At 42.8% G+C, this 72,089-nt stretch overlaps 3 protein-coding genes, 1 long non-coding RNA gene and 2 pseudogenes across 4 annotated transcripts; 3 read left to right on the top strand and 3 right to left on the bottom strand.

Annotated features, from left to right (window-relative positions):
- Positions 1 to 5,296: 5,296 nt before the first annotated feature.
- LOC124026077 lies at positions 5,297 to 22,457 on the bottom strand (annotated as a pseudogene).
- Positions 22,458 to 26,728: 4,271 nt separating this feature from the next.
- Positions 26,729 to 29,432, top strand: LOC124026081. The gene is made up of 3 exons (XM_046339249.1): positions 26,729 to 28,701; positions 28,872 to 28,959; positions 29,089 to 29,432. Exons 1-3 carry the CDS (start codon positions 26,842 to 26,844, stop codon positions 29,223 to 29,225), a joined length of 2,085 nt encoding a protein of 694 aa, XP_046195205.1. The 5' UTR covers positions 26,729 to 26,841; the 3' UTR covers positions 29,226 to 29,432.
- Positions 29,433 to 33,594: 4,162 nt separating this feature from the next.
- On the bottom strand, positions 33,595 to 58,874 carry LOC124026076 (annotated as a pseudogene).
- LOC124026080 lies at positions 45,954 to 49,863 on the top strand. The gene is made up of 3 exons (XR_006837256.1): positions 45,954 to 46,000; positions 49,511 to 49,586; positions 49,816 to 49,863. It is a non-coding gene; the product is annotated as an uncharacterized LOC124026080 (long non-coding RNA).
- Positions 54,929 to 56,274, top strand: LOC124026079. Its single transcript, XM_046339247.1, has 3 exons — positions 54,929 to 55,484; positions 55,648 to 55,735; positions 56,077 to 56,274. Exons 1-3 carry the CDS (start codon positions 54,933 to 54,935, stop codon positions 56,253 to 56,255), a joined length of 819 nt encoding a protein of 272 aa, XP_046195203.1. The 5' UTR covers positions 54,929 to 54,932; the 3' UTR covers positions 56,256 to 56,274.
- LOC124026078 (protein ANKUB1-like) lies at positions 58,733 to 62,783 on the bottom strand. The gene is made up of 4 exons (XM_046339246.1): positions 62,751 to 62,783; positions 60,729 to 60,939; positions 60,413 to 60,527; positions 58,733 to 59,523 (listed from the first exon to the last, which is right to left on the bottom strand). Exons 1-4 carry the CDS (start codon positions 62,781 to 62,783, stop codon positions 58,884 to 58,886), a joined length of 999 nt encoding a protein of 332 aa, XP_046195202.1. The 3' UTR covers positions 58,733 to 58,883.
- Positions 62,784 to 72,089: the final 9,306 nt, after the last annotated feature.

Here is a 72,089-nt window from a genome sequence, read left to right as displayed (position 1 = left end):
GACGCAATCCAAGCGTGGGCCGCGCCGGAGATGCCCAACTCGGAGAGGGTGGAGAGGAGGATCTGATGGTTCACAGTATCGAAGGCAGCCGATAGATCTAGAAGGATGAGAGCAGAGGAGAGAGAGTTAGCTTTAGCATTGCGGAGCGCCTCCGTGATACAGAGGAGAGCAGTCTCAGTTGAATGACTAGTCTTGAAACCTGACTGATTTGGATCAAGAAGGTCATTCAGAGAGAGATAGTGGGAGAGCTGGCCAAGGACGGCACGTTCAAGAGTTTTGGAGAGAAAAGAAAGAAGGGATACTGGTCTGTAATTGTTGACATCGGAGGGATCGAGTGTAGGTTTTTTCAGAAGGGGTGCAACTCTCGCTCTCTTGAAGACGGAAGGGACGTAGCCAGCGGTCAGGGATGAGTTGATGAGCGAGTTGAGGTAAGGGAGAAGGTCTCCGGAAATGGTCTGGAGAAGAGAGGAGGGGATAGGGTCAAGCGGGCAGGTTGTTGGGCGGCCGGCCGTCACAAGACGCGAGATTTCATCTGGAGAGAGAGGGAGAAAGAGGTCAGAGCACAGGGTAGGGCAGTGTGAGCAGAACCAGCGGTGTCGTTTGACTTAGCAAACGAGGATCGGATGTCGTCGACCTTCTTTTCAAAATGGTTGACGAAGGGAGGGGGAGGAGGATTCAGGAGGGAGGAGAAGGTGGCAAAGAGCTTCCTAGGGTTAGAGGCAGATGCTTGGAATTTAGAGTGGTAGAAAGTGGCTTAGCAGCAGAGACAGAGGAGGAAAATGTAGAGAGGAGGGAGTGAAAGGATGCCAGGTCCGCAGGGAGGCGAGTTTTCCTCCATTTCCGCTCGGCTGCCCGGAGCCCTGTTCTGTGAGCTCGCAATGAGTCATCGAGCCACGGAGCGGGAGGGAGGACCGAGTCGGCCTGGAGGATAGGGGACATAGAGAGTCAAAGGATGCAGAGAGGGAGGAGAGGAGGGTTGAGGAGGCAGAATCAGGAGATAGGTTGGAGAAGGTTTGAGCGGAGGGAAGAGATGATAGGATGGAAGAGGAGAGAGTAGCGGGGAGAGAGAGCGAAGGTTGGGACGGCGCGATACCATCCGAGTAGGGGCAGTGTGGGAGGTGTTGGATGAGAGCGAGAGGGAAAAGGATACAAGGTAGTGGTCGGAGACTTGGAGGGGAGTTGCAATGAGGTTAGTGGAAGAACAGCATCTAGTAAAGATGAGGTCGAGCGTATTGCCTGCCTTGTGAGTAGGGGGAAGGTGAGAGGGTGAGGTCAAAAGAGGAGAGGAGTGGAAAGAAGGAGGCAGAGAGGAATGAGTCAAAGGTAGACGTGGGGAGGTTAAAGTCGCCCAGAACTGTGAGAGGTGAGCCGTCCTCAGGAAAGGAGCTTATCAAGGCATCAAGCTCATTGATGAACTCTCCGAGGGAACCTGGAGGGCGATAAATGATAAGGATGTTAAGCTTGAAAGGGCTGGTAACTGTGACAGCATGGAATTCAAAGGAGGCGATAGACAGATGGGTAAGGGGAGAAAGAGAGAATGACCACTTGGGAGAGATGAGGATCCCGGTGCCACCACCCCGCTGACCAGAAGCTCTCGAGATATATGATTATTTGTGTCATGGCATTGCACTGCTTCTTTGCAATTGATATGCTTTACTTTAAGATATCGAAACAAATTTCAGTTTGTTTTAATGTGCCTTTTCCCACCAACCAGGGTTCCAAGAAAGTTAGTAAGAACCTCTGTCCTCAAGAGTCTCTGGAGTACCAGCCTCAGAACATTTCCCCTACTGTGTACTTTACAGGTAAGCCCTGCTGCTGTTTAGGCTGCTGCTCAATCAAGACTGAGACATTATCCCTTTACCATTCCACTAATTCATTTGGAAAGACATTGTACTCCTCTGAGTTGTTACCTATGACATACTGTACTGTGGGCTGGGTGGTAGCCTAGTGGGTTAAGAGGTTGGGCCAGTAACCGATAGGTTGCTGGTTCAGAATCCCTGAGTTCACGAGGCAAAATCTGTCAATGTGCTCTTGAGCAAGGCACTTAATCCTAATTGCTCCTTATAAGTCTCTCTAGATAAGAGTGTCTGATAAATGAGTAAAAATGTAAATTGATGGCATGCTGGATGGTCTTTCGTTGCAGAGACGATGACAACATCTCATGGCTCCTTTTCTCCAGAGGGAATTTATGATATCGCATCGTCCTTCCCACTTGAAGAGAAGAGTCGCAAACCCTCCCTTTTCACCAGATTGTCTAGATCCATCACAAAAGGCTTTCTCAGCCCATTCAAATCTTCAAGGAAAACCAAATTATTTAAATAAATTCCTCATTATAACAACGAGAGCATTCATTTGTTCAGATAAATCTAATCGTATTGGTCACATACCCGAAAACAACTGTGAGAGGCTTTATTACGAGCCCATTCCCAACAATGCAGAGTTAAAAAAGTAAGAAAATATTTTCTAAATAGTAACACAATAACAATAACAAGGCTATATACAAGGAGTACCAGTACCGAGTCAATGTGCATGGGTGCGAGGTAGTTGAGGTAATACAGTATGTACATGTAGGTAAGGGTAAAAGTGACGAGGCAATCAGGATAGATAATAAACACAGTAGCAGCAGCTAGTTTGAAAGTCGGTCATTGTCACAGTGAATGTGTGGGTAGAGTGTAGTGAGTGTTGCATCGAGCCAATTCAAGAGAGTCAGTGGAAAACAATTAGAAAAATGCATCAATAACAAAGGGGGTCAATGCAAATAGTGCAGGTGGACATTTAATTAACGTTCAGCAGTCTAATGGCTTGGGGGTAGAAGCTGTTCAGCAGTCTAATGACTTGGGGGTAGAAGGCTGTTCAGCAGTCTAATGACTTGGTGGTAGAAGGCTGTTCAGCAGTCTAATGGCTTGGGGGTAGAAGGCTGTTCAGCAGTCTAATGACTTGGGGTAGAAGCTGTTCAGCAGTCTAATGGCTTGGGGGTAGAAGCTGTTCAGCAGTCTAATGGCTTGGGGGTAGAAGGCTGTTCAGCAGTCTAATGACTTGGGGTAGAAGGCTGTTCAGCAGTCTAATGACTTGGGGGTAGAAGGCTGTTCAGCAGTCTAATGACTTGGGGGTAGAAGGCTGTTCAGCAGTCTAATGGCTTGGGGGTAGAAGGCTGTTCAGCAGTCTAATGACTTGGGGTAGAAGCTGTTCAGCAGTCTAATGACTTGGGGTAGAAGCTGTTCAGCAGTCTAATGGCTTGGGGTAGAAGCTGTTCAGCAGTCTAATGACTTGGGGGTGGAAGCTGTTCAGCAGTCTGACTTGGGGGTAGAAGCTGTTCAGCAGTCTGACTTGGGGGTAGAAGCCTGTTCAGCAGTCTAATGACTTGGGGTAGAAGCTGTTCAGCAGTCCAATGGCTTGGGATTGGAAGCTGTTCAGCAGTCTGGTGGCTTGGAGGTAGAAGGCTGTTCAGCAGTCTAATGACTTGGGGTAGAAGCTGTTCAGCAGTCTAATGGCTTGGGGGTAGAAGCTGTTCAGCAGTCTAATGACTTGGGGTGGAAGCTGTTCAGCAGTCTGACTTGGGGGTAGAAGCTGTTCAGCAGTCTGGTGGCTTGGGGGTAGAAGCTGTTCAGCAGTCTGGTGGCTTGGGGGTAGAAGCTGTTCAGCAGTCTAATGACTTGGGGGTAGAAGCTGTTCAGCAGTCTGGCTTGGGGGTAGAAGCTGTTCAGCAGTCTATTGCCTTGGGGGTGGAAGCTGTTCAGCAGTCTATTGACTTGGGGGTGGAAGCTGTTCAGCAGTCTATTGACTTGGGGGTAGAAGCTGTTCAGCAGTCTGACTTGGGGGTAGAAGCTGTTCAGCAGTCTAATGGCTTGGGGGTAGAAGCTGTTCAGCAGTCTAATGGCTTGGGGGTAGAAGCTGTTCAGCAGTCTAATGACTTGGGGGTAGAAGCTGTTCAGCAGTCTGACTTGGGGTGGAAGCTGTTCAGCAGTCTAATGACTTGGGGGTAGAAGCTGTTCAGCAGTCTAATGACTTGGGGGTAAAAGCTGTTCAGCAGTCTGACTTGGGGGTGGAAGCTGTTCAGCAGTCTGACTTGACTCATATTTTCAGCTTCATAAAACAGTTATTTATTTTTATTTGATTTGATGTCATATTGTAAACTGATGTATCTGTTTTGCTGAAAATATGATTTTGAAAACAATGAATGTCTACAAGTGCTTCATAAAACAGTTATATTTATTTTTTGTATTTTCAAAAGACAGCAAATAGCCAATCAAATATCAACAAAAGTGAAATGAAAGACAGATATAATTTTCATTGAATAATTGTCTTGTCCAGTGAGCAACTCAATGACAGCGATTCAATGAACATACACTAACCCGGATGTTCTACTTGCCCCACTGAGTTACAGCAAAGTTATAATTTATGCATGGGTCCACGATCCATTCATAGCTCTCACAGCTATCTGACAGTTCTCAGAATACTAAGGAAGAAGTGTGTGATATTGGATTTGGTATCCTTCCCACTCCCAAGTGATTGGGAGTCCCATAGGGTGCCGCATAATTGGCCCAGCATCGTCCGGGTTTGGCCATCATTGTAAATAAGAATTTGTTCTTAACTGACTTGTCTAGTGAAATTAAGGTTAAATAAAAATAAACTATTTAAGCTGTCTGCTATATTGCTGTGTAAATCCAAGGAAAGACTGAGAATCCACTGCCTGCCGTTGTAAACTTTCTGCACACAAATCAAACACAGTACTTATATCTATAAGCCTCATCCGAAGGAACGAAATTCTAAGTCGTCCGCATTGTTTCAGGCATCATCCGTTCCAAAGTCTCATCTTGTTCACTGTATAAAATTAAAATAAAAACTCAATAGTTCCTTTTTGGACAATTCCAGGTTGTTCCTCCTTGTTTCAGTATGTTTAATCTGCCTAATGACCAGGATCCTGGTGTCTACCCAATGTGCTGAGCACTCCTCCTGGACAGAGTCCGCGCTACATTCAGCTGCTGCAACCATGGTCTCTGTGTGAAGGCACTGTTAGAGAGTCAATCAACCAGAACAAGGTTAGGAGACCAAATCTGTGTCATAAGCATTGTGAGATACTGTATATGTAATGGCCTCAATACATTAATGAAGTGCCCTTACATCCTATCCTCTCCACCTACTGAAACAACTTGTGAACCAATAAGACTGACACTATATACCTTCTAAGCATGATAGTTGGCTCATGATTTGTTTCAGGACTTGTTAGGGTAAACCAATAACAGCTTCTAACTCCAAGTCATAAGACTGCTGAACAATTAATCAAATGGCCACCGGACAAGTTCAACTGTTTTATTATTTGTTGCTTTAGTTTATTGGGTAAATATTCATAGGCAGTGATGAAGTGGTAAAACCATTGACTGGTAAATGCTGATTGCCGTTCAGGTTTAAAGAAGTAACGCTCCCTATACTTTCAATGCATCTTCCACAAAAGGTGGGTAAATGCTTGAACCAAATAAAATAAAAAGTGTGTAAACAGCTTTTACATGTGTCCCCCCCCACTGACTATAGGAGGCTTCTTCTGACAGTATTCACACCTTTCATAAGAAACCTCCAGAGAAATATTCATAGTCACCGTAGCTGTCATTTAAACTTGGACTAACCTGGCCAAGGCCAAACAGTATATGGCGTTTTCTCTGGGTGTGCCGTCGCAGTGGAGAGAAAAGGCCTCCAGTGAGGTGGTGAGTATCTGGGCGGAGTTTGGCGAGGCAAACACAGGTCTGAGATTGGTGTCTCTGGAAATGGGCGGGAGCGGAACTCTGCTCCTCCATTGGTTGCTGTTCTGATCCCCACTCTCATCCTCCTCACATTCCTTCCTTCCACATCCCCTCTTCTTCTCTCTTTCATCGCTCGTGGCCACAGGGTGTAGCTTCGGTAGTTGAAGAGGTTAATCCTGGGATGCCAGGGCACGGAGCGGGCAGGATACATGAGATGGGCAGTTGATGGGGGTCAAACGTCGAGAGGCTGTGGACATCACCCTGATACCCGCCTTGGCCTCACTCCTCCTGGGCTTGGAGGACATCTTGGGGAAGGTGAAGCCGTCCACCAGGACCGTGTCGCCCACCCTGGTCTTGAACGGAGCCCTGTTGAGGCCCATGCAGTGCCTGGATGCTGCCCTCCTCTGCCCCAGCCTAACCCAGCCCTTTATCTGGAGGTATGTCCGCATGGGCAGGGCCATACCTGGGAGGACCACCACAGAGCACAGCTTGGTGGCCAGGTGACTCACACACTCCCTGTGGCTGTACTGAAGGGTGATCCTCAGGGGGTCACGACCCTGGGGATCCCGACAGGCAAGGGTCAGAACGCTGCTGGCGATAAAGAGTTTGAGGATGGTGAGCTGGCCGCGCTCGATGGAGGCGACAGCGGGACACTTGGCGACGTCGGGGTGGGCCGTCTGGTGGCACCACTCACGGTAAGGGTGAACCCCCACCGGCTCAATGACACGCACCCCCCTCTCCAGCAGCCAGCCGGCCAGGTCCAGGTGGCCCAGAGAAGCAGCGATGTAGAGTGCCATCCGGAGCTGGAACCTGGAATAATACAGAATCAATGTATTTATAACACGTTTCAAGTTTTTTTTGTCAAGTTCACAAGATCCAGTGGGTTATAAAACGGTATAGTAAAAAGCTTACTTGCAAACTCTTTCCCACAATGCAGTATTAAATATCAGGGTAAGAGAAAAAACACATGAAGGAAAAAACAAGAGAATATAAGCTACATACAGGGTCAGTACCATCATTATAAGCTACATACAGGGTCAGTACCATCATTGTAAGCTACATACAGGGTCAGTACTATCATTGTAAGCTATATACAGGGTCAGTACTATCATTGTAAGCTATATACAGGGTCAGTACTATCATTGTAAGCTATATACAGGGTCAGTACTATCATTGTAAGCTATATAAAGATTCAGTACCATCACTGTTGATAGTAAGTCCATCATACAGTTCAGTGTGTAGATGTGTATTCTGACCTCATCACAGGTCTCTCTCTAGACAGGTGTCGTTGGACGGTCAGTCTGTGTCCCAGGAAGCAGCCTCTGAGGAACTCCGCCCACCCATCCCAGGTGTCCAACCGTAGAGTAGCCCCTGGGAGACAGAGACACATGCAGGTTGTCCTCCTGGTTTCAATGAACCAAGAATGTGTTCCATACAGTCCATTTGTCTCTGTGTTACATCCATAAGGTGTTGAGCGCTTTTATTTTTTTGCATTTGCAATGCTGCAACTTCACTGCACCTCTACAGTAATGCTAAGAATCAATATGAAACGTTACAGTATAAAGGCCATACCAAGGTCAATGGCGTAGTCGTGCAGCCGGTTGCAGTCGCAGAGTTGCAGGCCGGTGGGAGAGCTCAGTCTGAAGGAGCTGACGGGAAGCCCACACTGCTGGGACACCAGGGTCATGAGCCTGGCCACAAGCGTACTCAGGAGAAACACAGTGCCCAAGACTGAGAGGGTCTCCCCGTCACGGCACTGAACACACGCACCACCGGCTCCCACTGAAGTATAAGACCATGGACATACAGTAAATTCACTTGTTTTACAGAAATACCTATGTTGTGTTTATACACCGAGTAAACAAAACATTATGAACACCTGTTCTTTCCATGACAAAGACTGACCAGGTGAATCCAGGTGAAAGCTATGATCCCTTAATGATGTCACTTGTTAAATCCACTTCAGTGTAGATGAAGGGGAGCGGACAGGTTAAAGAAGGATTTTTAAGCCTTGAGACAATTGAGGCATAGATTGTGTATGTGTGCCATTCAGAGAGAGGGTGAATGGGCAAGACAAAATATTTAAGTGCCTTTGAACAGGGTAGTAGGTGCCAGGTGCACCGGTTTGTGTCGAGAACTGCAATGCTGCTTTCACACTCGACAGTTTCCTGTGTGTATCATGAATGGTCCATCACCCAAAGAACATCCAGCCAACTTGGCACAACTGTTGGAAGCATTGGAGTCAACATGGGCCAGCATCCCTGGGGAACGCTTGCAAACACCTTGTAGAGTCCATGTCCCAACGAATTGAGGCTGTTCTGATGGAAAAAGGCGGGGTGCAACTCAATATTAGGAAGGTGTTTCTAATGTTTGGTACACTCAGTATATATAAGTTAGGAGTCATATAATTACAGGGGTAAGATGAAGTGGCTCCTTTGCACTGATCTTAGGTCTGGTTTGTGTTTTTACTGCTAATGGTAAAGGTTAGGATTTGGTGAGAGTAAACTGATCCTAGATCTGTGCCCAAGGGCAATTTCTATCCAGAGACAAATCAAAGGTCCATGCTATTTAAATGTATAATCTACCACCATCTCGTGGCTCAAATTTGTAACAACATTCTCTAATTCATGTGCTGTACTGAGTTTTGTTCTATCACATTGAACACTAATCTGGGTGCAGATTAAATTGAACACTAATCTGGGTGAAAATTAAATTGAAGACTGATCTGGGTGCAGATTAAATTGTTAACAGAAATATTATGAATATGTGTTTCAATGAACCCAAAGGGCCTCTTCTCCTACTATACGGCCTGCTGTGCTCTACTGTACTCTATTTGCTGTACTCTGCTGTGCTCTACTGTGCTCTGTCTGCTGTGCTCTACTGTGCTCTGTCTGCTGTGCTCTACTGTACTCTACTGTACTCTGTCTACTGTACTCTGTTGTGCTCTACTGTACTCTGCGGTAGTCTACTGTAGTCTGCTGTACTCTGCTGTACTCTACTGTACTCTACTGTACTCTGTCTACTGTACTCTACTGTACTCTGCTTTGCTCTACTGTACTATACACGACTGGGTATACAGACTCTTCAGATAATGTTAGCGAACACCAGACTGAGGTCGAGGCGATTACATGGGGAAAAGGTTTATGACTAAGGGTGTTTGGTACAAAGGCAACACTACATCGGGCCACATTTCAGCTCTATCCCAGGTCAACCATACAATACTATAGATTTCCACTCTAGTCAACCAGCGAGAAGGAGAGACAGACAGAAGGTCTGGCTTTGACTATGTCAATGATGGGATGTGTAAGTAAGGAACACAAATAAACATTATTCTGGTGGTTAAATTTGTACTTAGATACATAACCACTCTCCTATGTTAGCAAATCTTCCACAGAACTTTGTGGAACAGAGTGAGTTCTGTACCTGTCTGGCTCTGGACATGAACCCAGGGACCTCTGTACAACAACACTTCACACTCACGAAGCAGTGTTCTTACTAACCAATCACTCTACCATAACCATGGTCTTGGTTGAGCAAGGGCAATATTACTTTAAGTCTCAAGCAGGGTGACCTCAACATACTATATATCACCATACTATATACCACCACACTATACAGTGGGGCAGAAAAATATTTAAAATTTGAAGCAGAGCTTAATTTGTAAATTGGGAGGTGCCAGAACAAAGAGTGGGTGCTAGAGAGGGGGGGGTTCTGTGGTACCAGAACTCATGAGAAAAAATATCACCTATTATAATAGAGCATTGAACGCATATCATCACATTTGGGTAGAGCCACTTATAGAAGGTGCACACATGGGGAACATTCTTAGTAGCCTAGGGTCCGGGAAAGTGTTGGCCTTTTTAAAAACGCATTTAGTGCAATTCTACATAATTTTACATGACTGGAGACTTTGGCATTATCTTGTTTTAATCCGCACAAATGATCGAAATGGCAGGCTACTTTGACACTGACAAACTTAGTATCTGAGATCAATAAAAACGACCTTGTCTTGGATCCATCAATAGCCTATAGGCGTAGGTTTGTGGAGAAACATATAGTAGGCTACAATATGAGGAGGAAATTAGTCCTAAAAATGCTTTCCAGTTTCACTGACTCACCCAATGATGCGCAGCTCACTCGCTGGAGATTGTCGATGCGCTCGTGTAAAAAGCCTATCTCTCTCTCTCTCTGTTTTGTAAAACAATGTTTGGGAGTTGATCAAATATTTTGGTAGTCTACAGCATAGTCTTATTCATTGCTTTTCAATCTGTGTTTTCCCTCGAAATATTGCAAAAGGCCTGTTTTGTCTGCGTGCTGTTTTTTCACTGACAGATTTGCCTCGCGTTCCCGACTGTAGGCTATTCTTTGTTATTGGGCTACAATATGCAGTTAGGCTATTTAAAAAAAGAAGCTATTGGTCCTCTGTAGCTAAATTATAGGGCTTCTCATGACGTATTAGGCTATTCTGAATGATTTAATTGATTTCTGAACAGACAGCAGTAATTCCGTAACTTTAGAAAATTCCTCCAGAACCCTTCATGCAGCTATGATTCTATAAGGAAACAAATGATGAAGTGCAACTCTGGAGAGATGAGGGGGCAGGATAATTGACGAAGAGGCAATTTGTAGAGGACTGCTAATTCTTATGTAGGTGACATTACTGCTATTGCATTGTTATAACTGAGACAACACATAACAACGTATTTTCATAGTAAAACAGGTTGGGCCCCATACAGGATACTCCTAGCCACAGGTGCTGGCCGGGAGTTCGGCCATAACTCCTCTGAAGATAGGGACGCACACACATTACACACTGACTCTTCTGAGGACAGAGACGACGCACACACATTACACACTGACTCCTCTGAAGACAGAGACGACGCACATACAATACACACTAACTGCCGAGGACACACAGATAAGACATACACCCACACATTGGGAAGAAGAGACACAGCCTTGACTTGCAGACAAACTAGCATACACACATAATCTCCCTCCCAGCCGAACATTGTGTGACTGAAGATAGCGCACACACCAGATCCCCTTTTCAGCTGAACATGGCGTGACGACCAAGAACAGGCATGGCAGGACTCTACGATGAAGGACAGACAACAAAGCCAATGCCGGACGACTACACCCCAGCCTGATCCAATCCGAAGATCCGATCTCCTAGAAATCAACCTACTTTCTGTTGTGTATATGAAGCTTGTACTCACTGTTAGCAGGTGCCTTTTTCTGCTAGTCTCTGATGAGCTAACAGAGGAGCCCGTATATATGCTGTACCAGATATCTTCACTCTGAATAAACCTGTCGCTTGTCGTACAATCTACCACCTTGTCTGAATCGATCCTTAACCGGCTCATCCTTCTACATATCCTTTTATCAACAGAACTTGGTAGCAGAGGATGGTTTAATAACGGTCCGTCGAAGTGAGTTGATTTGGGTGTGAGAAGGAGAGTGACGGAAGGACGGTTGTAGGAAGACGGGTGAAGGAATTCGGGGGAGGACAACAATTCTGCTCAACTCGGTAAACTGATCACAAGGCGCACCACAAACAAGGTAAGCAAAACCTGTTAAATCAAACTTTGCATATTGTCGTATAGTCTATCCAAATTTTGATCAGTATTACCGAGTAAGTATGAATTCTTGTGTAAATTTATAATTTGCTGACAAGTTGAAAGTACAGTGAAGTGAACATATGTGGTACAAACCGGCGACGACGATTAAATCATTGATGAGATATCAGTAAGTGGATAGCTAATTACTATTCATTAAACCTGGCGCCGAGGGGGACAAATTGCAATTTTGTCCTGTGGCCCGGTCTAGGCCAGTCTGATGAGAGATTCTCTGATAAGGATCGGCTTTCAGGGGTCAGAGATATAACGTGTTGTTATGATAAGGATCAGCACGGTAGAGATTAGGGATAAAAATCAGTAAGGGGATAGTTAATTACTATTCATTAAACCTGGCGCCGAGAGGGGAAAAGATTGGCAACTTTGTCCCGCGACTCGGTCGAAGACCAGTCTGATAAGTAGTCCAAAAGATAAGCTGATAATGGTCAGAGAAAACGTGTATTTGTAACTGTTCATATTAAAATGTAATGTGGTTGTAATCGTCTCCATCAAGATTGTTGATGGTTTGAGAGAGAGAGAGAACTCAAGAAGGGTTATTGGATAAATCCGAAACTTATATGTTGTATGTAAACTTCCATGTTGTATGTATCTATAACTTCTGTGTAAAATGTATAATCAGGAACAAAATGACTGATGTATAATTGAAATAAGATCTGAATATAATATTTAATATTGTGACTATATAGTCGAATAGATCCCTTGGTTGCGCGCTACACGAAAGCTATACCAACCCAATCGTTTTTCTCGAACTGAATATTCAAGGAAAAGCTCTGAGATAAGGCAGAGTGTGAGCAATAGTGTCTCCTCGAATACATCGTTGTTATTAACTAACGACGGGCTAAGTATATTCTAATTATATTCAAGTAGTCTGGTTGTTGATAAAAGGATATGTAGAAGGGTGAGCCGGTTAAGGATCGATTCAGACAAGGTGGTAGATTGTACGACAAGCGACAGATTTATTCAGAGTGAGAATATCTGGTACACGTATATACGGCTCTCCCATTCGCTCGCACAGAACAGCAGGAAAAAGAGAAAGAGTGAACCGTTACAATACAATTTATACAAAACAGAAAGTAGGTTGATCCTGGGAGATCGGATCTTTTGATTGGTTCAGCTGGGCCGTCCGTCTGTAGTCTTCCGCCATTGGCTCAGCTGGGCCGTCCGTCTGTAGTCTTCCGCCATTGGCTCAGCTGGGCCGTCCGTCACTCTCGAATCCCGCCGTCACATCCGTTCAGCTAAAGGGGACTGTGTGTGTGCTGGATGGGGGTGTGTGTGCGTGAGTTATCCTGTAGGGGGCCCCACATCCTTTACTGTGAGTTGTAGCCATGCATTTAGCAGTAGGCTGATCACTTGCATAAGAGAATAGCAATTCTTTACAAAACCCTCTCTTCACGTCTCACCAGAGACGTGACACAACCTAACTAGATCCAGACACAAAGAGAAACTTCTCCCTAATGGACTAAGAAATAAGGCACGGTATTAAACAGAAATAGACATATGTATATTACCATCATATTCTCCATTCAATCCCACTATGTACTAAGTTGGCTACCAGCCACCTAGGAACTTACAACCCTCATTCAACAGAGCGGAGAACATCTCAAAATAAAAGTAAAATGATTGTCCACATATGCCAACTTTTTTCCAGCGGGAAAACGCTGTGATTCCCTCTCTTCACATCTCCTAAGAGATATGATATAGTCCAGAGACATTACTCCAAGCAAAACGAAAACATAATCCAAAAAGGAAAAATAGCCTATGCTAGGTAAGTCTATACGGAAATGGCCCACAAAGAAAAATAATTTCCCCCTCTTCCCATCCCAGATGGGACACGACATACAATGGAGAAGCTTAATCAATATAAGCAACTGGATCCCCCTCCTAAAATGGCTGCAAACTGAAAGATGGGTCTCATGCTCCATACCATTATCTCGCACCTGGCTCCTGTTATCTAACAAAAAGACCGCTTGTTCTCGCAACCCACGCTCTGAATGTGCCCTCCCTTCTGTATTTTCCAGCATGAGAAAGTTCCATGGCCCTGATACTTTTAACAATGTTTCAAATCAGCTAGGTAGCATAACACATACATACCTCCACACAAGGCAACAGCAGATAACATTCAATCTTATGGTAATGGCTATAATGTAAAATAACCCCAAGGGTGTGAACACAAATTCAGCAATGAATCATATAACAGTTACAAAGTTTAAACTACCTTCATGTCAAAAGAGAACAGCTCATTCAAAAACTGAACAAAAGAAAATAGTGTGAAATCTAAGTCCCCCTTTTGACACCCGCTAGGGTGTCACTCACTATCCTTTATTTCAGTAGTCATAGCATTTCATGAAAATAATAAAAAGTGTATTATTAATAAGAAGTGATATATGCCTTTGTTGTATGCTTTTGTTTCCCCCTTTTGTCACCCGCAAGGGTGTCACTTATCAAAAACAGGATAAAACTTTATTGTTATTGACATGTAAGATGTAGGATAAAACTTTGGTCATGGAAAACAGAGTAAAGAATTATTAGAAACCATCTGGTCCTCTCAGCTAATCCTATCCTGTACCAGGTGGGCTCCTTGCCACCCAGGGACTCCAAACCTTCACAACAGCATATCATGTGTCATCCTCAGTCAGTCCCATCCTCCTGAATCCTTCATCACATCTGTAACAGACTTCTTAAAACACAGTATGATGCAAGCAGCATATCAATAACAAATAATACAATAATTAGGGTCAGAAATCCAGTAACCATCATACCAGTGTACTTACCAAACCAGGCCAAGAGAACAGACTCCTCCCCCCCCCGTGGACCTCATCTTAGCAGATAGTGTATCAAGCCCGCCTTAGATATATCACCATCTGGACTGGTATTATTATGAATATACGTGCAACATTGTTTACCGAACATCTTGCAGACGTCCCCCTGACTGGCAAGAAGCATATCCAAGGCAAGTGTATTCTGTCTGGAAACCCCAAATGTGGCCTCAAGCTGTTCAGACATACCAGTGAGTGCATCACGGAGAGTAATTCACCAAACGCTGTTGATTATAGTAGATATAATTAATCCAAGCAGTCTGTCTAGCATCCACCATGGCTGGACCCATACTAGGTAGTAAGTGCCAGAGTCCATCATTCCTACCCAAGGCCTGAAACTCATGAGGAACCCCCACTGGCACTCCCAACAGGTTAGTGTATGTCAACTACATCCTCTGTCCATGGAGCACTACGTCTATGTCTCCCATGGGATGGAATGTTCTCAGGTCCCCTGGATACAGAACTCAGCAGCTGTTCAGCAGTAACATCAACAATGGTCAGTGGAATTATCAAACTGGTCAGACCACACGTACCTTGCCATTCTCCTCTAAGAATGGATCTCAGCACTCTTTTGGCTCCACACATCATCCACAAGTGGAATTAATGGTTATGTTACTGCTGCAATCAGCTCCAGGCAATCTCCCATAATCAATGCCATTACCTGTACCCGTGATGCAACTGTAATTGCCCCCATATGCCCCAACACCAAATGGGTGTGTAGCCAGAACAGGTCTAGCATGACTACAAATAATGCAGTCCTTTATTGTCAGGGATTTAGCTGTGTACCTCATATAAGACAGCCACAAATTGTCCCTACCATCAAAACCAGTCCCAGTTCCTAATTGATCAATAGCCGAATAGTCTCTAACATTAATTATCTGAATGGTATTTTTAACACAGTGGTGGTAGAGGAGTGTGTCCGATTACCTCTGGTCTTGGCAGTACCTTAATAGAAAACACACCCATCATGTCTGTCCTCGTCCTTTGTAGTCCGAGGGTGTGAGTGCCTGCATCATAGAGCTTAATATTTTTGATGGTTAGTAGGATTTCATCACCTTTACAAAGTTCAACATTGCTCCCAGGTTTCCCCCATATCATGGAAAACCTATCCACCCTCGTGGGACCCTCTATGCTATAAGGATACCCTCTTCTCCAATCCTAGAACAGTCCGAAGTCGGTTATCATGTAATCTCTACTCTAACTTCCTGTCTACCCAGATCTAGGGATCTCTTATGTTCATTTTGGAACAAAATACACATCACTTAGCCAGAGCCAGACACATCCTCACTCCTATGGACAAAAACAGGGGTGATAGGACAGGTAGGGTTACTTCATTCGGGAGTTAGCCCCGGAATTCTGTTAATTCCAGTTCTTCTCCCGAACTCTGTTTATTGTCCGACAGTGAAAAAGTGTCTTACCCTTCCGCCGTGCGATATGAATCTGGGCAGCTCTTTCAGCTAGCTGTCACCAGGGGTCTTCTATGGTCCCCAAGCCTCTGGGACTGGATTGAGTGACTTCACCTGTAGTTCACCTGTAATGCATAAAATCCTGGACATACAGGCTTGGTTAACAAACAATTTCTCATATGTTTTATCTGATTACATCTTTAACTTCTATGCCCAATTGTTAGCTTACATTTTTATTTTATTTTTTATTATTAGTTTCTTATCCAATAGTCCCCATTTTATTTTTTATTATTAGTTTCTTATCCAATAGTCCCCAAGCCTCTTTCATACCGATATTAGTCCCCGACTGAATATCAAACGTATTTCATGCACACGATTTGAGTCTCACAAATCTTCATTTACGCCAGTAAAAAACTTCAATTTACACCAGACACACACAGATCTTCATTCTCCCCAGCAAGCAGACCAGTAGGAGATGCAATAGCCCCACCTTCTGTCCATTCTCTGTACAGCTTCTCACCCAGTCTCCTCTACTCTTTGCCCTCTCTGCCTTTATTTAAATCTAGAGTGGACTTCGGCGTTCTCTACACCTTTTCCATTTCCAACGATATTCCATGTACACTACAATACTGCCAACAACCAATGTCTTTACTGAAACCCAAGTGATACCCTTTCCCTACGGCTAAATCGATCTCAAGTCCGAGTAATCAATTTAAATATCCGTCATTCACACTTGGCCCTGCCTAATACATCACGTTCGCATCATATGACTTTCTATTCGCACTTTGGCGATCACACATTGCTCACCACTCATACATGTAGTCCCAGACTATCCATTCAAGCTTTGGTGGCCACCCGTTACCCATCATTCATACACGTGGTAAGTGATCTCTGTTACCACCTACCAACCAGGCATACTAGTACATCCCATACACAATGCACCATTAAGTATGGTTGATCAATAATAAAATTGCAGTTGCCAATGGAGATATTACTTTCTCAACTATTTTCCAATCTCACACATCATAATAGTTTAAATTTAGTAACTTACATCAAACAGGTGTCTCACAAAACTAAATTTGTATAACTCCAATGTGCAGAACTTTAGTTTTCCACAACAGGTGTCTGCTTACCCTTTTTTAGTTGACCGGTCAGGATTTGTGAGACACACCGTCCAACGACAGTACTGGCCAATCGGCTGGCACACCAATGTCCAGCGATATCTTTTTACCAGACCACGTCAGGGTCACCGTTTGTCATGTATTGTATGTTTTAGTAATTATACATGTAGAGGGATTTGGCGCCATCTCCTGGTGGTAGCTCGTCTGTTCATCTGCCCCTCGTGGGGGAGTGGCAACCCCCATCATTTCAGGATATTTTTTTTTTAGTTGTGCTTTCTGCGCTTCTTCTATGGCCCAAGTTCCTATCTTTAGTTCCTCTTCTGCTCTCTCTCTCTGTTTGGTCCCTTGGTTCCTCAATAAATGGGCCTTGTTTCTTCCTATTTCCTTGTCTCTAGCTTCCTGCAACGTCTCCCTTAACCCACATTCCATTGTTTTCAACTGGACCCCGGTTGGCCGTCCCCCTCCTAGGTAACCTGCTTGCGTCCATCTTAACTTTACTCCCTCCCAGACTTTCTTTATATCCTTCCACTGTCTCTTTCCCCCTGATCTATATTCTATTTTTTTTTTTTATCTAGGAACTCATTAAACTTCAGCTTTGGAGTATTGGGGGTCGCCATTGTGAATTTTAAATCGTAATTCAATTTTAATTCAATCGGAAATTAATCGTAACTTAATCGGAATTTTATCAGACTACTTGAATATAATTAGAATATGCTTAGCCCGTCGTTAGTTAATAACAACGATGTATTCGAGGAGGCACTATTGCTCACACTCTGCCTTTTCCTTGAATATTCAGTTCGAGAAAAACGATTGGGTTGGTATAGCTTTTGTGGAGCGCGCAACCAAGGGATCTATTCGACTATATAGTCACAATATTAATTATTATATTCAGATCTTATTTCAATTATACATCAGTCATTTTGTTCCTGATTATACATTTTACACAGAAGTTATAGATACATACAACATGGAAGTTTACATACAACATGGAAGTTTACATACAACATATAAGTTTCGGATTATCCAATAACCCTTCTTGAGTTCTCTCTCTCTCTCAAACCATCAACAATCTTGATGGAGACGATTACAACCACATTACATTTTATATGAACAGTTACAAATACACGTGTTCTCTCTAAACATTATCAGCCTATCTTTTGGACTACTTATCAGACTGGACTTCGACCGAGTCGCGGGACAAAGTTGCCAATCTTTTCCCCTATCGGCGCCAGGTTTAATGAATAGTAATTAACTATCCCCTTACTGATTTTTATCCCTAATCTCTACCGTGCTGAATCCAAATCCATGTCCGACCCCTATCAATCAACACCATCAGACTGGACTTCGACCGAGTCTCGGAACAAAATTACAATTTGTCCCCTCGGCGCCAGGTTTAATGAATAGTAATTAACTATTCACTTACTGACATGTTATTAACCCCTATCGGAACTTATCTTATCCAAATCCATGTCCGTGTCCGACCCCTATCAATCAACACCATCAGACTGGACTTCGACCGAGTCTCGGTACAAAATTACAATTTGTCCCCTCGGCGCCAGGTTTAATGAATAGTAATTAACTATTCACTTACTGATCTGTTATTGACCCCTATCGGAACTAATCCAGGCCTCAAAAGTGATACCTCATCATTGAAAGCTATCAGACTGTGCTGACCGGGTCACGGGACAAAATTACAATTTATCCCCTCGGCGCCAGATTTAATGAATAGTAATTAACTACCCCCTTACTGATATCTCATCAATGATTTAATCACCCGGCCGTCGCCGGTTTGTACCACATATGTTCACTTCACTGTACTTTCAACTTGTCAGCAAATTATAAATTTACACAAGAATTCATACTTACTCGGAAATACTGATCAAAATTTAGACAGACTATACGACAATATGCAAAGTTTGATTTAACAGGTTTTGCTTACCTTGTTTATAGTGCACCTTTTAGATCAGTTTCCCGAGTTGAGCAGAATTATTGTCCTCCCCCGAATTCCTTCACCCGTCTTCCTACAACCGTCCTTCCGTCACTCTCCTTCTCACACCCAATCAACTCTCTTCGACCGGACCGTTATTAAACCATCCTCTGCTACCAAATTCTGTTGATAAAAGGATATGTAGAAGGGTGAGCCGGTTAAGGATCGATTCAGACAAGGTGGTAGATTGTACGACAAGCGACAGATTTATTCAGAGTGAGAATATCTGGTACACGTATATACGGCTCTCCCATTCGCTCGCACAGAACAGCAGGAAAAAGAGAAAGAGTGAACCGTTACAATACAATTTATACAAAACAGAAAGTAGGTTGATCCTGGGAGATCGGATCTTTTGATTGGTTCAGCTGGGCCGTCCGTCTGTAGTCTTCCGCCATTGGCTCAGCTGGGCCGTCCGTCTGTAGTCTTCCGCCATTGGCTCAGCTGGGCCGTCCGTCACTCTCGAATCCCGCCGTCACATCCGTTCAGCTAAAGGGGACTGTGTGTGTGCTGGATGGGGGTGTGTGTGCGTGAGTTATCCTGTAGGGGGCCCCACATCCTTTACTGTGAGTTGTAGCCATGCATTTAGCAGTAGGCTGATCACTTGCATAAGAGAATAGCAATTCTTTACAAGAAAGCACAACTGAATAAAAAAAATCCTGAAATGATGGGGGTTGCCACTCCCCCACGAGGGGCAGATGAACAGACGAGCTTACCACCAGGAGATGGCGCCACATCCCTCTACATATATAATTACTAAAACATACAATACATGACAAATGGTGACCCTGACGTGGTCTGGTAAAAAGATATCGCCGGACATTGGTGTGCCAGCCGATTGGCCAGTACTGTCGTCGGACGGTGTGTCTCACAAATCCTGACCGGTCAACTAAAAAAGGGTAAGCAGACACCTGTTGTGGAAAACTAAAGTTCTGCACATTGGAGTTATACAAATTTAGTTTTGTGAGACACCTGTTTGATGTAAGTTACTAAATTTAAACTATTATGATGTGTGAGATTGGAAAATAGTTGAGAAAGTAATATCTCCATTGGCAACTGCAATTTTATTATTGATCAACCATACTTAATGGTGCATTGTGTATGGGATGTACTAGTATGCCTGGTTGGTAGGTGGTAACAGAGATCACTTACCACGTGTATGAGTGATGCATTAGGCAGGGCCAAGTGTGAATGACGGATATTCAAATTGAATACTCGGACTTGAGACCGATTTAGCCGTAGGAAAGGGTATCACTTGGGTTTCAGTAAAGGCATGGGTTGTTGGCAGTATTGTAGTGTACATGGAATGTCGTTGGAAATAGAAAAGAGGTTGAGAACGCTGAAGTCCATTCTAGAATTCAATAAAGGCAGAGAGGATAAGGAGTGGAGGAGACTGGGTGAGAAGCTGTACAGAGTATGGACAGAAGGTGGGGCTATTGCATCTCCTACTGGTCTGCTTGCTGGGAGAATGAAGATTTTGTGTGTATGGTGTAAATTGAAGTTTACTGGCGTAAATGAAGATTTGTGAGACTCAAATCGTGTGCATGAAATACGTTTGATATTCAGTCGGGGACTAATATCGGTATGAATGAGGTCGGGGATTTTATGATAAGAATGTTGAAAAAGTTGCAGGCTTGCTGATGAGAGTAATATCATAGAATATTGAGGGGGTGTGCATGACTGTTGGAAAAGGTGTTCAACTCTATTAACGTAAAATTCTGTGTGTAGAGTTATATTATGAAGTTTGGATTATACTAAAATTGTAGAATTACATAATCAACATCTGAACATACTTACGATAAACATTAATTGAGCCACTGAGTAATAGATAAGATATACACTAGGTACGGGGCGACGGGTGTGGTCGATGTAAGACGGGAGTGGTGTTCTAACCAAGTGCTGAGAAATAAGGTAGATTTATTTTGTTCTTTTAATTAGTTTACACAAGTTCTTCCCGGTTATTGATTTTGGTTTGATTGTTCAGATAACACCACTGAAATTAAACAGGAGGTTAAGGTAGACTAACATTAGAATCTGTTTTCATTATGGGGAACAATGAAAGGCCCGCAGAGGGGATTGCAGGCTGAGGTTTTTATGTTAAAGGGACAGTGCACATTTAACACAGTTGTGTGTGTGTCTAATGGCTGGGGATTTAAGAAGTATTTTTGGGGAGACAATTTGGAGAAACACGAATAAAACATGAAACACCGAGACAATTTGAGTTTGTGGGGATTATCATAATTATTAGGTTTTGTTTTTGTAGTAAACGTTTTCCACGTTCCCAGAGACATGGTATTTTACAGATAGGGGAGAAGGCAGACGGAGGGGCCCTCCCCCGCACTGCAAAGACCTTGAAAGTTGGAGAGTTTTGGAAGGGGGGCCAGAACAGGCAAAGATAGCAGTTGCTGTGTGGAGACAGGGGGGAGAGTTGGACATGTAGAAAATGTAGGGGGCGCTCCTACAGGATAATGTCAGAACATAAGGATACTATACTAATCTTACCTAAGTCATTATTTAGAGTAGGTAATGTTGATACCTGGGCAAAGCCAGATATCAAAAGGGGGATGGGTAAATTGTGGTCTAGGATAGGATGGGGACTATTGGATAAGAAACTAATCATTAAAAAAATGTAAGCTAACAATTGGGCATAGAAGTTAAAGATATAATCAGATAAAACATATGAGAAATTGTTTGTTAACCAAGCCTGTATGTCCAGGATTTTATGCATTACAGGTGAACTACAGGTGAAGTCACTCAATCCAGTCCCAGAGGCTTGGGGACCATAGAAGACCCCTGGTGACAGCTAGCTGAAAGAGCTACCCAGATTCATATCGCACGGCGGAAGGGTAAGACACTTTTTCACTGTCGGACAATAAACAGAGTTCGGGAGAAGAACTGGAATTAACAGAATTCCGGGGGCTAACTCTCGAATGAAGTAAACCCTACCTGTCCTATCACCCCTGTTTTTGTCCATAGAAGTGAGGATGTGTCTGGCTCTGGCTAAGTGATGTGTATTTTGTTCCAAAATGAACATAAGAGATCCCTAGATCTGGGTAGACAGGAAGTTAGAGTAGAGATTACATGATAACCGACTTCGGGGGGGATCCCACAAGGGTGGATAGGTTTTCCATGATATGGGGGAAACCTGGGAGCAATGTTGAACTTTGTAAAGGTGATGAAATCCTACTAACCATCAAAACTATTAAGCTCTCTGTTGCAGGCACTCACACCCTCGGACTACAAAGGATGAGGACAGACATGATGGGTGTGTTTTCTATTAAGGTACTGCCAAGACCAGAGGTAGCCGGACACACTCCTCTACCACCACTGTGTTAAAAATACCATTCAGGTAATTAATGTTAGAGACTAATCGGCTATTGATCAATTAGGAACTGGGACTGGTTTTGATTATGGGAGATTGCCTGAAGCTGATTGCTGTAGTAACATAACCATTAAATTCCACTTGGCCAGTTACAGGCCTAAACCAAACTAGTGGTCTGGCTGATGTGAGGTGGATGTGTGGAGCCAAAAAAGAGTGCTGAGACCCATTCTTAGAGGAGAATGGCAAGATACGTGTGGTCTGACCAGTGATAATTCCACTGACCATTGTTGATGTTGCTGCTGAACAGCTGCTGAGTTCTGTAACCAGGGGACCTGAAAACATTCCATCCCATGGGAGACATAGACGTAGTGCTCCATGGACAGAGGATGTAGTTGACATACACTAACCTGTTGGGAGTGCCAGTGGGGGTTCCTCATGAGTTTCAGGCCTTGGGTAGGAATGATGGACTCAGGCACTTACTACCTATTATGGGTCCAGCCATAGTGGATGCTGGACAGACTGCATGGATTAAATATTCTACTATAATCAACAGCGTTTGGTGAATTACTCCCGTGATGCACTCACTGGTATGTCTGAACAGCTTGAGGCCACATTTGGGGTTTCCAGACAGAATATACTTGCCTTGGATATGCTTCTTGCCAGTCAGTGGGACGTCTGCAAGATGTTCGGTAAACAATGTTGCACGTATATTCCTAATAATACCAGTCCAGATGATATCTAGGGCGGGCTTGATGCACTATCTGCTAAGATGAGGTCCACGGAGGGGTGGAGGAGTCTGTTCTCTTGGCCTGGTTTGGTAAGTACACTGGTATGATGGTTACTGGATTTCTGACCCTAATTCTTGTATTATTTGTTATTGATGTGCTGCTTGCATCATACCGTGTTCTAAGAAATATGTTACAGATGTGATGAAGGCTTCAGGGAGGATGGGACTGACTGAGGATGACACATGGTTTGGAGTCCCTGGGTGGCAAGGAGCCCACCTGGTACAGGATAGGAGTAGCTGAGAGGACCAGATGGTTTCTAATAATTCTTTACTGTTTTCCATGACCAAAGTTTTATCCTACATCTTACATGTCAATAACAATAAAGTTTTATCCTGTTTTTGATAAGTGACACCCTTGTGGGTGACAAAAGGGGGAAACAAAAGCATACAACAAAGGCATATATCACTTGTTATTAATAATACACTTTTTATTATTTTCATGAAATGCTATGACTGCTGAAATAAAGGATAATGAGTGACACCCTAGCAGGTGTCAAAAGGGGGACTTAAATTTCACACTATTTTCTTTTGTTCAGTTTTTGAATGAGCTGTTCTCTTTTGACATGAAGGTAGTTTAAACTTTGTAACTGTTATATGATTCATTGCTGAATTTGTGTTCACACCCTTGGGGTTATTTTACATTATAGCCATTACCATATATAAGATTGAATATTATCTGCTGTTGCCTTGTGTGGAGGTATGTATGTGTTATGCTACCTAGCTGATTTGAAACATTGTTAAAAGTATCAGGGCCATGGAACTTTCTCATGCTGGAAAAATACAGAAGGAGGGAACATTCAGAGTGTGGTGTTGCGAGAACAAGCGGTCTTTTTGTTGGATAACAGGAGCCAGGTGCGAGATAACAGTATGGAGCATGAGACCCATCTTTCAGTTTTTGCAGCCATTTTAGGAGGGGGATCCAGTTGCTTATATTGATTAAGCTTCTCCATTGTATGTCGTGTCCCATCTGGGATGGGAAGAGGGGAAATTATTTTTCTTTGTGGGCCATTTCCGTATAGACTTACCTAGCATAGGCTATTTTTCCTTTTTGGATTATGTTTTCGTTTTTGCTTGGAGTAATGTATCTGGACTATATCACATCTCTTAGGAGATGTGAAGAGAGGGAGCAGGAAAAAGTTGGCTTATGTAGAATATCATTTTTCCTTTCATTTTGAGCTGTTGTTCTCCGCTCTGTTACATGAGGGTTGTAAATTCCTAGGTGGCTGGTAGCCAACTTAGTACATAGTGGGATTGAGTTGGGAACATGGTGGGAATACATATACATCCATTTATTTTTAATGTTGTGCCTTATTTCATAGCCCCTTTGGGAAAAGTTTTCTTTTGTATCAGAATCTACTTAGGTTGTGTCACGTCTCTGGGGAGACGTGAAGAGAGGGATTTGTAGAGGACTGCTAATTCTTATGTAGGTGACATTACTGCTATTGCATTGTTATAACTGAGACAACACATAACAACGTATTTTCATAGTAAAACAGGTTGGGCCCCATACAGGATACTCCTAGCCACAGGTGCTGGCCGGGAGTTCGGCCATAACTCCTCTGAAGATAGGGACGCACACACATTACACACTGACTCTTCTGAGGACAGAGACGACGCACACACATTACACACTGACTCCTCTGAAGACAGAGACGACGCACATACAATACACACTAACTGCCGAGGACACACAGATAAGACATACACCCACACATTGGGAAGAAGAGACACAGCCTTGACTTGCAGACAAACTAGCATACACACATAATCTCCCTCCCAGCCGAACATTGTGTGACTGAAGATAGCGCACACACCAGATCCCCTTTTCAGCTGAACATGGCGTGACGACCAAGAACAGGCATGGCAGGACTCTACGATGAAGGACAGACAACAGAGCCAATGCCGGACGACTACACCCCAGCCTGATCCAATCCGAAGATCCGATCTCCTAGAAATCAACCTACTTTCTGTTGTGTATATGAACCTTGTACTCACTGTTAGCAGGTGCCTTTTTCTGCTAGTCTCTGATGAGCTAACAGAGGAGCCCGTATATACGCTGTACCAGATATCTTCACTCTGAATAAACCTGTCGCTTGTCGTACAATCTACCACCTTGTCTGAATCGATCCTTAACCGGCTCATCCTTCTACATATCCTTTTATCAACAAACTCGAATGAACTTTGATCGCTTTTATTATAATTGTTACATAGCAAAAAGTGACAATTATTTTTCATGGCACGAGAGGTACCGGATTCGGCCAAATAGGTTCCGGAACAAAGCAGTCCAGAACGGAAAGGTGCCGGATCCTGTTCTGGCATGATCCGGCTCAAATTAAGCACTGATTTGAAGTACAGAGGCCTCTACCTGCTGAGTATAAAGATGATTAAACTTGATTCAGTGGGCTTGTCATTCACAGTACTGATGAAAAATCAAGTATATTTGATCTAAATGTGGATATACGAGGACATCTAGTGGTCACCGGATTTTTAAAAATCCATGCAAGCTATCTTTGTACTAGCATGCGATGCCATATATTTGACGCGGGTATTTATTATTCAACAAGGACAGTCATTGACCCGGACAAAATATAATTGTATGAGCTATGCCTCCTTGTACCGGCGTTGTTGCACCCCTCTACTATCTGGCTTGGTGGGGCGATCTCGTTCTGTATTCCTGCTTCACTTATATTCAATGTGTCGTCATGCATTTGTGCATGCACGCTGTTAACGGTCATATCCGTCTTTCTAGCTAACTTAGCTAGCTCATCAACCAGTATTTTATTCGCTTTTTCTGCACGATAGCATTTATTAAAGCCTTGCAACTCATGGGGACCTCACTGTTACCACGGGTCATCGAGCTGGCCCTTATTTGGCAGCAGGGTTGCATCGGTTTCCACTGGATTTGACAGCTTGTTAGGCTGGCTAGCTAGGTAGCTAATTCGCTAATGCGAACTATTTATCATGTAGCAGCCTATGCTGACTAGCGTCGCTAGCAACCGTCTAATGCCGATACACATACATTACATTGCGAATAGAATAATTTTTGACTTTTAACTACCGGTATGTATCTAATCCGGTTTCGGCATGAGAAAAGTATTAATCCCAAATTCCAGCACTAACGGATACCGGGAAACAGAAATAAGAGAACCGGTCACGAATGCGGAGCCACGCCCTAAAATAACATGTGACCACAAGGCGTTTGTGACACATTCTTTGCGTTCCAATTTTGTCTTAATTGTCTGAAGGTTCTAAATTGCTTATGAGCTTGGCTTCCCTTCAGAAAGTAGCTGATTCTTGTACTTTACAGCTGTATTTTCCTGCATTTACTAATAATACTAGCAACAAAACAGATTTCATTCCTTAAAATGATATTGCCAGATGGAAGAAAATAATAAGTTAGGCCTAAACTGTAATAAGATATACCTTAAAGACTGCTTGTGTTTAATAAGATGGGGTATAGGCCTACACTGTCTTCATCCTCTAAACTCTGGATGTTTACTAACTTTGGGAAGTTGGAAACACAAGCATCTTCATATAAAATAGGTTGAATTTGTACCTTTGAAACCATGTCAGATTTTCAACATTATATACACTTTCAGAAAAAAACAATCGAACCCCAACCAGGGTTTTAACGACACCCAGACCTGCTTATCTTTAATGTCACTGACTACTACCAATATGCTATTGTGAGAATTATTATTGATCTCTTAATAACAAAATATATTCCATGTTAATATCAAAGTCATTCCAAGGGGTAGGTTTGACAAAGCAAATGAGAGTTAACAGCTATTGTTTCAATTCAACCCAGAGTTCAACTAATAGACAAGCAATACAGTATGAAGAAGACATTAAAGGGCTTCACCATTCACCGGCGGAAGTCAGACGTGCAGAGAAGAATGTCTAGCCATACACCAACAGAGGACTCTGGACATCTTGTGACTAAGGAGTACCTTGGTTTGGCAAGCCAGAACGTGACGCAAGCTAGTAAGAGTGTGCCTCACTTGCACAGTTTGAACCAGGAAGTGACTCTACACATGGGTGTCAGCGAGAGTTCAAAACTTCTCTGGACTGAAACAGACGAGGGTCTAATGAACAATAGTACCAAACAGGTCATTTCAACAATCTTGACCTCATGCGAGGATCAGACATCAAATGCACCTTGCTTCTCCACAGTAGGAAAGAAAATATCTGATATGTCCCTTGAGGTCAACATATTGGTAGGTGGTGTTCTGTCTCAGCTGAAGGACATCTCCTTGTCAAGGTCCCCAACACCATGTGAAGACATGTTTGAACGTCTCCAAGGTTCTCCTGAGCGAACCTCTCCAGTAAGTCTAGATTGCAGCACGGCTGCCTCCAAAGGCATTGCATCTTCCCACAGTCTTTCAACAAAGAGCCTCCAAAAACTTTCTAGTCATGAGTTCCAAACCAAAGCTGAGAAAGGAGTGAGTGAGGTCATCTCTAGATCATTTAACATTGTGGAGGAAGGTACAACAGATAAGTACCTCCAGTCTGTATCTACATCCACCACATCTACTGATATTATACAAACCATGGTGAAAGACCAGCAGGAGCTCCCCCAGACCACCCAATCATCTGACATGGTATCTGAAACCTCCCTGCTCAACACTGGACAGGTTTCTGAGAAAAGAATCTGGTCTGTTGCTCGTAACATCTACTACAGTCTGCAAAGTAAGATTACGGAGTTTCTCAGAAAAGATCTTCAAATGTCAGACACAACACTTGGTTCAATCCAAATCTTTACGTATCAAAGCAGTCCTGCTTCACAAAGAGCAAGTCTCGGCCATCTTGAGGTCAACCAGAGCAGTGTTACACCTGGTGGAAACTATGCCTGTGTAGACATTCCGCACAAATTACTACCTAAAACCACTAAGCTCTCAGGATCCATGCTGGAGGATATTGGCACGAACCGTTGTAGGAGTGCTGACAGCCAAAATACAAGAAATACCTCTTCTTCACGCTCCTCCATCTCTCTAACACCTACTTCAAAATCAAAGCAGTCAGAATGGGACTTCACCTTGCCCGGTACTCCCATCCCCACTGAATTATCTGCTCAGAGTGACTTTCCCATTGTAAGAAACATGATCATTCAGGACTTGTTTCACACAGAGAACTTACTTCCCCCATCCTTTGTGGACAAAGTCAGGCAAGCTGCTGGGGTGGTAGTGGACGAAATGGTGGAAAGTGTTGAGAACACACAGGAAGATGGACAGGGTGCTTCTCATCTTGACGACCTCCGATCTGCTGTTAGGAAATTGAGAAAAATCATTTCCACTGGGACCATCCACATTTTCAGTCATGAATTTGTGGATAAAGTGATAGCCCTTCAGGACAGCCACAGCACTCCACAGGTCTTAACATTGGCAGCAGCCAGAAGTGCTTCAGACTCCATTCTTTCAAGGCTGAAATGGGGAAAGGAACAATGTGCCATATCCAGGAAGCTCTCCTCTCAGCTTCTCCAGATATTTGCTGAAGAGACAGTGAAGGGCTTCCTAAAACAGTGGTTAGATGATTATGAAAATATAAACATTGATGTTTCAGTCCAGAATGAACCAAGCACCTCTACTTGCATGGTCTTTCCTATCCAGCTCAATCAGAGCAAGCCAGAGGATAGTGACACAATGAATCAGCTTACGAAGGTCATGGTCAACAAAATGATGGATGCCTTATCAGTTGGCTCAAGTCATCAAATGATCACCAAAGCCAATGCCAAATGTTCTTTTGAGTCCGGTACCAGCATGGCCACCAGTGACATTGTAGAAGGGATGTTGGATTTGGTAAGGGATAGCACCAGCAGTACTGGAGAGCAGATCCCCATCTTCAAGTCCAAGAAAAGCAAGAAAACCATGTTCAGCAAGATATGCTTTAACATAAAGGTATAGTACAAGTACAGATTTTTTATGAATAACACTGCTTTTGAATGTATGAGATATTATTTGTTTATACAATTCAGTATTTTAGCATTGTATTGCCTTTTTCCAGTTGATATACTGTACTTGTAAGATATATAACAGTTTGTTTTAATGTGCCTTTTCCCACCAAACAGGGTTCCAAGAAAGTTAGAAAGGACCACTGTCCTCAAAAGTCTATGGAGTACCAGCCTCAGAACACTTCCCCTACTGTGTACTTTACAGGTAAGCCCTGCTGCTGCTCATTCAAGACTAAGATATTATTACTTTAGCGTTCAACTAATTCATTTGGAAAGACATTGCACTCTGCTCTGAATTGTTACCCATGACATACTGGATGGTCTTTCTTTGCAGAGTCGAGGACAAATTCTCATGGCTCCTTTGCTCCAGACATCGCATATTCCTTCCCACCTGAAGAGAAGAGTCACAAACCCTCCCTTTTCACCAGAATGTATAGAGCCATCACTAGAAGCTTCTCCAACCCAAGATAATTTTCCTCATTAAATTAGATTGCATTCATTTGTTGTTATATGTTGACTGTTTTGCTAGCTCAGACTGTAATATGTTCTGCGATTCATCCACATGCATTGAGGAGTATACCACCTCAGTCACAGGCTACATGCCCACGGTGACCGTATGTACATATCCCCGACAGAAGCCATGGATTACAGGCAACATCCACACCGCGCTAAAGGCTAGAGCTGCTTCTTTCAAGGAGCGGGACACTAATCCAGACACTTATATGAAATCCTGCTATGCCCTCAGACTAACCATCAAACAGGCAAAGTGTCACGCCCTGACCGTAGAGATCCTTTTAATTCTCTATTTGGTTAGGTCAGGGTGTGACTAGGGTGGGCAATCTAGGTTATCTATTTCTTTGTTTGGCCCGGTATGGTTCCCAATCAGAGGCAGCTGTCTATCGTTGTCTCTGATTGGGGATCATACTTTGGTATGATGCAGAACCTTATGTTTGTCTTTATATATATATATATATATATTTTTTTTTTTTTCATCTAATAAAGTAAGATGTACACTTACCAAGCTGCACCTTGGTCTCCTCATTCTGACGACGAGCATAACACAAAGCATAAATACAGGACTAAGATTGAATCCTACTACACCAGTTCTGATGCTCGTTGGATGTGGCAAGGCTTGCAAACTATTACGGACAATAAAGGGAAACCCAGCCGCAAGCTGCCCAGTGACACAAGTCTGCCAGATGGGCTAAGTGCCTTTTATGCTCGCTTCAAGGCAAGCAACACTGAGGCATGCATGAGAGCATCAGCTGTTCGGTACGACTGTGATAACGCTCTCTGTAGCCAATGAGAGCAAACCTTTAGAAAGGTCAACATTCACAAGGGGTCAGATGGATTACCAGGACGTGTGCTCCGAGCATGCGCGGACCAACTGGCAAGTGTCTTCACTGACATTTTCAACCTCTGTAATACCTACATGTTTCAAACAGACCACCATAGTCCCTGTGCCCAAGAAAGTGAAGGTAACCTGCCTAAATGACTATTACCCCATAGCCTTTGAAAGGCTGGTCAAGGCTCACATCAACGCCATCATCCCAGAAACTCTATATATCCACTTGAATTTGCATACCTCCCCAACAGCTTCACAGATGATGCAATATCAATCGTGATCTATACTGCCCTTTCCCAACTGGTCAAAAGGAACACCTATGTGAGAATGCTGTTCATTGACTACAGCTCAGCATTCAACACCATAGTGCCCACAAAGCTCATCACTAAACTAAGGACCCTGGAACTGAACACCTCCCTCTGCAACTGGATCCTGGACTTCCTGAAGGGCCACCCCAGGTGGTAAGGGTAGGTAACACCACATCTGCCACACTGATCCTCAACATGGGGGCCCCTCAGGGGTGTGTGCATAGTCCCCTCCTGCATGGCCAGCACGACTCCAACACCATCATTAGGTTTGCTGACGACACAACAGGGGTGGACCTGATCACCGACAATGATGAGACAGCCTATAGGGAGGTCAGAGACCTGATAGTGTGGTGCCAGAACAACAACCTCTCCCTCAACATGAGCAAAACAAAGGAGATGATCGTGGGCTACAGGAAAAGGAGGGCAGAACACTCCCCCATTCACATCAACAGGGCTGTAGTGGAGTGGATTGAGAATTAAGTTCCTTGGTGTCCACATCACCAACAAACTATCATGGTCCAAACGCACAAAGACACTCATGAAGAGGGCACGACAATGCCTTTTAAACCCTCGGGAGACTGAAAAGATTTGGCATGGGTCCCCAGATCCTCAAAAAGTTATGCAGCTGCACCATTGAGAAGCATGGTTGCATCAACTGCTCGGCATCCAACCTTAAGGCACTACAGAGGGTGGTGCATACAGCCGAATACATCACTGGGGACAAGCTTCCTGCCATCCAGGACCTATATACTAGGTGGTGTCAGAAGGCCCCAAAAACTTGTCTAAGACTCCAGTCCCACAAGTCATAGACTTGTTACTGTAACAGTATAGCTTCCATCCCTCTCTTCGCCTGTGTTTATTTAGTTTATGCTTCACAATGCTAACAGTAATGTAGGTAACAGCCACCTTGAAATGAGGTAATTTGCTCAGCCAGCCCTTATACATTTGTATGCCTATATATAGTATTAAGGCACAGATCAATAGCGAAGATACTCAGCTTTCCAGACACCCTGCTTTTGCAGAAAGGGAATACCGTTCTCATACCATACTAAATTGAATTTAAAAAATATCTAATAGGGTCCCCAAATATGGGGAGTTTACATTTAAGAGGTTAAGGGGTTGTAAGTAAGCATTTCAGAGTAAGATTGTACCTGTTGTATTCGGCGCATGTGACAAATCAATTATGCATTTGTTCGGCTGAAAAATTAATGCTTGCAAGCGTCAAAAAAGTTGCAAGTGTCATAAAACATTTCAACATCACTTAACAAAAAATGCATTTTATTTTCAAAATACTGCAATCAAATATCAACAAAAGTGAAAATAAATACAGATTTCATTTTCAGTGAATAATTGTCTTGTCCAGTGAGCAACTCAATGACAGCGATTCAATGACATCATTAGATCACCTCCAAGAAGCATCTTCAATGTTCACCTGACAACCCATTGGATAAGACACAAACACTAACCAAGTGTTTCTTTCCTGTCAAGAAGGTTGAGATCAGAAGCTTCTTCAATACCCCAGAAATGGAAAGGCTTTGAGACAAAGACAATCAACTGACAAGATAATGCACATACACTAACCCGGATGTTCTACTTGCCCCACTGAGTTACAGCAAAGTTATCATTTATGCATGGGTCCACGATACACTCATAGCTATCTGACAGTTCTCAGAATACTAAGGAAGAAGTGTGTGATATTGGATTTGGTATCCTTCCCACTCCCAAGTGATTGGGGGGGTTGGAGCCTCAATTAGACCCATGTCAAACACTTACAATCACGTACAGTACAACCACATTCAGTACAATCACATACAGTACAACCACATAGTCAACTGAATGATTCTAGAATAATAATAATTCCATTCACATTTGGCTACTACAAATAGCCAGTGAAATATGATACGTTTTTTGTTACTTGAGAATAGGAATGACTGAGAATCCACTGCCTGCCATTGTAAACTTTCTGCACACAAATCAAACACAGTCCTGACTATATCTATAAGCCTCATCCAAAGGAACAAAATTCTAAGTCGTCCGCATTGTATCAGGCATCATCCGTTCCAAAGTCTCATCTTGTTCACTGTGAAGAATTAAAATAAAAACTCAAATAAGAGTTTCTTTTTGGACAATTCCAGGTTGTCCCTCCTTGTTTCAGTATGTTTAATCTGCCTAATGACCAGGATCCTGGTGTCTACCCAATGTGCTGAGCACTCCTCCTGGACAGAGTCCGCGCTACATTCAGCTGCTGCAACCATGGTCTCTGTGTGAAGGCACTGTTAGAGAGTCAATCAACCAGAACAAGGTTAGGAGACTAAATCTGTGTCCTAAGCATTGTGAGATACTGTATATGTAATGGCCTCAATACATTAATGAAGTGCCCTTACATCCTATCCTCTCCCCATACTGAAACAACTTGTTAGGGTGAACCAATAAGACTGACACTATATACCTTCTAAGCATGATAGTTGGCTCATGATTTGTTTCAGGACTTGTCAGGGTAAACCAATAACAGCTTCTAACCCCAAGTCATAAGACTGCTGAACAATTAATCAAATGGCCACCGGACAAGTTCAACTGTTTTATTATTTGTTACTTTAGTTTATTGGGTAAATATTCATAGGCAGTGATGAAGTGGTAAAACCATTGACTGGTAAATGCTGATTGCCGTTCAGGATTAAAGAAGTAACGCTCCCTATACTTTCAATGCATCTTCCACAAAAGGTGGGTAAATGCTTGAACCAAATAAAATAAAAAGTGTGTAAACAGCTTGTACATGTGTCCCCCCACTGATTATAGGAGGCTTCTTCTGACAGTATTCACACCTTTCATAAGAAACCTCCAGAGAAATATTCATAGTCACCGTAGCTGTCATTTAAACTTGGACTAACCTGGCCAAGGCCAAACAGTATATGGCGTTTTCTCTGGGTGTGCGGTCGCAGTGGAGAGAAAAGGCCTCCAGTGAGGTGGTGAGTATCTGGGCGGAGTTTGGCGAGGCAAACACAGGTCTGAGATTGGTGTCTCTGGAAATGGGCGGTAGCGGAACTCTGCTCCTCCATTGGTTGCTGTTCTGATCCCCAATCTCATCCTCCTCACATCCCTTCCCTCCACATCTCCTCTTCTTCTCTCTTTCATCCCACGTGGCCACAGGGTGTAGCAGGATCATGAGATGGGCAGTAGTTGAAGAGGTTTATGCTGGGATGCCAGGGCGCGGAGCTGGGCAGGATACATGAGATGGGCAGTTGATGGGGGTCAACATACGTCGAGAGGCTATGGACATCACCCTGATACCCGCCTTGGCCTCACTCCTCCTGGGCTTGGAGGACATCTTGGGGAGGGTGAAGCCGTCCACCAGGACCGTGTCGCCCACCCTGGTCCTGAACGGAGCCCTGTTGAGGCCCATGCAGTGCCTGGATGCTGCCCTCCTCTGCCCCAGCCTCACCCAGCCCTTTATCTGGAGGTATGTCCGCATGGGCAGGGCCATACCTGGGAGGACCACCACAGAGCACAGCTTGGTGGCCAGGTGACTCACACACTCCCTGTGGCTGTACTGAAGGGCGATCCTCAGGGGTCACGACCCTGGGGATCCCGACAGGCAAGGGTCAGAACGCTGCTGGCGATAAAGAGTTTGAGGATGGTGAGCTGGCCGCGCTCGATGGAGGCGACAGCGGGACACTTGGCGACGTCGGGGTGGGCCGTCTGGTGGCACCACTCACGGTAAGGGTGAACCCCCACCGGCTCAATGACACGCACCCCCCTCTCCAGCAGCCAGCCGGCCAGGTCCAGGTGGCCCAGAGAAGCAGCGATGTAGAGTGCCACCCGGAGCTGGAACCTGGAATAATACAGAATCAATGTATTTATAACACGTTTCAAGTTTTTTTTGTCAAGTTCACAAGATCCAGTGGGTTATAAAACGGTATAGTAAAGCTCCAACTCATCATCCAAGCTTGATTACCAACAACGATGAGACGGCCTACAGGGAGGACTTGGAGTGTGGTGTCACAACAGTACAGGGTCAGGACTTCAGGAAACAGCAGAGGGAACATTATACCGATGGAACAGTACAGGGTCAGTACGGCATCATTATAAGCTACTCAGCTTACTTGCAAACTCTTTCCCACAATGCAGTATTAAATATCAGGGTAAGAGAAAAAACATATGAAGGAAAAAACAAGAGAATATAAGCTACATCAACAAAACAGGGTCAGTACCATCATTATAAGCTACATACAGGGTCAGTACCATCATTGTAAGCTACATACAGGGTCAGTACCATCATTATAAGCTACATACAGGGTCAGTTACCATCATTGTAAGCTACATACAGGGTCAGTACCATCATTGTAAGCTACATACAGGGTCAGTACCATCATTATAAGCTACATACAGGGTCAGTACCATCATTATAAGCTACATACAGGGTCAGTACCATCATTATAAGCTACATACAGGGTCAGTACCATCATTGTATAAGCTTACAGGGTCAGTACCATCATTGTAAGCTACATACAGGGTCAGTACCATCATTATAAGCTACATACAGGGTCAGTACCATCATTGTAAGCTACATACAGGGTCAGTACCATCATTATAAGCTACATAGGGTCAGTACCATCATTATAAGCTACATACAGGGTCAGTACCATCATTATAAGCTACATACAGGGTCAGTACCATCATTATAAGCTACATACAGGGTCAGTACCATCATTACAGGGTCAGTACCATCATTATAAGCTACATACAGGGTCAGTACCATCATTATAAGCTACATACAGGGTCAGTACCATCATTGTAAGCTACATACAGGGTCAGTACCATCATTGTACAGCTATCATACAGGGTCAGTACCATCATTATAAGCTACATACAGGGTCAGTACCATCATTGTAAGCTACATACAGGGTCAGTACCATCATTGTAAGCTACATACAGGGGTACCATCATTGTAAGCTACATACAGGGTCAGTACCATCATTGTAAGCTACATACAGGGTCAGTACCATCATTGTAAGCTACATACAGGGTCAGTACCATCATTGTAAGCTATATACAGGGTCAGTACCATCATTGTAAGCTACATACAGGGTCAGTACCATCATTGTAAGCTATATACAGGGTCAGTACCATCATTGTAAGCTATATACAGGGTCAGTACCATCATTGTAAGCTATATACAGGGTCAGTACCATCATTGTAACCATCAGGGTTGTACCATCATTGTAAGCTACATACAGGGGTCAGCTACATACAGGGTCAGTACCATCATTGTAAGCTACATACAGGGTCAGTACCATCATTGTAAGCTACATACAGGGTCATACAGGGTACCATCATTGCTATATAAGTACCTCACAGGGTCAGTATATCAGGGTCAGTACCATCATTGTAAGCTATATACAGGGTCAGTACCATCATTGTAAGCTATATACAGGGTCAGTACCATCATTGTAGCTACATACAGGGTCAGTACAGGGTCAGTACCATCATTGTCAGCTATATACAGGGTCAGTACCATCATTGTAGTTATATACAGGGTCAGTACCATCATTGTAAGTTATATACAGGGTCAGTACCATCATTGTAAGTTATATACAGGGTCAGTACCATCATTGTAAGCTACATACAGGGTACCATCATCAGGGTCAGTACCATCATTGTAAGCTATATACAGGGTCAGTACCATCATTGTGTACAGCAGTATCATTGTAAGCTATATACAGGGTCAGTACCATCATTGTAAGCTATATACAGGGTCAGTACCATCATTGTAAGCTACATACAGGGTCAGTACCATCATTGTAAGCTACATACAGGGTCAGTACCATCATTGTAAGCTATATACAGGGTCAGTACCATCATTGTAAGCTATATACAGGGTCAGTACCATCATTGTAAGCTACATACAGGGTCAGTACCATCATTGTAAGTACCATCATTGTAAGCTACATACAGGGTCAGTACCATCAGTAAGCTATATACAGGGTCAGTACCATCATTGTAAGCTATATACAGGGTCAGTACTATCATTGTACCATCAGTCAGTTATATACAGGGTCAGTACTATCATTGTAAGCTATATACATCAGTACTATCATTCAGCTATATAAAGATTCAGTACCATCACTGTTGATAGTAAGTATATCATACAGTTCAGTGTGTAGATGTGTATTCTGACCTCATCACAGGTCTCTCTCTAGACAGGTGTCGTTGGACGGTCAGTCTGTGTCCCAGGAAGCAGCCTCTGAGGAACTCCGCCCACCCATCCCAGGTGTCCAACCGTAGAGTAGCCCCTGGGAGACAGAAACACATGCAGGTTGTCCTCCTGGTTTCCATGAACCAAGAATGTGTTCCATACAGTCCATTTGTCTCTGTGTTACATCCATAAGGTGTTGAGCGCTTTTATTTTTTTGCATTTGCAATGCTGCAACTTCACTGCACCTCTACAGTAATGCTAAGAATCAATATGAAACGTTACAGTATAAAGGCCATACCCAGGTCAATGGCGTAGTCGTGCAGCCGGTTGCAGTCGTAGAGTTGCAGGCCGGTGGGAGAGCTCAGTCTGAAGGAGCTGACGGGAAGCCCACACTGCTGGGACACCAGGGTCATGAGCCTGGCCACAGACGTACTCAGGAGAAACACAGTGCCCAAGACTGAGAGGGTCTCCCCCGTCACGGCACTGAACACACGCACCACCGGCTCCCGCTGAAGTATAAGACCATGGACATACAGTAAATTCACTTGTTTTACAGAAATACCTATGTTGTGTTTATACACCGAGTAAACAAAACATTATGAACACCTGTTCTTTCCATGACAAAGACTGACCAGGTGAATCCAGGTGAAAGCTATGATCCCTTAATGATGTCACTTGTTAAATCCACTTCAGTGTAGATGAAGGGGAGCGGACAGGTTAAAGAAGGATTTTTAAGCCTTGAGACAATTGAGGCATAGATTGTGTATGTGTGCCATTCAGAGGGTGAATGGGCAAGACAAAATATTTAAGTGCCTTTGAACAGGGTAGTAGGTGCCAGGTGCACCGGTTTGTGTCAAGAACTGCAATGCTGCTTTCACACTCGACAGTTTCCTGTGTGTATCATGAATGGTCCATCACCCAAAGAACATCCAGCCAACTTGGCACAACTGTTGGAAGCATTGGAGTCAACATGGGCCAGCATCCCTGGGGAACGCTTGCAAACACCTTGTAGAGTCCATGTCCCAACGAATTGAGGCTGTTCTGATGGAAAAAGGCGGGGTGCAACTCAATATTAGGAAGGTGTTTCTAATGTTTGGTACACTCAGTATATATAAGTTAGGAGTCATATAATTACAGGGGTAAGATGAAGTGGCTCCTTTGCACTGATCTTAGGTCTGGTTTGTGTTTTTACTGCTAATGGTAAAGGTTAGGATTTGGTGAGAGTAAACTGATCCTAGATCTGTGCCCAAGGGCAATTTCTATCCAGAGACAAATCAAAGGTCCATGCTATTTAAATGTATAATCTACCACCATCTCGTGGCTCAAATTTGTAACAACATTCTCTAATTCATGTGCTGTACTGAGTTTTGTTCTATCACATTGAACACTAATCTGGGTGCAGATTAAATTAAAGACTGATCTGGGTGCAGATTAAATTGTTAACAAAAATATTATGAATATGTATTTCAATGAACCCAAAGGGCCTCTTCTCCTACTATACGGCCTGCTGTGCTCTACTGTAGTCTGTCTGCTGTATGCTACTGTACTCTGTCTGCTGTACTCTGTCTGCTCTGCTCTACTGTACTGCTGTACTCTACTGTACTCTACTGTACTCTACTGTACTCTGTCTGCTGTGCTCTACTGTACTCTACTGTAGTCTGCTGTAGTCTGTCTGCTGTGCTCTACTGTAGTCTGCTGTAGTCTGTTGTGCTCTACTGTACTCTACTGTACTCTACTGTACTCTGTCGTAGTCTGCTGTACTCTACTGTAGTCTGCTGTACTCTGTCTGCTGTACCCTGTCTGCTGTACTCTGTCTGCTGTACTCTGTCTGCTGTACTCTGTCTGCTGTACTCTGTCTGCTGTAGTCTGTTGTGCTCTGCTGTAGTCTGCTGTAGTCTGTTGTGCTCTACTGTACTCTACTGTACTCTACTGTACTCTGTCTGCTGTACTCTGTCTGCTGTGCTCTACTGTAGTCTGCTGTAGTCTGTTGTGCTCTACTGTACTATACACCACTGGGTATACAGACTCTTCAGATACTGTTAGGGAACACCAGACTGAGGTCGAGGCGATTACATGGGGAAAAGGTTTATGACTGTAAGGGTGTTTGGTACAAAGGCAACACTACATCGGGCCACATTTCAGCTCTATCCCAGGTCAACCATACAATACTATAGATTTCCACTCTAGTCAACCAGCAAGAAGGAGAGACAGACAAGGTCTGGCTTTGACGATGTCAATGATGGGATGTGTAAGTAAGGAGTAAGGAACACAAAATAAACATTATTCTGATGGTTAAATTTGTACTTAGATACATAACCACTCTCCTCTGTTAGCAAAACTTCCACAGAACTTTGTGGAACAGAGTGAGTTCTGTCCCTGTCTGGCTCTGGACATGAACCCAGGGACCTCTGTACAACAACACTTCACACTCACGAAGCAGTGTTCTTACTAACCAATCACTCTACCATAACCATGGTCTAGGTATAAAGCAGTGTCCTTACTAACCAATCACTCTACCATAACCATGGTCTAGGTATAAAGCAGTGTCCTTACTAACCAATCACTCTACCATAACCATGGTCTTGGTATAAAGCAGTGTTCTTACTAACCAATCACTCTACCATAACCATGGTCTAGGTATAAAGCAGTGTTCTTACTAACCAATCACTCTACCATAACCATGGTCTAGGTATAAAGCAGTGTCCTTACTAACCAATCACTCTACCATAACCATGGTCTTGGTTGAGCAAGGGCAACATTACTTTAAGTCTCAAGCAGGGTGACCTCAACATACTATATATCACCATACTATATACCACCACACTGTACAGTGGGGCAAAAAAAGTATTTAAAATTTGAAGCAGAGCTTAATTTGTAAATTGGGAGGTGCCAGAACAAAGAGTGGGTGCTAGAGGGTGGGTTCTGTGGTACCAGAACTCATGAGAAAAATATCACCTATTATAATAGAGCATTGAACGCATATCATCACATTTGGGCAGAGCCACTTATGGAAGGTGCACACATGGGGAACATTTTTAGTAGCCTAGGGTCCGGGAAAGTGTTGGCCTTTTTAAAACCGCATTTCGTGCAATTCTACATAATTTTACATGGCTGGAGACTTTGGCATTATCTTTTTTTAATCCGCACAAATGATCGAAATGGCAGGCTACTTTGACACTGACAAACTTAGTATCTGAGATCAATAAAAACGACCTTGTCTTGAATCCATCAATAGCCTATAGGCGTAGGTTTGTGGAGAAACATATAGTAGGCTACAATATGAGGAGGAAATTAGTCCTAAAAATGCTTTCCAGTTTCACTGACTCACCCAATGATGCGCAGCTCACTCGCTGGAGATTGTCGATGCGCTCGTGTCAAAAGCCTATCTCTCCCTCTCTCTGTTTTGTAAAACAATGTTTGGGAGTTGATCAAATATTGTGGTAGTCTACAGCATAGTCTTATTCATTGCTTTTCAACCTGTGTTTTCCCTCGAAATATTGCAAAAGGCCTGTTTTGTCTGCCTGCTGTATTTTCACTGACAGATTTGCCTCGCGTTCCCGACTATAGGCTATTCTTTGTTATTGGGCTACAATCGGCAGCTCGGCTATTTAAAAAAATAAGCTATTGGTCCTCTGTAGCTAAATTATAGGGCTTCTCATGACGTATTAGGCTATTCTGAATGATTTAATTTATTTCTGAACAGACAGCAGTAATTCCGTAACTTTAGAAAATTCCTCCAGAACCCTTCATGCAGCTATGATTCTATAAGGAAACAAATGATGAAGTGCAACTCTGGAGAGATGAGGGGGCAGGATAATTGACGAAGAGGCAACTCGAATGAACTTTGATCGCTTTTATTATAATTGTTACATAGCAAAAAGTGAAAATTATTTTTCATGGCACGAGAGGTACCGGATTCGGCCAAATAGGTTCCGGAACAAAGCAGTCCAGAACGGAAAGGTGCCGGATCCTGTTCTGGCATGATCCGGCTCAAATTAAGCACTGATTTGAAGTACCGAGGCCTCTACCTGCTGAGTATAAAGATTATTAAACTTGATTCAGTAGGCTTGTCATTCACAGTACTGATGAAAAATCAAGTATATTTGATCTAAATGTGGATATACGAGGACATCTAGTGGTCACCGGATTTTTAAAAAATCATGCAAGCTATCTTTGCACCAGCATGCGATGCCATATATTTGACGCAGGTATATATGTACATATATTTGACGAAGGATAGTCATTGACCCGGACAAAATATAATTGTATGAGCTATGCCTCCTTGTACCGGCGTTGTTGCACCCCTCTACTATCTGGCTTGGTGGGGCGATCTCGTTCTGTATTCCTGCTTCACTTATATTCAATGTGTCGTCATGCATTTGTGCATGCACGCTGTTAACGGTCATATCCGTCTTTCTAGCTAACTTAGCCAGCTCATCAACCAGTATTTTATTCGCTTTTTCTGCACGATAGCACTTATTAAAGCCTTGAAACTCATGGGGACCTCACTGTTACCACGGGTCATCGAGCTGGCCCTTATTTGGCAGCAGGGTTGCATCGGTTTCCACTGGATTTGACAGCTTGTTAGGCTGGCTAGCTAGGTAGCTAATTCGCTAATGCGAACTATTTATCATGTAGCAGCCTATGCTAACTAGCTAACATAGATAAAGTTTAGTCGTTGGTCCACAAAATCAAACAAATGGTACTAAACTGATGACAAAATCATGTTTCGAAACATTAGTAGCTATTTATGTTGTTGTTTTTGACATTTAACTACCGGTATGTATTTAATCCGGTTTCGGCATGAGAAAAGTATTCATCGCAAATTCCAGCACTAACGGATACCGGGAAATAGAAATAAGAGAACCGGTAACGAATGCGGAGCCACGCCCTAAAATAACATGTGACCACAAGGCGTTTGTGACACATTCTTTGCGTTCCAATTTTGTCTTAATTGTCTGAAGGTTCTAAATTGCTTATGAGCTTGGCTTCCCTTCAGAAAGTAGCTGAATCTTTTACTCTACAGCTGTATTTTCCTGCAGTTACTAATAATACTAGCAACAAAACAGATTTCATTCCTTAAAATGATATTGCCAGATGGAAGAAAATAATAAGGTAGGCCTAAACTTTTTATTTTATTTATTGTTATTTTTTTTTCACCTTTATTTAACCAGGTAGGCTAGTTGAGAACACCTTTATTTAACCAGGTTGGCTAGTTGAGAACAAGTTCTCATTTACAACTGCGACCTGGCCAAGATGAAGCATAGCAGTGTGAACAGACACCAACAGAGTTACACATGGAGTAAACGATTAACAAGTCAATAATAACACAGTAGAAAAAAAGTCTATATACTGTACATTGTGTGCAAAAGACATGAGGAGGTAGGCGAATAATTACAATTTTGCAGATTAACACTGGAGTGATAAATGATCAGATGTTCATGTGCAGGTAGAGATACTGGTGTGGAAAAGAGCAGAAAAGTAAATGAATAAAAACAGTTTGGGGATGAGGTAGGTAAATTGGGTGGGCTATTTACCGATGGACTATGTAGGCAGAGCTTTACCTAGCATGGACTTGTCGATGACCTGGAGCCAGTGGGTCTGGCGACTAATATGTAGCGAGGGCCAGCCGACTAGAGCATACAGGTCGCAGTGGTGGGTGGTATAAGGTGCTTTAGTAACAAACGGATGGCACTGTGATAAACTGCATCCAGTTTGCTGAGTAGAGTATTGGAAGCTATTTTGTAGATGACATCGCCGAAGTCAAGGATTGGTAGGATAGTCAGTTTTACTAGGGTAAGTTTGGCGGCGTGAGTGAAGGAGGCTTTGTTGTCTGGAATAGAAAGCCGACTCTAGATTTGATTTTAGACTGGAGATGTTTGATATGAGTCTGGAAGGATAGTTTACAGTCTAGCCAGACACCCAGGTACTTCTAGATGTCCACATATTCTAGGTCGGAACCATCCAGGGTGGTGATGCTAGTCGGGTGTGCGGGTGCAGGCAGCGAACGGTTGAAAGCATGCATTTGGTTTTACTAGCATTTAAGAGCAGTTGGAGGCCACAGAAGGAGTGTTGTATGGCATTGAAGGTCGTTTGGAGGTAAGATGGCACAGTGCCCATACAAGGGCATGCATTTGGACTAGTATACAGAATGGTGTCGTCTGCGTTTAGAGGTGGATCAGGGAATCGCCCGCAGCAAGAGCAACATCATTGATATATACAGAGAAAAGAGTCGGCCCAAGAATTGAACCCTGAGGCACCCCCATAGAGACTGTCAGAGGACCGGACAACATGCCCTCCGATTTGACACACTGAACTCTTGTCTGCAAAGTAGTTGGTGAACCAGGCAAGGCAGTCATTAGAAAAACCGAGGCTACTGAGTCTGCCGATAGGGGGGGGGGTTCTGTGGTACCAGAACTCATGAGAAAAAAGATCACCTATTATAATAGAGCAGTAGCGTGCCGTGGTTCTGGGGCCTAGGCCTTCAGTGAAGTCCTACACCGTCCCACCTGAATTAATCCACCTCTTATTACCATCATTATGATGCCATGGCTCTAGACACTATACATTTAGACAGAAACGCAGTATAACCAGGCATTGCGTCACCTTGAAATTGACATTTTATTCAGAGAATTGCAGGGAAGAGAACAATACCTTTTCATTGTGCAGCTTCGTTGCCCAGCGCGCTTCTTCGTTGAGCTGTAGATCCATTCGGGTGTCCCCAAAAGTTTTCAAAAGCACCATTGCTTGTAAGTGCCCAGCTGTACTTTGGTGTCTCGTTGCTGCCTTGGTTAGACAACTCAGGTTTGCAAAGCCAGTCTGGCTCCAAACACCAAATCGATCACTTGCAAATAATAGGCATTCCCAGCAGTACAGTTTGCAGTGCTTCTCGGAGCCTGTGAGTCATTGACAGCACCCAAAGTTGAAAGTGGCGAATGAACCTCTTTCCCGCCTGTGACAGGCTTTGTATCGTCGGCGTCTACCTCTCCTGACAATGTCTAACTTTTCTTGAAAAGTTTGTCTTGAGAATGCCGTTATAATTATATCCTCGACCAAATCGATATCTTCTCCTTCCACCATTGTGGGTTGAAAAAACAGCTTAGTAGTACGCAAATTAATTTGTTGATCAATTTCAGTTTTCTAGTTCTGAGACCTGCCCATATAGGACCTGCCTCAATATTGGTAATCCAATCAAAAGACGTGCACGCACTACGCCTGCTAGCTGGCTCCTGTGTAACACTGGAGCCAGTCAGCCAGCAGGCGTACAATAGCCATCTCTAAAGCTGATTGGTTGACACTAAATTTTAATTTCCATTCACTTTAAGCTACAAGCGCCCACACTGTTGATTCTGAAGGCCTGAGGGCAGATTTTAGACCCCTGGCAACACATGATGGCTGAATATAATTGGATAAAGATCATAAAGACCAGCCCTCTAAATCTCAACCTGGGGCTGGAAGCAGTGCAACCAAGAGGAACGCTATGAAATGAAGAGTCCAATCAAATCAAATCAAATTTTATTTGTCACATACACATGGTTAGCAGATGTTAATGCGAGTGTAGTGAAATGCTTGTGCTTCTAGTTCCGACAATGCAGTAATAACCAACAAGTAATCGAACTAACAATTCCATAACTACTGTCTTATACACACAAGTGTAAGGGGATAAAGAATATGTACATAAAGATATATGAATGAGTGATGGTACAGAGCGGCATAGGCAAGATACAGTAGATGGTATCGAGTACAGTATATACATATGAGATGAGTATGTAAACAAAGTGGCATAGTTAAAGTGGCTAGTGATACATGTATTACATAAAGATGCAGTAGATGATATAGAGTACAGTATATACATATACATATGAGATGAATAATGTAGGGTATGTAAACATTATATTAGGTAGCATTGTTTAAAGTGGCTAGTGATATATTTTACATCATTTCCCATCAATTCCCATTATTAAAGTGGCTGGAGTTGAGTCAGTGTGTTGGCAGCAGCCACTCAGAGTGTAACTCTTACTCTGGGGAATAATTTAATACATATTTGTGGGAAAATATATATATTTTTAAATAATTATATTCTGATGATGTTTCGGCCAGCAGAGAAGGCCTTGCTGGCCCTGACGGCCCACCACTGTAATAGAGCATGGAACGCATATCATCACATTTGGGTAGAGCTACTTATAGAAGGTGCACACATGGGGAACATTTTTAGTAGCCTAGGGTCCGGGAAAGTGTTGGCCTTTTAAAAACCGCATTTCGTGCAATTTTACATCCTTTTACATGGCTGGAGACTTTGGCATTATCTTTTTTTAATCCGCACAAATGATCGAAATGGCAGGCTACTTTGACACTGACAAACTTAGTATCTGAGATCAATAAAAACGACCTTGTCTTGAATCCATCAATAGCCTATAGGCCTAGGTTTGTGGAGAAACATATAGTAGGCTACAATATGAGAAGGAAATTAGTCCTAAAAATGCTTTCCAGTTTCACTGACTCACCCAATGATGCGCAGCTCACTCGCTGGAGATTGTCGATGCGCTCGTGTCAAAAGCCTATCTCTCTCTCTCTGTTTTGTAAAACAATGTTTGGGAGTTGATCAAATATTTTGGTAGTCTACAGCATAGTCTTATCTTTTCAGCAAGAGTCATTGCTTTCCAACCTGTGTTTTCCCTCGATTGTATTTGAAATATTGCAAAAGGCCTGTTTTGTCTGCCTGCTGTATTTTCACTGACAGATTTGCCTCGCGTTCCCGACTGTAGGCTATTCTTTGTTATTGGGCTACAATCGGCAGCTCGGCTATTTAAAAAAAATAAGCTATTGGTCCTCTGTAGCTAAATTATAGGGCTTCTCATGACGTATTCTGAATGATTAAATGTATTTCTGAACAGACAGCAGTAATTCCGTAACTTTAGAAAATTCCTCCAGAACCCTTCATGCAGCTATGATTCTATAAGGAAACAAATGATGAAGTGCAACTCTGGAGAGATGAGGGGGCAGGATAATTGACGAAGAGGCAACTCGAATGAACTTTGATCGCTTTTATTATAATTGTTACATAGCAAAAAGTGAAAATTATTTTTCATGGCACGAGAGGTACCGGATTCGGCCAAATAGGTTCCGGAACAAAGCAGTCCAGAACGGAAAGGTGCCGGATCCTGTTCTGGCATGATCCGGCTCAAATTAAGCACTGATTTGAAGTACCTAGGCCTCTACCTGCTGAGTATAAAGATTATTAAACTAGATTCAGTGGGCTTGTCATTCACAGTACTGATGAAAAATCAAGTATATTTGATCTAAATGTGGATATACGAGGACATCTAGTGGTCACCGGATTTGTAAAAAATCCATGCAAGCTATCTTTGTACTAGCATGCGATGCCATATATTTGACGCAGGTATTTATTATTCAACAAGGATAGTCATTGACTGGACAAAATATAATTGTATGAGCTATGCCTCCTTGTACCGGCGTTGTTGCACCCCTCTACTATCTGGCTTGGTGGGGCGATCTCGTTCTGTATTCCTGCTTCACTTATATTCAATGTGTCGTCATGCATTTGTGCATGCACGCTGTTAACGGTCATATCCGTCTTTCTAGCTAACTTAGCCAGCTCATCAACCAGTATTTTATTCGCTTTTTCTGCACGATAGCACTTATTAAAGCCTTGCAACTCATGGGGACCTCACTGTTACCACGGGTCATCGAGCTGGCCCTTATTTGGCAGCAGGGTTGCATCGGTTTCCACTGGATTTGACAGCTTGTTAGGCTGGCTAGCTAGGTAGCTAATTCGCTAATGCGAACTATTTATCATGTAGCAGCCTATGCTGACTATGCTAGCAACTAGCTAACATAGATAAAGTTTAGTCGTTCGTCCACAAAATCAAACAAATGGTACTAAACTGATGACAAAATCATGTTTTGAAACATTAGTAGCTATTTATGTTGTTGTTTAATGACATTGCGAATATAATAATTTTTGACATTTAACTACCGGTATGTATCTAATCCGGTTTCGGCATGAGAAAAGTATTAATCGCAAATTCCAGCACTAACGGATACCGGGAAACAGAAATAAGAGAACCGGTCACGAATGCGGAGCCACGCCCTAAAATAACATGTGACCACAAGGCGTTTGTGACACATTCTTTGCGTTCCAATTTTGTCATAATTGTCTGAAGGTTCTAAATTGCTTATGAGCTTGGCTTCCCTTCAGAAAGTATCTGATTCTTGTACTTTACAGCTGTATTTTCCTACAGTTAATAATAATAATAGCAACAAAATATTTAATTCCTTAAAATGATATTGCCAGAAGGAAGAAAATAATAAGGTAGGCCTAAACTTTTTATTTGATTTATTATTATTTATTTTTCCACCTTTATTTAACCAGGTAGGCTAGTTGAGAACACCTTTATTTAACCATGTAGGCTAGTTGAGAACACCTTTATTTAACCATGTAGGCTAGTTGAGAACACCTTTATTTAACCATGTAGGCTAGTTGAGAACACCTTTATTTAACCATGTAGGCTAGTTGAGAACACCTTTATTTAACCATGTAGGCTAGTTGAGAACACCTTTATTTAACCATGTAGGCTAGTTGAGAACACCTTTATTTAACCATTTGTAGGCTAGTTGAGAACTTTATTTAACCTTTGAGAACACCTTTATTTAACCATGTAGGCTAGTTGAGAACACCTTTATTTAACCATGTAGGCTAGTTGAGAACACCTTTATTTAACCATAGGCTAGTTGAGAACACCTTTATTTAACCATTAGGCTAGTTGAGAACACCTTTATTTTATTTAACCATTTGTAGGCTAGTTGAGAACACCTTTATTTAACCATGTAGGCTAGTTGAGAACACCTTTATTTAACCATGTAGGCTAGTTGAGAACACCTTTATTTAACCATGTAGGCTAGTTGAGAACACCTTTATTGTAGGCTAGTTGAGAACACCTTTATTTAACCATGTAGGCTAGTTGAGAACACCTTTATTTAACCATAACCAGGTAGGCTAGTTGAGAACAGGCCTTTATTTAACCATGAGAACACCTTTATTTAACCATGTAGGCTAGTTGAGAACACCTTTATTTAACCATGTAGGCTAGTTGAGAACACCTTTATTTTAGGCTTTGAGAAACCTTTATTTGTAGGCTAGTTGAGAACACCTTTATTTAACCATGTAGGCTAGTTGAGAACACCTTTATTTAACCATTAGGCTAGTTGAGAACACCTTTATTTAACCATGTAGGCTAGTTGAGAACACCTTTATTTAACCATGTAGGCTAGTTGAGAACACCTTTATTTAACCATGTAGGCTAGTTGAGAACACCTTTATTTAACCATTGAGTTGAGAACACCTTTATTTAACCATGTAGGCTAGTTGCTAGTTGAGAACACCTTTATTTAACCATGTAGGCTAGTTGAGAACACCTTTATTTAACCATGTTAGTTGAGAACACCTTTATTTAACCATGTAGGCTAGTTGAGAACACCTTTATTTAACCATGTAGGCTAGTTGAGAACACCTTTATTTAACCAGGTAGTTGAGCTTTTATTTAACCATGTTAGTTGAGAACACCTTTATTTAACCATGTAGGCTAGTTGAGAACACCTTTATTTAACCATGTAGGCTAGTTGAGAACACCTTTATTTAACCAGGTAGGCTAGTTGAGAACACCTTTATTTAACCAGGTAGGCTAGTTGAGAACAAGTTCTCATTTTTAACCAGGTAGGCTAGTTGAGAACAAGTTCTCATTTGCAAGCTGCGACCTGGCCAAGATAAAGCAAAGCAGTTCGACAGATACAACGACACAGAGTTACACATGGAGTAAACAATTAACAAGTCAATAACACAGTAGGGGAAAAAAAGGGGAGTCTATATACATTGTGTGCAAAAGGCGTGAGGTAGGCGAATAATTACAATTTTGCAGATTAACACTGGAGTGATAAATGATCAGATGGTCATGTACAGGTAGAGATATTGGTGTGCAAAAGAGCAGAAAAGTAAATAAATAAAAACAGTATGGGGATGAGGTAGGTAAAAATGGGGGGGCTATTTGCCGATAGACTGTAATAAGATATACCTTCAAGACTGCTTGTGTTTAATCCTGAATCCAGTTGCCCCTCTTGTACTGCGATAAAACAATAGGCAAGCCATGAACCTTATGGAGAAGTGCATGTGTTTTGCAGACACACCTGGGTTCTAGACTGGCTGAGGTAAACATTTTAGGAAAGCCTGGGTTTTTAAATCCCGGTGAAAACAGATATGACAAGGTTTGTCAATGTCATGTTGCCCTTCCATTTAGATGAAACTAGAGAAAAGGATAATTTTCTTCTCTTAATCCACATTTTCTAGCAACAAAACATGTTCATGCTTTAGGGCTGGTGGGCTGCAAATATATTGGTAAAATATAAAGTGTGTGTGTGTGTGGGGGGGGGGGCGTAGTGGATATAATGGGGTATAGGCCTAATTGTTGTTATGAGGGTGAAATTTCAACCACAGGATGATGTCATCATTGTAAACTAAATTCAGCATAGCCAAACCTTGTTATAAAATAGGTTGAATTTGTACCTTTGAAACCATGTCAGATTTTCAAAATTATATACACTTTCAGAAAAAAACAATAGGCAGCACCTCAGCCCGGGATCGAACCCCATCCAGGGTTTTAACGACACCCAGCCCTGCTTAGCTTTAATATGTCACTGACTACTACCAATATGCTACTGTGAGAATTATTATTGAGAGATCTCTTAATAACAAAATATATTCAGTGTTAATATCGAAGTCATTCTAAGGGGTAGGTTTGACAAAGCAAATGAGTGAGTCTTTGACATGAAGACAGTGGTTAGATTCTGCCATTGGGACTGCTCTGATGTTTCCATTCTCTCCTGGTTATGACCATAGAGCCTTGTCCCAGTCTCTAGACCTGCCTGTCTGTGTGGTGGATGACCACCTGACCTCTGAAGCTGTCAATGAGATGGTAAGTTGACCTTGTCATTTCATATTACAACATTAATCCAATAAAATGTTATAGTGATGCTATCATTGGCAATGTTGACGTACCACAACCATCTCTGTTGTGTTGCAGTTGTTTAATTGGCCCAACGTTGCCAATGCTCCTCCACTCTTTAACAGTTAATAATTATTTCAGTATGATATTTGTTGTATATTAAGTTTGATTATTTGCAATATAATTACATTTCTACCAGGAGCAGAGCAATTCTACCAGGAGCAGAGCAACCTCAGTGATGGAAACCACAGAAGAGGGAAGCTCAACAATGTAGAACATCTGACACTTATGGACTTCCTTCAAAACCTAACTGAGAAGTATGTTCTGTTTTCTTTGGTACTATCACACCTTCAAGGAAATAGGATCAAATTAGAAACTGATCAATCGGGAAAAAATGTTCAGTGCTAGAAAAGTTGTCACATTGCAATTTTGCCAAAACAACTGACACAAAGCAAGTATAACTTCACGATCAGGCAAATAATTAAATAAAAACAATTCTGCCACGCATCCTGATATGACAACATTTATAACAATATTGTTTTCAGGCAATGGAGGGGATTCGTGAGGGCATGTTTGACCCGGTAAGATCATGTTACTGACAATTTAATTAGATTACCATGAAAACTCTGCCTAATGTTTAACCTTGTTCATAAGCTTTTGAAAGACACACTATGCAACATTTTAAAACACTTATTCTGTTTCTGGAATACAGCTGACAAAACAACAGCTTGCCGGCTTGTGTCTGAGGATTGTCCAGTTTTTATCGGACAAGCTGATGCAGATCATCATCCCAGGTCTTTACGAACTACTGGGCATCCAAGATGCTGCCTCCTCTCCATTGTCACAGAGATCTCTCTCAGCGTCACTCACCAGTCTGTTAGACGATAAGACTAACACCAAGTCCCGCGTGAGATTTACTGAGGCTGGTGTACCTAAGAGGCCAGGCAGTCGAAAGTCTTACAATAGCTTTCGCATCCCGACTCCCTACCCTTCCTCCAACTGTGTGGAGCAGGAAGAGGAAGAAGAGCAGGAATCACAACTTAAGTTCAAGGAGATTTACCTGACTAAGGGCTGTCTGGGCAGTGGAAGCTACCTGCCCAATGGGGCCATGAGGTAAGTCCCATGATGGTAGTGACTGTCCATTACTGTTTATGACTTATCAACCATCATTTACTTTCTCATATAAAATATTTATTTGATGACTTTATTACTTCATTCCAAGTCATCAACTCATCTCTATAGAGCTGCTGCTTATCCTGTCTGACAAAATCACTATTTTAGTAGTTCTTCTAAGTAAATAAGACCTACTTTTATGACCGCTGAACACCAACTGTCAATCACTTAGATCATGTATTTCCAGGTAGAGAATCCTCGCAACGCAACTGCTTTTTATCTCTCTCATGCATTCTCTCGTCTCTCCGTCTCAGTCAATGAGGTTTCCGTATCTGCTCCACACAGAGTGGACAAGCAAGTGGGCGTGCAATGGATTATGGGAATTAATTGCCATATTTTCTGTGCTAAACTATGTAGAATATTGGCCTGTTGGAAACTACAACTCCCTACTACATTGCATAGTTCGTGCTTGATCTGATTTATCTCTACAGAAACTGAGCATCGAGCTTACAGAAGAAGAAAAAAATTAACTATATGGAATTCAAATAATTGAGCCGACGTCGGTTAATTAGTTGTTTAAAAAACGAAAAATAACAAAAATGTTGGTTAAATGCTCAGCTCTAGATTCTAATGACATCATCAGTGTGCATCCTGTGATTTTAACAAATTATGAGTAGGAATTGCCTACTAATTGGTTGATGATGTCATAGAAAACACTTATCTTCCTCTTTCTACAAAACATAGAAATGCCCATTTTTCACATATGCTGATGTTGGGGTGGTGCTGGAGATGATGAATATGAAGTTGAAACATTTAGAAATTTCCCTTTAACATTTCTTCAAACTGCCTTGTATTTATGATTGTCCTTGAAGTTACAGTATTTGAAGTTTATAGCAATTTGGATTTTTGTGGAGGATAGATATTGCCAGGATAGATATATATCTACAGGCCAGTTTCAATACAAATGACTTATGACAATGGTGCAGATGTATTTGACACACTGAATGTGCATCACAGCCTAACATATTATTTGTTTGACTTTGATGATTTCTGTTGTTTTTTCCCCCAAGGACTCTAACCTCTCTGTCTGATGTGCAGAAGAAAACAACCAACTCTGAGACACTACAAGTCCTCTTAGGTGTCTCAGAGGACACCCTTAACCTGTGTGCAGGACAGCCTGCAAGGTTCTCTCTCCAAACTTGCATGCATGTCCAATTTCCCATCTGGAAGTGCAGGCTCTATGATGCTAACCCCTGCTGTAATGGCAGAGTTGGCTAAAGATGTCAAGTCGGCCTTATCAGTGGTCGTTAAGAGTGCCTCCGCTAGCCAAACCTCTCTAGTGACACCGGTAAGGGGAGACTCACAGACCAAGGTGACTGAGAGCATGGTGAGAGAGCTGGCTGCTAAACTTGAAAAAGTTGACCAAGAGAGCAAGAGTCTAACAGGGCAAGTCATGACCACCATCTCTGACACAATGTTGGCTTTTGTTGACGAGAACGAACAGAATTTGCTGGAAGATCTGAAGGACAAGATCACATTTTTGGCATCGCATGTTGGCTTCATTGAGGATCTTGATGCCCTGATAAGGAAATACGAGAGCAGCTACAATATTAGTGAATCTGGTTCCTCCTGCACGCTCACATCTAAGAGCATCCAAAAACTCTCCAGCCGGGAGTTTCAAACATCAGCAATACAAGCAGTGAGTGGAGTTCTTGACAAAAAAGTCAGTAGTTTGAGCTTTCCCAGTTCAGTCGTTCAGTCTGAGTTAACAGGTGCTGTGTCAGGTCAAACATTGTCTGGCATTGTAAAGACAGAGTCAATTCACCCAGTGGGCTCAGCAGCGTCAGTAGTTGTTAAGACTTTCGTGTCAGATATGAAGTCCTTGGCTGAATCTGAAGAGAGTCCCCAACAGAAGAGTGCCTGGTCTGCTGCTGTTCACATTTACCACAGCATCCAAAACAACTTGAAAGATTATTTCGGCAAGCTTCAGCGATGTGCCTTAAAGAGCATTGTCACATCTGATGACAACATCACAAATGCTGAGTTTAAGGAGACAGTTCCACTTCCTTGCTTAGACATGAAATATAGGCCCAGTAAGAGTGAGCCTCAGTTGCCAGAGTCCACTGGTGAAGTTACTTTACAAAGAGGCCTAAGTGAGAGCTCAAAACCTCTTTGGGCACAAACTGAGTCAGAAGAAAGCAAGCTCCTTCTGACAACTTGCACCAAAGAAGTCATCTCAGAGCTTCTGGTCTTGTACAACACTGAGATGTCAAAGGAGGACCCCCTGTACACTGTTGGAGAAAAAGGATCAGACTTCTCTATTGAGAGACAACAATTTGTAGAGGGTGTTCTGGCTCAGCTTGGGGATATCTCCCATTCCAGGGCCTCATCACCAATAGTAAATGAGTTCCCCTGTCAAATTGAGGCCAGCAGAAGTAAGGCCACAGCTTCTTTGACCAGTCTGTTAGATTGCATGAAAAAACTCTCAAGTGAGGAATTCAAGAGAGACACCACTCAAGCAGTGAGTGAGTTCCTAGTTAAAAAGTCCAACAGTAGCTTAACTAGTGCACATCCTGCTTATTCTGTAGCATCCAGGTCTTGTTCCGTTCAAAACCAGAGAACCTTGTCAAAGGATATTTGTGCGGATTCTGCTGCCTTTGGCATCATTGACACATTTGTGGAAGACCTGCAGAGCTTGGCGCAACCTGCAGAAGTAGAGGAGAGAGAACCTGACCTCCAGGAAAATGCACAAAAGCGAAAGAGCAGGATCTGGTCTGCTACCACTAGTTTATATAACAATATTAAAAAGACATTAAAGGGCTTCACCATTCACCGGCGGAAGTCAGACGTGCAGAGAAGAATGTCTAGCCATACACCCACAGAGGACTCTGGACATCTTGTGACTAAGGAGTACCTTGGTTTGGCAAGCCAGAACTTGACGCAAGCTAGTAAGAGTGTGCCTCACTTGCCCAGTTTGAACCAGGAAGTGACTCTACACATGGGTGTCAGCGAGAGTTCAAAACTTCTCTGGACTGAAACAGACGAGGGTCTAATGAACAATGGTACCAAACAGGTCATTTCAACAATCTTGACCTCATGCGAGGATCAGACATCAAATGCACCTTGCTTCTCCACAGTAGGAAAGAAAATATCTGATATGTCCCTTGAGGTCAACATGTTGGTAGGTGGTGTTCTGTCTGAGCTGAAGGACATCTCCTTGTCAAGGTCCCCAACACCATGTGAAGACATGTTTGAACGTCTCCAAGGTTCTCCTGAGCGAACCTCTCCAGTAAGTCTAGATTGCAGCACGGCTGCCTCCAAAGGCATTGCATCTTCCCACAGTCTTTCAACAAAGAGCCTCCAAAAACTCTCTAGTCATGAGTTCCAAACCAAAGCTGAGAAAGGAGTGAGTGAGGTCATCTCTAGATCATTTAACATTGTGGAGGAAGGTACAACAGATAAGTACCTCCAGTCTGTATCTACATCCACCACATCTACTGATATTATACAAACCATGGTGAAAGACCAGCAGGAGCTCCCCCAGACCACCCAATCATCTGACATGGTATTTGGAACCTCCCTGCTCACCACTGGACAGGTTTCTGAGAAAAGGATCCGGTCTGTTGCTCGTAACATCTACTACAGTCTGCAAAGTAAGATTACGGAGTTTCTCAGAAAAGATCTTCAAAGATCAGACACAACACTTGGTTCAATCCAAATCTTTACATATCAAAGCAGTCCTGCATCACAAAGAACAAGTCTTGACCATCTTGAGGTCAACCAGAGCAGTGTTACACCTGGTGGAAACGATGCCTGTGTGGACATTCCGCACAAATTACTATCTAAAACCACTGAGCTCTCGGGATCCATGCTGGAGGATATTGACACGATCCGTTGTAGGAGTGCTGACAGCCAAACTACAAGAAATACCTCTTCTTCACGCTCCTCCATCTCTCTAACACCTACTTCAAAAGTAAGGCAGTCGAAATGGCACTTTGCCTTACCCGGGACTCCCATCCCCACTGAGTTTCCTGCTCAGATTGACTTTCCCATTGTTAGAAACACAATCATTGAGGACTTCTTTCACACAGAGGACTTACTTCCTGTAACCTTTGTGGACAAAGTCAGGCAAGCTGCTTTGGATAAGAGCGTCTGCTAAATGACTTAAATGTAATGTAATGTAAATGGGTGGTAGTGGACATTATGGTGGAAAGTGTTGAGAACACACAGGAAGATGGACAGGGTGCTTCTCATCTTGACGACCTCCGATCTGCTGTTAGGAAATTGAGAAAAATCATTTCCACTTGGACCATCCACATTTTCAGTCATGAATTGGTGGATAAAGTGATAGCCCTTCAGGACAGCCACAGCACTCCACAGGTCTTAACATTGGAAGCAGCCAAAAGTGCTTCAGACTCCATTCTTTCAAGGCTGAAATGGGGAAAGGAACAATGTGCCATATCCAAGGAGCTCTCCTCTCAGCTTCTCCAGATATTTGCTGAAGAGACAGTGAAGTGCTTCCTGAGACAGTGGTCAGATGAGTATGAAAACATAAACTTTGATGTTTCAGTCCAGAACGAACCAAAGACTTCTACTTGCATGGTCATTCTTCAAATGATCACCAAAGCCACTGCTGAATGTTATTTTGAGTCCGCTACCAGCGTGGCCACCAGTGACATTGTAGAAGGCGTGTTTGATTTGGAAAGGGATACCATCAGCAGTACTGGAGAGCAGGTCCTCACCTTTAACACAAAGGTATAGTACACATATTTCATGAATAACACTACTGTTGACCTTTTGGGAGATATATGATTATTTGTGTCATGGCTTTGCACTGCTTCTTTGCAATTGATATGCTGTACTTTAAGATATCGAAAAAAATTCAGTTTGTTTTAATGTGCCTTTTCCCACCAACCAGGCTTCCAAGAAAGTTAGTAAGAACCTCTGTCCTCAAGAGTCTCTGGAGTACCAGCCTCAGAACATTTCCCCTACTGTGTACTTTACAGGTATGCCCTACTGCAGTTTAGGCTGCTGCTCAGTCAAGACTGAGACATTATCCCTTTACCATTCCACTAATTCATTTGGAAAGACATTGTACTCCTCTGAGTTGTTACCTATGACATACTGTACTGTGGGCTGGGTGGTAGCCTAGTGGGTTAAGAGGTTGGGCCAGTAACCGATAGGTTGCTGGTTCAGAATCCCTGAGTTCACGAGGCAAAATCTGTCAATGTGCTCTTGAGCAAGGCACTTAATCCTAATTGCTCCTTGTAAGTCTCTCTAGATAAGAGTGTCTGATAAATGAGTAAAAATGTAAATTGATGGCATGCTGGATGGTCTTTCGTTGCAGAGACGATGACAACATCTCATGGCTCCTTTTCTCCAGAGGGAATTTATGATATCGCATCGTCCTTCCCACTTGAAGAGAAGAGTCGCAAACCCTCCCTTTTCACCAGATTGTCTAGATCCATCACGAAAGGCTTTCTCAGCCCATTCAAATCTTCAAGGAAAACCAAATTATTTAAATAAATTCCTCATTATAAACAACGAGAGCATTCATTTGTTCAGATGAAAATCTAATCGTATTGGTCACATAAGCCGAAAACAACTGTGAGAGGCTTTATTACGAGCCCATTCCCAACAATGCAGAGTTAAAAAGTAAGAAAATATTTTCTAAATAGTAACACAATAACAATAACAAGGCAAAATACAAGGAGTACCAGTACCGAGTCAATGTGCATGGGTGTGAGGTAGTCGAGGTAATACAGTATGTACATGTAGGTAAGGGTAAAAGTGACTAGGCAATCAGGATAGATAATAAACACAGTAGCAGCAGCTAGTTTGAAAGTCGGTCAGTGTCACAGTGAATGTGTGGGTAGAGTGTAGTGAGTGTTGTATCGAGCCAATTCAAGAGAGTCAGTGGAAAACAATTAGAAAAATGCATCAATAACAAAGGGGGTCAATGCAAATAGTGCAGGTGGACATTTAATTAACGTTCAGCAGTCTAATGACTTGGGGGTAGAAGCTGTTCAGCAGTCTAATGGCTTGGGGGTAGAAGCTGTTCAGCAGTCTAATGACTTGGGGGTAGAAGGCTGTTCAGCAGTCTAATGACTTGGGGGTAGAAGCTGTTCAGCAGTCTAATGACTTGGGGGTAGAAGGCTGTTCAGCAGTCTAATGACTTGGGGGTAGAAGCTGTTCAGCAGTCTAATGACTTGGGGGTAAAAGCTGTTCAGCAGTCTAATGGCTTGGGGGTGGAAGCTGTTCAGCAGTCTAATGACTTGGGGGTAGAAGCTGTTCAGCAGTCTAATGACTTGACTCATATTTTCAGCTTCATAAAACAGTTATTTATTTTTATTTGATTTGATGTCATATTGTAAACTGGTGTATCTGTTTTGCTGAAAATATGATTTTGAAAACAATGAATGTCTACAAGTGCTTCATAAAACAGTTATATTTATTTTTGTATTTTAAAAAGACAGCAAATAGCCAATCAAATATCAACAAAAGTGAAATGAAAGACAGATTTAATTTTCATTGAATAATTGTCTTGTCCAGTGAGCAACTCAATGACAGCGATTCAATGAACCTACACTAACCCGGATGTTCTACTTGCCCCACTGAGTTACAGCAAAGTTATCATTTATGCATGGGTCCACGATCCACTCATAGCTCTCACAGCTATCTGACAGTTCTCAGAATACTAAGGAAGAAGTGTGTGATATTGGATTTGGTATCCTTCCCACTCCCAAGTGATTGGGAGTCCCATAGGGTGCCACATAATTGGCCCAGCGTCGTCCGTGTTTGGCAATCATTGTAAATAAGAATTTGTTCTGAACTGACTTGTCTAGTGAAATAAAGGTTAAATAAAAATAAACTATTTAAGCTGTCTGCTATGTTGCTGTGTAAATCCAAGGAAAGACTGAGAATCCACTGCCTGCCGTTGTAAACGTTCTGCACACAAATCAAACACAGTCCTGACTATATCTATAAGCCTCATCCGAAGGAACGAAATTCTAAGTCGTCCGCATTGTTTCAGGCATCATCCGTTCCAAAGTCTCATCTTGTTCACTGTATAAAATTAAAATAAAAACTCAAATAATAGTTCCTTTTTGGACAATTCCAGGTTGTTCCTCCTTGTTTCAGTATGTTTAATCTGCCTAATGACCAGGATCCTGGTGTCTACCCAATGTGCTGAGCACTCCTCCTGGACAGAGTCCGCGCTACATTCAGCTGCTGCAACCATGGTCTCTGTGTGAAGGCACTGTTAGAGAGTCAATCAACCAGAACAAGGTTAGGAGACCAAATCTGTGTCCTAAGCATTGTGAGATACTGTATATGTAATGGCCTCAATACATTAATGAAGTGCCCTTACATCCTATCCTCTCCCCATACTGAAACAACTTGTGAACCAATAAGACTGACACTATATACCTTCTAAGCATGATAGTTGGCTCATGATTTGTTTCAGGACTTGTCAGGGTAAACCAATAACAGCTTCTCACCCCAAGTCATAAGACTGCTGAACAATTAATCAAATGGCCACCGGACAAGTTCAACTGTTTTATTATTTGATACTTTAGTTTATTGGGTAAATATTCATAGGCAGTGATGAAGTGGTAAAACCATTGACTGGTAAATGCTGATTGCCGTTCAGGATTAAAGAAGTAACGCTCCCTATACTTTCAATGCATCTTCCACAAAAGGTGGGTAAATGCTTGAACCAAATAAAATAAAAAGTGTGTAAACAGCTTTTACATGTGTTCCCCCCCACTGATTATAGGAGGCTTCTTCTGACAGTATTCACACCTTTCATAAGAAACCTCCAGAGAAATATTCATATTCAACGTAGCTGTCATTTAAACTTGGACTAACCTGGCCAAGGCCAAACAGTATATGGCGTTTTCTCTGGGTGTGCGGGTCGCAGTGGAGAGGAAAGGCCTCCAGTGAGGTGGTGAGTATCTGGGCGGAGTTTGGCGAGGCAAACACAGGTCTGAGATTGGTGTCTCTGGAAATGGGCGGTAGCGGAACTCTGCTCCTCCATTGGTTGCTGTTCTGATCCCCAATCTCATCCTCCTCACATTCCTTCCTTCCACATCCCCTCTTCTTCTCTCTTTCATCGCTCGTGGCCACAGGGTGTAGCTTCGGTAGTTGAAGAGGTTAATCCTGGGATGCCAGGGCACGGAGCGGGCAGGATACATGAGATGGGCAGTTGATGGGGGTCAAACGTCGAGAGGCTGTGGACATCACCCTGATACCCGCCTTGGCCTCACTCCTCCTGGGCTTGGAGGACATCTTGGGGAAGGTGAAGCCGTCTACCAGGACCGTGTCGCCCACCCTGGTCCTGAACGGAGCCCTGTTGAGGCCCATGCAGTGCCTGGATGCTGCCCTCCTCTGCCCCAGCCTAACCCAGCCCTTTATCTGGAGGTATGTCCGCATGGGCAGGGCCATACCTGGGAGGACCACCACAGAGCACAGCTTGGTGGCCAGGTGACTCACACACTCCCTGTGGCTGTACTGAAGGGTGATCCTCAGGGGGTCACGACCGTGGGGATCCCGACAGGCAAGGGTCAGAACGCTGCTGGCGATAAAGAGTTTGAGGATGGTGAGCTGGCCGCGCTCGATGGAGGCGACAGCGGGACACTTGGCGACGTCGGGGTGGGCCGTCTGGTGGCACCACTCACGGTAAGGGTGAACCCCCACCGGCTCAATGACACGCACCCCCCTCTCCAGCAGCCAGCCGGCCAGGTCCAGGTGGCCCATAGAAGCAGCGATGTAGAGTGCCACCCGGAGCTGGAACCTGGAATAATACAGAATCAATGTATTTATAACACGTTTCAAGTTTTTTTTGTCAAGTTCACAAGATCCAGTGGGTTATAAAACGGTATAGTAAAAAGCTTACTTGCAAACTCTTTCCCACAATGCAGTATTAAATATCAGGGTAAGAGAAAAAACATGAAGGAAAAAACAAGAGAATATAAGCTACATACAGGGTCAGTACCATCATTATAAGCTACATACAGGGTCAGTACCATCATTGTAAGCTACATACAGGGTCAGTACCATCATTATAAGGGTCAGTACCATCATTGTAAGCTACATACAGGGTCAGTACCATCATTGTAAGCTACATACAGGGTCAGTACCATCATTGTAAGCTACATACAGGGTCAGTACCATCATTGTAAGCTACATACAGGGTACCATCAGCTACATACAGGGTCATCATAAGCTACATACAGGGTCAGATACCATCATTGTAAGCTACATACAGGGTCAGTACCATCATTGTAAGCTATATAGGGTCAGTACCATCATTGTAAGCTACATACAGGGTCAGTACCATCATTGTAAGCTACATACAGGGTCAGTACCATCATTGTAAGCTACATACACAGTACCATCAGCTACATACCATCATTGTAAGCTACATACAGGGTCAGTACCATCATTGTAAGCTACATACAGGGTCAGTACCATCATTGTAAGCTATATACAGGGTCAGTACCATCATTGTAAGCTACATACAGGGTCAGTACCATCATTGTAAGCTATATACAGGGTCAGTACCATCATTGTAAGCTACATACAGGGTCAGTACTATCATTGTAAGCTATATAAAGATTCAGTACCATCACTGTTGATAGTAAGTCCATCATACAGTTCAGTGTGTAGATGTGTATTCTGACCTCATCACAGGTCTCTCTCTAGACAGGTGTCGTTGGACGGTCAGTCTGTGTCCCAGGAAGCAGCCTCTGAGGAACTCCGCCCACCCATCCCAGGTGTCCAACCGTAGAGTAGCGCCTGGGAGACAGAAACACATGCAGGTTGTCCTCCTGGTTTCCATGAACCAAGAATGTGTTCCATACAGTCCATTTGTCTCTGTGTTACATCCATAAGGTGTTGAGCGCTTTTATTTTTTTGCATTTGCAATGCTGCAACTTCACTGCACCTCTACAGTAATGCTAAGAATCAATATGAAACGTTACAGTATAAAGGCCATACCAAGGTCAATGGCGTAGTCGTGCAGCCGGTTGCAGTCGCAGAGTTGCAGGCCGGTGGGAGAGCTCAGTCTGAAGGAGCTGACGGGAAGCCCACACTGCTGGGACACCAGGGTCATGAGCCTGGCCACAGACGTACTCAGGAGAAACACAGTGCCCAAGACTGAGAGGGTCTCCCCCGTCACGGCACTGAACACACGCACCACCGGCTCCCGCTGAAGTATAAGACCATGGACACACAGTAAATTCACTTGTTTTACAGAAATACCTATGTTGTGTTTATACACCGAGTAAACAAAACATTATGAACACCTGTTCTTTCCATGACAAAGACTGACCAGGTGAATCCAGGTGAAAGCTATGATCCCTTAATGATGTCACTTGTTAAATCCACTTCAGTGTAGATGAAGGGGAGCGGACAGGTTAAAGAAGGATTTTTAAGCCTTGAGACAATTGAGGCATAGATTGTGTATGTGTGCCATTCAGAGGGTGAATGGGCAAGACAAAATATTTAAGTGCCTTTGAACAGGGTAGTAGGTGCCAGGTGCACCGGTTTGTGTCAAGAACTGCAATGCTGCTTTCACACTCGACAGTTTCCTGTGTGTATCATGAATGGTCCATCACCCAAAGAACATCCAGCCAACTTGGCACAACTGTTGGAAGCATTGGAGTCAACATGGGCCAGCATCCCTGGGGAACGCTTGCAAACACCTTGTAGAGTCCATGTCCCAACGAATTGAGGCTGTTCTGATGGAAAAAGGCGGGGTGCAACTCAATATTAGGAAGGTGTTTCTAATGTTTGGTACACTCAGTATATATAAGTTAGGAGTCATATAATTACAGGGGTAAGATGAAGTGGCTCCTTTGCACTGATCTTAGGTCTGGTTTGTGTTTTTACTGCTAATGGTAAAGGTTAGGATTTGGTGAGAGTAAACTGATCCTAGATCTGTGCCCAAGGGCAATTTCTATCCAGAGACAAATCAAAGGTCCATGCTATTTAAATGTATAATCTACCACCATCTCGTGGCTCAAATTTGTAACAACATTCTCTAATTCATGTGCTGTACTGAGTTTTGTTCTATCACATTGAACACTAATCTGGGTGCAGATTAAATTGAACACTAATCTGGGTGAAAATTAAATTAAAGACTGATCTGGGTGCAGATTAAATTGTTAACAAAAATATTATAAATATGTATTTCAATGAACCCAAAGGGCCTCTTCTCCTACTATACGGCCTGCTGTGCTCTACTGTAGTCTGATGTAGTCTGTCTGCTGTACGCTACTGTACTCTGTCTGCTGTACTCTGTCTGCTCTGCACTGCTGTACTCTGCTGTACTCTACTGTACTCTACTGTACTCTACTGTACTCTGTCTGCTGTGCTCTACTGTACTCTACTGTAGTCTGCTGTAGTCTGTCTGCTGTGCTCTACTGTAGTCTGCTGTAGTCTGTTGTGCTCTACTGTACTCTACTGTACTCTACTGTACTCTGTCGTAGTCTGCTGTGCTCTACTGTAGTCTGCTGTACTCTGTCTGCTGTACCCTGTCTGCTGTACCCTGTCTGCTGTACCCTGTCTGCTGTACTCTACTGTAGTCTGCTGTAGTCTGTTGTGCTCTACTGTAGTCTGCTGTAGTCTGTTGTGCTCTACTGTACTATACACCACTGGGTATACAGACTCTTCAGATACTGTTAGGGAACACCAGACTGAGGTCGAGGCGATTACATGGGGAAAAGGTTTATGACTGTAAGGGTGTTTGGTACAAAGGCAACACTACATCGGGCCACATTTCAGCTCTATCCCAGGTCAACCATACAATACTATAGATTTCCACTCTAGTCAACCAGCAAGAAGGAGAGACAGACAAGGTCTGGCTTTGACGATGTCAATGATGGGATGTGTAAGTAAGGAGTAAGGAACACAAAATAAACATTATTCTGATGGTTAAATTTGTACTTAGATACATAACCACTCTCCTCTGTTAGCAAATCTTCCACAGAACTTTGTGGAACAGAGTGAGTTCTGTACCTGTCTGCTCTCTGAACCCAGGGCTCTGGACATGTTCTTACTAACCAATCACTCTACCATAACCATGGTCTAGGTATAAAGCAGGACCTCACTCTACCATAACCATGGTCTAGGTATAAAACACTACTAACCAATCACTCTACATAACCATGGTCTAGGTATAAAGCAGTGTCTTACTAACCAATCACTCTACCATAACCATGGTCTAGGTATAAAGCAGTGTCTTACTAACCAATCACTCTACCATAACCATGGTCTAGGTATAAAGCAGTGTCCTTACTAACCAATCACTCTACCATAACCATGGTCTAACCAGGTATAAAGCAGTGTCCTTACTAACCAATCACTCTACCATAACCATGGTCTAGGTATAAAGCAGTGTCCTTACTAACCAATCACTCTACCATAACCATGGTCTCGGTATAAAGCAGTGTCCTTACTAACCAATCACTCTACCATAACCATGGTCTCGGTATAAAGCAGTGTCCTTACTAACCAATCACTCTACCATAACCATGGTCTCGGTATAAAGCAGTGTCCTTACTAACCAATCACTCTACCATAACCATGGTCTTGGTATAAAGCAGTGTTCTTACTAACCAATCACTCTACCATAACCATGGTCTAGGTATAAAGCAGTGTCACTCTACCATAACCAATAAAAGTGTCTAACCAATCTACCATAACCATGGTCTTGGTATAAAGCAGTGTTCTTACTAACCAATCACTCTACCATAACCATGGTCTAGGTATAAAGCAGTGTTCTTACTAACCAATCACTCTACCATAACCATGGTCAGTGTTCTTACTAACCAATCACTCTACCATAACCATGGTCTCGGTATAAAGCAGTGTCCTTACTAACCAATCACTCTACCATAACCATGGTCTTGGTTGAGCAAGGGCAACATTACTTTAAGTCTCAAGCAGGGTGACCTCAACATACTATATATCACCATACTATATACCACCACACTGTACAGTGGGGCAAAAAAGTATTTAAAATTTGAAGCAGAGCTTAATTTGTAAATTGGGAGGTGCCAGAACAAAGAGTGGGTGCTAGAGGGTGGGTTCTGTGGTACCAGAACTCATGAGAAAAATATCACCTATTATAATAGAGCATTGAACGCATATCATCACATTTGGGCAGAGCCACTTATGGAAGGTGCACACATGGGGAACATTTTTAGTAGCCTAGGGTCCGGGAAAGTGTTGGCCTTTTTAAAACCGCATTTCGTGCAATTCTACATAATTTTACATGGCTGGAGACTTTGGCATTATCTTTTTTTAATCCGCACAAATGATCGAAATGGCAGGCTACTTTGACACTGACAAACTTAGTATCTGAGATCAATAAAAACGACCTTGTCTTGAATCCATCAATAGCCTATAGGCCTAGGTTTGTGGAGAAACATATAGTAGGCTACAATATGAGGAGGAAATTAGTCCTAAAAATGCTTTCCAGTTTCACTGACTCGCCCAATGATGCGCAGCTCACTCGCTGGAGATTGTCGATGCGCTCGTGTCAAAAGCCTATCTCTCCCTCTCTCTGTTTTGTAAAACAATGTTTGGGAGTTGATCAGATATTGTGGTAGTCTACAGCATAGTCTTATTCATTGCTTTTCAACCTGTGTTTTCCCTCGAAATATTGCAAAAGGCCTGTTTTGTCTGCCTGCTGTATTTTCACTGACAGATTTGCCTCGCGTTCCCGACTATAGGCTATTCTTTGTTATTGGGCTACAATCCGCAGTTAGGCTATTTAAAATAAGCTATTGGTCCTCTGTAGCTAAATTATAGGGCTTCTCATGACGTATTAGGCTATTCTGAATGATTTAATTTATTTCTGAACAGACAGCAGTAATTCCGTAACTTTAGAAAATTCCTCCAGAACCCTTCATGCAGCTATGATTCTATAAGGAAACAAATGATGAAGTGCAACTCTGGAGAGATGAGGGGGCAGGATAATTGACGAAGAGGCAACTCGAATGAACTTTGATCGCTTTTATTATAATTGTTACATAGCAAAAAGTGAAAATTATTTTTCATGGCACGAGAGGTACCGGATTCGGCCAAATAGGTTCCGGAACAAAGCAGTCCAGAACGGAAAGGTGCCGGATCCTGTTCGGGCATGATCCGGCTCAAATTAAGCACTGATTTGAAGTACCGAGGCCTCTACCTGCTGAGTATAAAGATTATTAAACTTGATTCAGTAGGCTTGTCATTCACAGTACTGATGAAAAATCAAGTATATTTGATATAAATGTGGATATACGAGGACATCTAGTGGTCACCGGATTTTTATAAAATCATGCAAGCTATCTTTGTACTAGCATATGCGATGCCATATATTTGACGCAGGTATATATGTACATATATTTGACGAAGGATAGTCATTGACCCGGACAAAATATAATTGTATGAGCTATGCCTCCTTGTACCGGCGTTGTTGCACCCCTCTACTATCTGGCTTGGTGGGGCGATCTCGTTCTGTATTCCTGCTTCACTTATATTCAATGTGTCGTCATGCATTTGTGCATGCACGCTGTTAACGGTCATATCCGTCTTTCTAGCTAACTTAGCCAGCTCATCAACCAGTATTTTATTCGCTTTTTCTGCACGATAGCACTTATTAAAGCCTTACAACTCATGGGGACCTCACTGTTACCACGGGTCATCGAGCTGGCCCTTATTTGGCAGCAGGGTTGCATCGGTTTCCACTGGATTTGACAGCTTGTTAGGCTGGCTAGCTAGGTAGCTAATTCGCTAATGCGAACTATTTATCATGTAGCAGCCTATGCTAACTAGCTAACATAGATAAAGTTTAGTCGTTGGTCCACAAAATCAAACAAATGGTACTAAACTGATGACAAAATCATGTTTCGAAACATTAGTAGCTATTTATGTTGTTGTTTTTGACATTTAACTACCGGTATGTATTTAATCCGGTTTCGGCATGAGAAAAGTATTCATCGCAAATTCCAGCACTAACGGATACCAGGAAATAGAAATAAGAGAACCGGTAACGAATGCGGAGCCACGCCCTAAAATAACATGTGACCACAAGGCGTTTGTGACACATTCTTTGCGTTCCAATTTTGTCTTAATTGTCTGAAGGTTCTAAATTGCTTATGAGCTTGGCTTCCCTTCAGAAAGTAGCTGAATCTTTTACTCTACAGCTGTATTTTCCTGCAGTTACTAATAATACTAGCAACAAAACAGATTTCATTCCTTAAAATGATATTGCCAGATGGAAGAAAATAATAAGGTAGGCCTAAACTTTTTATTTTATTTATTGTTATTTTTTTTCACCTTTATTTAACCAGGTAGGCTAGTTGAGAACACCTTTATTTAACCAGGTTGGCTAGTTGAGAACAAGTTCTCATTTACAACTGCGACCTGGCCAAGATGAAGCATAGCAGTGTGAACAGACACCAACAGAGTTACACATGGAGTAAACGATTAACAAGTCAATAATAACACAGTAGAAAAAAAGTCTATATACTGTACATTGTGTGCAAAAGACATGAGGAGGTAGGCGAATAATTACAATTTTGCAGATTAACACTGGAGTGATAAATGATCAGATGTTCATGTGCAGGTAGAGATACTGGTGTGGAAAAGAGCAGAAAAGTAAATGAATAAAAACAGTTTGGGGATGAGGTAGGTAAATTGGGTGGGCTATTTACCGATGGACTATGTAGGCAGAGCTTTACCTAGCATGGACTTGTCGATGACCTGGAGCCAGTGGGTCTGGCGACTAATATGTAGCGAGGGCCAGCCGACTAGAGCATACAGGTCGCAGTGGTGGGTGGTATAAGGTGCTTTAGTAACAAACGGATGGCACTGTGATAAACTGCATCCAGTTTGCTGAGTAGAGTATTGGAAGCTATTTTGTAGATGACATCGCCGAAGTCAAGGATTGGTAGGATAGTCAGTTTTACTAGGGTAAGTTTGGCGGCGTGAGTGAAGGAGGCTTTGTTGCGGAATAGAAAGCCGACTCTAGATTTGATTTTAGACTGGAGATGTTTGATATGAGTCTGGAAGGATAGTTTACAGTCTAGCCAGACACCCAGGTACTTCTAGATGTCCACATATTCTAGGTCGGAACCATCCAGGGTGGTGATGCTAGTCGGGTGTGCGGGTGCAGGCAGCGAACGGTTGAAAGCATGCATTTGGTTTTACTAGCATTTAAGAGCAGTTGGAGGCCACAGAAGGAGTGTTGTATGGCATTGAAGCTCGTTTGGAGGTTAGATAGCACAGTGCCCAAACAAGGGCCGGAAGTATACAGAATGGTGTCGTCTGCGTAGAGGTGGATCAGGGAATCGCCCGCAGCAAGAGCAATATGTATGTCCACATATTCTAGGTCGGAACCATCCAGGGTGGTGATGCTAGTCGGGCGTGCGGGTGCAGGCAGCGAACGGTTGAAAGCATGCATTTGGTTTTACTAGCGTTTAAGAGCAGTTGGAGGCCACAGAAGGAGTGTTGTATGGCATTGAAGGTCGTTTGGAGGTAAGATGGCACAGTGCCCATACAAGGGCCGGAAGTATACAGAATGGTGTCGTCTGCGTAGAGGTGGATCAGGGAATCGCCCGCAGCAAGAGCAACATCATTGATATATACAGAGAAAAGAGTCGGCCCAAGAATTGAACCCTGAGGCACCCCCATAGAGACTGTCAGAGGACCGGACAACATGCCCTCCGATTTGACACACTGAACTCTGTCTGCAAAGTAGTTGGTGAACCAGGCAAGGCAGTCATTAGAAAAACCGAGGCTACTGAGTCTGCCGATAGGGGGGGGTTCTGTGGTACCAGAACTCATGAGAAAAAAGATCACCTATTATAATAGAGCAGTAGCGTGCCGTGGTTCTGGGGCCTAGGCCTTCAGTGAAGTCCTACACCGTCCCACCTGAATTAATCCACCTCTTATTACCATCATTATGATGCCATGGCTCTAGACACTATACATTTAGACAGAAACGCAGTATAACCAGGCATTGCGTCACCTTGAAATTGACATTTTATTCAGAGAATTGCAGGGGAAGAGAACAATACCTTTTCATTGTGCAGCTTCGTTGCCCAGCGCGCTTCTTCGTTGAGCTGTAGATCCATTCGGGTGTCCCCAAAAGTTTTCAAAAGCACCATTGCTTGTAAGTGCCCAGCTGTACTTTGGTGTCTCGTTGCTGCCTTGGTTAGACAACTCAGGTTTGCAAAGCCAGTCTGGCTCCAAACACCAAATCGATCACTTGCAAATAATAGGCATTCCCAGCAGTACAGTTTGCAGTGCTTCTCAGAGCCTGTGAGTCATTGACAGCACCCAAAGTTGAAAGTGGCGAATGAACCTCTTTCCCGCCTGTGATAGGCTTTGTATCGTCGGCGTCTACCTCTCCTGACAATGTCTAACTTTTCTTGAAAAGTTTGTCTTGAGAATGCCGTTATAATTATATCCTCGACCAAATCGATATCTTCTCCTTCCGCCATTGTGGGTTGAAAAAACAGCTTAGTAGTACGCAAATTAATTTGTTGATCAATTTCAGTTTTCTAGTTCTGAGACCTGCCCATATAGGACCTGCCTCAATATTGGTAATCCAATCAAAAGACGTGCACGCACTACGCCTGCTAGCTGGCTCCTGTGTAACACTGGAGCCAGCCAGCCAGCAGGCGTACAATAGCCATCTCTAAAGCTGATTGGTTGACACTAAATTTTAATTTCCATTCACTTTAAGCTACAAGCGCCCACACTGTTGATTCTGAAGGCCTGAGGGCAGATTTTAGACCCCTGGCAACACATGATGGCTGAATATAATTGGATAAAGATCATAAAGACCAGCCCTCTAAATCTCAACCTGGGGCTGGAAGCAGTGCAACCAAGAGGAACGCTATGAAATGAAGAGTCCAATCAAATCAAATCAAATTTTATTTGTCACATACACATGGTTAGCAGATGTTAATGCGAGTGTAGTGAAATGCTTGTGCTTCTAGTTCCGACAATGCAGTAATAACCAACAAGTAATCGAACTAACAATTCCATAACTACTGTCTTATACACACAAGTGTAAGGGGATAAAGAATATGTACATAAAGATATATGAATGAGTGATGGTACAGAGCGGCATAGGCAAGATACAGTAGATGGTATCGAGTACAGTATATACATATGAGATGAGTATGTAAACAAAGTGGCATAGTTAAAGTGGCTAGTGATACATGTATTACATAAAGATGCAGTAGATGATATAGAGTACAGTATATACATATACATATGAGATGAATAATGTAGGGTATGTAAACATTATATTAGGTAGCATTGTTTAAAGTGGCTAGTGATATATTTTACATCATTTCCCATCAATTCCCATTATTAAAGTGGCTGGAGTTGAGTCAGTGTGTTGGCAGCAGCCACTCAGAGTGTAACTCTTACTCTGGGGAATAATTTAATACATATTTGTGGGAAAATATATATATTTTTTAATAATTATATTCTGATGATGTTTCGGCCAGCAGAGAAGGCCTTGCTGGCCCTGACGGCCCACCACTGTAATAGAGCATGGAACGCATATCATCACATTTGGGTAGAGCTACTTATAGAAGGTGCACACATGGGGAACATTTTTAGTAGCCTAGGGTCCGGGAAAGTGTTGGCCTTTTAAAAACCGCATTTCGTGCAATTTTACATCCTTTTACATGGCTGGAGACTTTGGCATTATCTTTTTTTAATCCGCACAAATGATCGAAATGGCAGGCTACTTTGACACTGACAAACTTAGTATCTGAGATCAATAAAAACGACCTTGTCTTGAATCCATCAAGGCCTAGGTTTGTGGAGAAACATATAGTAGGCTACAATATGAGAAGGAAATTAGTCCTAAAAATGCTTTCCAGTTTCACTGACTCACCCAATGATGCGCAGCTCACTCGCTGGAGATTGTAGATGCGCTCGTGTCAAAAGCCTATCTCTCTCTCTCTGTTTTGTAAAACAATGTTTGGGAGTTGATCAAATATTTTGGTAGTCTACAGCATAGTCTTATCTTTTCAGCAAGAGTCATTGCTTTCCAACCTGTGTTTTCCCTCGATTGTATTTGAAATATTGCAAAAGGCCTGTTTTGTCTGCCTGTTGTATTTTCACTGACAGATTTGCCTCGCGTTCCCGACTGTAGGCTATTCTTTGTTATTGGTCTACAATCGGAAGCTCGGCTATTTAAAAAAAATAAGCTATTGGTCCTCTGTAGCTAAATTATAGGGCTTCTCATGACGTATTCTGAATGATTAAATGTATTTCTGAACAGACAGCAGTAATTCCGTAACTTTAGAAAATTCCTCCAGAACCCTTCATGCAGCTATGATTCTATAAGGAAACAAATGATGAAGTGCAACTCTGGAGAGATGAGGGGCAGGATAATTGACGAAGAGGCAACTCGAATGAACTTTGATCGCTTTTATTATAATTGTTACATAGCAAAAAGTGAAAATTATTTTTCATGGCACGAGAGGTACCGGATTCGGCCAAATAGGTTCCGGAACAAAACAGTCCAGAACGGAAAGGTGCCGGATCCTGTTCTGGCATGATCCGGCTCAAATTAAGCACTGATTTGAAGTACCTAGGCCTCTACCTGCTGAGTATAAAGATTATTAAACTAGATTCAGTGGGCTTGTCATTCACAGTACTGATGAAAAATCAAGTATATTTGATCTAAATGTGGATATACGAGGACATCTAGTGGTCACCGGATTTAAGAAAAATTCAAGCAAGCCATCTTTGTACTAGCATGCGATGCCATATATTTGACGCAGGTATTTATTATTCAACAAGGATAGTCATTGACCCGGACAAAATATAATTGTATGAGCTATGCCTCCTTGTCCCGGCGTTGTTGCACCCCTCTACTATCTGGCTTGGTGGGGCGATCTCGTTCTGTATTCCTGCTTCACTTATATTCAATGTGTCGTCATGCATTTGTGCATGCACGCTGTTAACGGTCATATCCGTCTTTCTAGCTAACTTAGCTAGCTCATCAACCAGTATTTTATTCGCTTTTTCTGCACGATAGCACTTATTAAAGCCTTGAAACTCATGGGGACCTCACTGTTACCACGGGTCATCGAGCTGGCCCTTATTTGGCAGCAGGGTTGCATCGGTTTCCACTGGATTTGACAGCTTGTTAGGCTGGCTAGCTAGGTAGCTAATTCGCTAATGCGAACTATTTATCATGTAGCAGCCTATGCTAACTAGCTAACATAGATACAGTTTAGTCGTTGGTCCACAAAATCAAACAAATGGTACTAAACTGATGACAAAATCATGTTTTGAAAATGTAGTAGCTATTTATGTTGTTTAATGACATTGCGAATATAAACATTTTTGACATTTAACTACCGGTATGTATTTAATCCGGTTTCGGCATGAGAAAAGTATTAATCGCAAATTCCAGCACTAACGGATACCGGGAAATAGAAATAAGAGAACCGGTCACTAATGCGGAGCCACGCCCTAAAATAACATGTGACCACAAGGCGTTTGTGACACATTCTTTGCGTTCCAATTTTGTCATAATTGTCTGTAGGTTCTAAATTGCTTATGAGCTTGGCTTCCCTTCAGAAAGTAGCTGATTCTTGTACTCTACAGCTGTATTTTCCTACAGTTAATGATAATACTAGCAACAAAACAGATTTCATTCCTTAAAATGATTTTGCCAGATGGAAGAAAATAATAAGGTAGGCCTAAACTTTTTATTTTATTTATTGTTATTTTTTTCACCTTTATTTGTAGGCTTTATTATTTAACCATGTTTTGAGAACACCTTTATTTAACCAGGTAGGCTAGTTGAGAACACCTTTATTTAACCATGTAGGCTAGTTGAGAACACCTTTATTTAACCATGTAGGCTAGTTGAGAACACCTTTATTTAACCATAGGTAGGAACACCTAACCAGTTGTTGAGAACACCTTTATTTAACCATGTAGGCTAGTTGAGAACACCTTTATTTAACCAGGTGGCTAGTTGAGAACACCTTTATTTAACCATGTAGGCTAGTTGAGAACACCTTTATTTAACCATGTAGGCTAGTTGAGAACACCTTTATTTAACCAGGTAGGCTAGTTGAGAACACCTTTATTTAACCATGTAGGCTAGTTGAGAACACCTTTATTTAACCATGTAGGCTAGTTGAGAACACCTTTATTTAACCAGTAGGCTAGTTGAGAACACCTTTATTTAACCATGTAGGCTAGTTGAGAACAACTTTGTTTAACCATGTAGGCTAGTTGAGAACACCTTTATTTAACCAGGTAGGCTAGTTGAGAACACCTTTATTTAACCATGTAGGCTAGTTGAGAACACCTTTG

This window comes from Oncorhynchus gorbuscha, unplaced genomic scaffold (genome assembly GCF_021184085.1).
Source record: "Oncorhynchus gorbuscha isolate QuinsamMale2020 ecotype Even-year unplaced genomic scaffold, OgorEven_v1.0 Un_scaffold_2568, whole genome shotgun sequence".
NCBI lineage: Eukaryota > Metazoa > Chordata > Actinopteri > Salmoniformes > Salmonidae > Oncorhynchus > Oncorhynchus gorbuscha.
The sequence above is the reverse complement of the archived record's forward strand: the minus strand, read 5'-3'. Positions and strand labels throughout refer to the sequence as shown.

Coding starts and splice junctions, on each gene's coding strand:
- LOC124026081 (XM_046339249.1), top strand. CDS start 26,842: ATGGGTGTCAGCGAGAGTTCAAAACTTCTCTGGACTGAAACAGACGAG. Junction 28,702..28,871: donor AGATATGCTTTAACATAAAG/GTATAGTACAAG, acceptor CCCACCAAACAG/GGTTCCAAGAAAGTTAGAAA. Junction 28,960..29,088: donor CCCTACTGTGTACTTTACAG/GTAAGCCCTGCT, acceptor CTTTCTTTGCAG/AGTCGAGGACAAATTCTCAT.
- LOC124026079 (XM_046339247.1), top strand. CDS start 54,933: ATGGTGGAAAGTGTTGAGAACACACAGGAAGATGGACAGGGTGCTTCT. Junction 55,485..55,647: donor TCCTCACCTTTAACACAAAG/GTATAGTACACA, acceptor CCCACCAACCAG/GCTTCCAAGAAAGTTAGTAA. Junction 55,736..56,076: donor CCCTACTGTGTACTTTACAG/GTATGCCCTACT, acceptor CTTTCGTTGCAG/AGACGATGACAACATCTCAT.
- LOC124026078 (XM_046339246.1), bottom strand. CDS start 62,783: ATGTCCAGAGCCCTGGGTTCAGAGAGCAGACAG. Junction 60,940..62,750: donor TGGGTTCAGAGAGCAGACAG/GTACAGAACTCA, acceptor CTTATACTTCAG/CGGGAGCCGGTGGTGCGTGT. Junction 59,524..60,412: donor AGAGAGAGACCTGTGATGAG/GTCAGAATACAC, acceptor GTATTATTCCAG/GTTCCAGCTCCGGGTGGCAC.